Raw genomic sequence first — 72,089 nt, forward strand, 5'->3', positions numbered from 1 at the left:
GGGGACTCAGACTCTGGGCATAATATTTGGGGGCTCGTCCGGGATCCCTTTAACTGGGAAGAATAACACTATCACGGTAGAAGGGGTTTCCTCACTTGGAAGAAAGCTATCTGAACACCGGTGTTAAGTTTGGCTAGCCAGTGTAAGACCGAGGCCCAGCTAAGGCGCTGGAAGGCAGCTGGCTCTGGTGAGAAGAGAGCTCTTGTCAGGCTTAATCAGGGGCGAATTAGTCGTCTTAGCCGGCGTAAGGCCGAGGCCCTGCAACGTCCTGGGAAGGCGGCTGGCTCTGTGAACACCTTGTTGGTAAGATAACCTAGGGGGATAGGAGGGTTCAGGGGCCCAGGAAGACCTAGTACTGTGTTCTTGGCCGAGGTTTGTCTCCTCTGTTCGTCGCATCTTTGTGTGTGCCGGCATTGTCACTGCTTTCTGTGTGTTCGTCTTGTCTCCTGTGTTCTCTCCTGTAATCATGGGGCAAGAGACTTCCACTCCGTTGTCCCTTAGGACTGACCATTTTTCTGATTTTAAGTCTAGAGCACAGAATCTATCGGTGCTGGTGAAGAAGAACAAATTAATAACTTTTCGCAGCGCAGAATGGCCGACCTTCCATGTAGGCTGGCCCTCAGAAGGCACCTTTGACTTGGGACCTGTACACCAAGTCCGAGATATCATCTTCCGACTGCGGATCGGACACCCTGACTGAGCCCCGCCCCCCCTCCTTGGGTAAAACATTTTTTTGCCTCAACAGGGATTTTCTACCCCTCAGGTGTTGGCGACACATGTAAGAAAGAACCCAAAGAGTCTCAAGGAACCTGAACCAACGGCACCGCTATATGCCCCATCTTGCAGGGGGAATTGTTAGGGGAAGCACACTGATTGAAACCGCCCCACCCTGGCCAGACACCATAGTAACCATTTGCATGAGTTGTTTTATGACAGGAGATCCTGATAAAGAATATGGAACTAATAAACCTCCACCAACCGGAAGGGCCCTCAGTCTGAGCTGAGGATTGGAGACTGATCACCTCCTCTTGGCAGAAAACTCAAATTCTGGTTCTGATTTCTGGTAGGGCCGAGTTCCAGTCCTCCCTTCTCTGGAAGCCCAGGGAAAAGTCCCGTAAGGCCTGGGTATCTGTAGGTGGCAGGGGACGTCTGTAAGGCCACCCCTTTTGCCCCCTCTCCCGCCTCCTCCCCCTTCTTCTTTCAACCTGGCTTCCTTTCCTCCCTTAAAATCTTTGATGTTACGGAAAGGCTTGGTGGGCTACAGTCCACAGGTTGCAAACAGTCTGATACGACTGAGTGACTTCACCTTCACTTTGATGAGGACTGCCAGGTTTATATGTGTGTGTTTTAACTCTGTGATCTGTGTAGTGATTTTTGATGGCCATTTTGCTTTGTCTGGCCACCATGTAGTTTAGACCTGCCGCCATTTGTTAGAACTTGATTTTCTTTCCCTGTGCCTTGAGACCAGGGCTCTTAAGAACACTTATCTAGACTATCTCTAACTCCTGACACTGAGAAGGAAAAAAAAAAGACTTGAAGCTAGATCTCGCACTGTGTCTGTCTAAATATGTCTTGGTATGTCTGTCTCTGGGTAATATTTTTGAAGCTAATTTATATATTAGATCTATTTATTTGGCTTAAAAAAGATAAGCACTTACAAATCAAGTAATTCTAAATTAAACAATAAATTCCAGGTTTATGTGAACTGGGAAATATTCAGTGTTAAATACCTGATATTACAGTTCTGATGAGATGGATGAAACTGGAGCCGATTATACAGAGTGAAGTAAGCCAGAAAGAAAAACACCAATACAGCATACTAACACATATATATGGAATTTAGAAAGATGGCAATGACAACCCTGTATGCAAGACAGCAAAAAAGACACAGATGTGTATAACAGACTTTTGGACTCAGAGGGAGAGGGAGAGGGTGGGATGATTTGGGAGAATGACATTCATGTATACTATGATGTAAGAATCGAATCGCCAGTCTATGTCCGACGCAGGATACAGCATGCTTGGGGCTGGTGCATGGTGATGACCCAGAGAGATGTTATGGGGAGGGAGGTGGGAGGGGGGTTCATCTTTGGGGACGCATGTACACCCGTGGTGGATTCATGTCAATGTATGACAAAACCAATACAGTAATGTAAAGTAAAATAAAGTAAAAATAAATATTTAAAAAAAAACCTGATGTTAATGTTTGTTTGTTGACCTATTTAATATAGACATGTCTTAGAGTACTTAACATTAAAAAAATATTTTCATTGTACTTAGGTTTAATATGTTTAAATATTATATCTGTTACAAGTTTGTCAACAAAAAAATTACCTCAAGTAAAAATCTTCAAAGAAAAATGTAAATGAGATATGAGCTTTTAGATAGACTTTATTAAGAATAATTATACTTTAGGGATGTCTGTCTGAAATAGTCTGTCTAAATTGGGGTAACTTGAATTGGGATTGTGCTAAACTAAGTGATGGAAGTTCACTGACTAGCTAGCTCATTTCCAAATAGAGTAAAATTTTAAAACATTTATTACTGAACATAGTTTCCTCTTACAAAAAAGCTAAAGAAATTTGGGACTGTTAATGACTAAAAATAAGCTGGCTCAAAAACTTGAATTTGGCTTTTCTGTCTGTTAAAAAGACACACTTTCTTCAGATGTTGAACTGCATTTGACAATAGATTTAAGTTCATTTGCTTCTTAATTGGTCTGTTCTGTATTTGCCTCTGAAATCCCATATTGTTACTTTGGCTGAGTGAATAGCTATTGTTTCACAGTGACCTATAGTCCCATCTGACTGAGTGCTCAAAACCTTTCTGATATTTGTTGACAAAGCTTCCTAAATTATTCTATGAAGCACTTTTGGCTTCTAGCTAACTTTGGGGTGCTTCGGAGGGCCCCTGAAGCATCCCAAAGAGAGATATTAAACTGTGTTTATTTGGTTGGTTAAATTACATAAAAAAAGATTATCAAATGAGTAATACATCTGCTCATATTATAATGTAGGGTAAAATTACTAATACAGATATCCTAAAAATTATATGGAGTTTTTAACATTCTGCTATGTCCTGGTATTTTAATGAAAAACCTGATGACTTCACAAAAGTCAGCAAAAGGACTAAATAAACCAGAAATATGCTTATAACTTTTATGGTTTCTATCTAAAAAAATTATGGGGTTAAATCTTATGTTTTCAGGGAGTAGGGAAAATCTTCCTCTCAAACTAATTATGACAATACTTTGGTAAAATTAAACGTTTAAACAAAACAATTATATTTTCTATCTGACTCCTCCAAAAATTGGAAGTTCTTAGGTTTCCAGTAAGTCTATCAAATGAGTTAGGAAGGTTATCTCATGGATACAAAAATCTCAAGAAATTTTTAAAACCTTAAAAAGGGAAAAATTCACCTAGATTTGTTAGGCAAAATCTGTGATAAGCCTTTGGTGTGAGATTCCCAGCCCTGTTTTATTTTAAAAGTTCAGTCTGAGACTCTATAAATGTTTCAGCAAAATAAAAAAAGCCTATAATTAATTATGGTTATAAAAATCATTAGACCAAAATCAGTAAAAACAGACCTATTTTGCAAACAAACTAGCCTTAATTTGGTTATATTTAATAAAAATAAGGGTAACTTTAAAGAAAAAAAAGATATTTCGAAATGTTAAATACCAGTTTGTTAATGGAGGTCTGCATCTAGTAAGACTCATCTCTTAGATAGTTCTTTGCTGTTATGTAATGTTAATGTAAAATTTAATTAAATTCTTGAAGAACACCCTAAGTTTGTTTCTGAAGCTTATCTCAGTAATCTATCTTTGGATGAAGATCAGATGCCTCATGACCTACAACCAGGACTGAAAACAGACATAATTTAAGGGACTGTCTCCAACATGGATGGAAGGACTTTTTTATCAGGAGAAACTACACTACACCAGGATGAGAAGACGATGACATCAGAGGTAGACAGCCTCCCCGAGATGCTGGACCTGATTCGTATGATCATTTATGTTTTCTTGACTTCTTAGACCTTTGCATATAAGTCAAATGCTTTTCTATCATAGGCCTGATCCTATGCTAGTTTTAAAAATCAATTCAATTGTTGGGTTTGTGGCCAATAACCTGTGTCTAGTTCTGGGTCACCTTGGTTAATTTCTCTATTACCAGACTCTAACTGGTTGGCCCTGAGAAAATTTACTTAAAAAAAATAAATCATACTAAAGATAATCAGTCTAGTGACACTAAAAAAAACTGGGCTATGTTCCTTATAGATGGTGCCAATATATAATTTCCCTGGAAGATAAAGATTCTACAGGGCAGACTAAGTCATATAACCTGAAGATATACTGGGCTACATCTAATGGAAGTTCTTAACATAAGTCTTACTTGTGACTTTACTAATACTGCTGGCTATGTTATTTGTATTTCACCTGTTTTACAAAATTGCTGTTTCTTACACTGTATGTGTGTGAGGCCTCTAATACAATAATATATAGTCCCATATGAGATCGATGATGGTAACAGTGTAACTCTAGATATGGCAAAAAGCAACAAGAGGGAATATTTTCCTGGACCAAAAAGCTAGTAAGACAGGTGGTCCAGAGAATTTTAGATACTATTTCATGGCCTAGTCCAGTAACAGCACATTGAGTGGCCTGTTTACCTGAAAATGGACACTCTCAGCACCCTGGGATAAAATGGTCATGATGTGCCCCCCTCATAATCATGGTCAAGTTTATGAGCAAAAAGGGGCTCTGCCAACTGAAGACTGACACTCGCCATCTGCATCTACAAAGATTAAATCATGGCCGCTGCAACTGCTGACTTTCAACGCCCCTGAAAGGAGTTCAGGGTAAAAATCAGAAATGAGGCACTCTGTGCTCTGGGAAAAACTGGCAAAACAGGCCATCAGATAGTTAGATCTTTTCAGGAAAAGATTTTATGAGTCCCAATTCTTGCATCTTCTCATATCTAGAAAAACACTGTCATTAACAGTAAAATCTGCTTTGGCTATTAAAAAAAATTTACAATTAAAAGTCAAAATAGAGTAGCTATGGTTCAGATATCCTGGGAAATAACTAGGTGATGCTATGGGTGTACTTTCAGATTAGACCTTGTATTGCTAAACACTTGAGTTTTCTGAGTCGTGTCAGGCTTGGATGCCACCATTTTCAAAACAATGTCTGCTGGAAGCTACTAACCTTACTTTTTATAAAACTAGGCAACTGGCTACATGGCTACAAGCCTCCCTGAAGTGCCAGGTCCAGACTGGGTTTCAGACCTATTCTAAAAAGAAATGAGATTAGGATTTTAATCATACAAGACTCAGATCTAAAACTTGAAACTCAGAAATACTTCCGATTCAGTGTCTATACTCCAAGCTGGGGCAATCCTATGCCCCATTTTGACAGAAAGTTATCATAGTCATTGTTGCCTAGTTCCCTAAAATTAAAACTGAGCAGGACTCTGTGGGGCTCTGGAGTACAGATCTGCTCTGTGTTCTCCATTTCTTATCTGTAAGATAAAGACTTTGTTCAGCCTCCTTGGCCTGCCCTGAATTCCAAAGCATAGATTCAAACAATTGCTAATCAGGGAAGGGAGGGGATACAAAAACAGAAACTATCAAAGGTTGGTACAGCCTCCAGACAGAGTCCTGGTTCCTACTCAAAAAAATATGCATAACAATGTCTTTGAGCCCCCACTCAGGTAAAAGACTTCAGACTGAACACAAGATTCTTGGAGCACTGCTCTGTTGCCTCACCACCAACCAATCAGAAGGGGTCACAAACCCTGTAACCCTCACCCCAAATGTTGCCTTCTGTTTCCAGGGACCAGAGATGACCATCCTGTTAGGTCTCTTGTTTGGCCCTTGTCTATTTCATCTCTGAGAGAGACCAACTAAATTGCTGCAACTACAAGGGTAAAAGCTGGTTTCAGATGTGAAAAACCCCAACTTAGATCAGGTAGAGAGACTTCTGCTCTGCTAGGCAGGCCTACGCCCATGCACAGCAGGAAGAAATTACAAAAGAAAGAGACCTCCGCACCAATTCCCAAAAAAAAAAAAAGTCTCAAAATTAATTTGAGTCCTGGTTCCAACAGTCCCTGTGGTTAACAACGCTAATTTCTACCCTGGTGGGCCCTCTAATAGTGCTACTATTAATACTTACTTTTGGTCCATGCATAATAACTAAGCTTGTTGCCTTTGTAAAAGACCGTGTCAATACCATCCAACTGATGGTACTGAGGCAACAGTATCAGGCCCTGCCCCAAAATAAAGAGAAAGATTCCTCTATGTAGCTAAAGACAGGGGGGAATGTTAGAACCAAACTGAAGCCAGGGCAGGCTAGGCCTGAGGAAAGCTGAGGCTCTGGGAACTCCCGCAGGCAGTGTAGCTAGACCAATCAAAAAAATCCCCGTAGCCCCCCACCCGCGCCAGACCCGAGCCAATCCAGATAGGGATGCGAGGTTTAAAAGTCCCGTGCACGCGTACAGTTTAACCAATCAGCTATGCTGTTACAGAAACAAAGAAACGTCTGTATAAAAGTATATGTGATTCAAAACTTGGCCCTTGTCGGATTCCACTGTGCTGGATAAAACCTGGGCCCTGGCTCGAACTAGTAATAAACCCCTTTATGCTTTTGCATTGCTGTGGATGTCTTATTCTCTCAGTTTTGGGGACTCGGACTCTGGGCATAACACCTGCAAGTAAAAACACAGGGTTGGGACATCCCTGGGGTCCAGTGGTAAAGAAACCACCTTCCAATACAGGAGACTCAGGTTCAATCCCTGGTCAGGGAACTAAGATCCTATATGCAGTGGAGCAACTAAGTCTGCACACTCTGGAGCCCACACACAGTAACTGAGCCCACACAGCCGAATTTAAAGAACCAAAAAAATCCAACCAAAAACAACAACAAAATGCACAGCGTCAAAAGTCATAGAAAATTACAAGATTTCTGCTATATTTTGCCAAATTGCTTTCCAGAAAGACTGAAAGTTTTATAATCTCACAGCAGTATATGCATATGTGCATGCTCAGTCATGTCCGACTCTGCGACCCCGTGGACTGTAGTCTGCCAGGTTTCTCTGTCCATGGAATTCTCCAGGCAAGAAAACTGGGATGGGTTGCCAAACTCAGAGCCCAACTCACTATGATTATTCTGATAAGTGTTTTTATCACTCCCATGGTTGGACTTGCAGCTCTGTGATGATACATGAAGCTAACTTTTTCTTATACATTTATGGCTATTTGTGCCTTTTCCTTTATGAATTACGTATTCACATCCTTTTTTCCTTTTCCTTGGGCATGTTTCATTGCTTTCTTATTGGTTGTTGTTCAGTCACTAAGTCGTCTCCAACTCTTTATGACCGCATGGGCTGCAGACTGCTAGACTCCTCTGTCCATGGGGTTTTCCAGGCAAGAATACTGGAGTAGGTTGCCATTTCCTTCTCCAGGGCATCTTCCTGACCCAGGGATCAAGCCCGAGTCTCCTGCACTAGCAGGCGCGTTCTTTACCACTAAGCCACTAAGCTGGCAAAGGGAACTGGCACTAACAGAGGGAGGAATGGAGGTGATGAGGGACTCCTAGGCCACCCAGGTACTCTGGGCTCATCACCCCGACCCCAGACTTTAGGTCCCTTTCTACAGCACCACTCTGTCTTCTGCGCTAAAGCCATTGCAAATTAATGGACCTTTAAGAGGAAAATAACTTCCTTTTAGACTGAAAGCCTGGCTGAAGACCAATCATTTTTCATCTCTGATTAAAATGTCTGAAGAGGAAATTGGAAATAATTCAGCAAAAGGAAGCTCCCACTCTTGAAGCTGTAGAATGCAAAGGAAATTTCGAGGAGGTAGTGAAAAAGCAGCTCTCTGCCCTGCCTGTGTCTCAGAGCAACCAGGCTCTTTCTCATCCATATACATAGGGCTTGCTGGTAGGTAGACAGGGGTCACTGGGGTAACTGGAATAGCTTGGACAAGCAGAACACAAGCGCAATGTGCTTTGGACTCTTAGTCAGGGCTTCCCTGATGGCTCAAGAAGAATCTGCCTGCCAATGTGGGAGACACAGGAGGCATGAATTCAACCCCTGGGTGGGGAAGATCCCCTGGAGGAGGAAACTGCAATCCACTCCAGTATTCTTGCCTGGGAAATCCCATAGACAGAGGAGCCTGCTGGGCTACAGTCCATGGGGTCACAAAGAGTTGGACACGACTAAGCACACATGCACACACGCACTTGGACCCTAGTCACGCTCACTGTTTCCCTATCGTGCCTGTGTTAGACGTACTTGTTGGAACTACAAATCACCAGTCTTTTCCCCTGGAGCCTGTGATTCAGTATGCCTAAGGTAGGACCAGAAATAAGACTTTTAAACAAGGGCCTCAGGTGCTTCTTATGATCTGTCAAGGAGTTGGTTCTGTCCAGTGCTTCTCACACTAAAATCCTCAGAGAATATCTGACAAACAATATCAAGGAGCTCCATTTCTGTGGCAGACTAATGTATAGAGTCAGTCCTGAATATTAATTGGAAGGACTGATGTTGAAGCTGAAACTCCAATACTTTGGCCACCTGATGCGAAGAACTGACTTATTTGAAAAGATCCTGATGCTGGAAAAGATGGAAGGCGGGAGGAGAAGGGGACGACAGAGGATGAGATGGTTGGATGGCATTACTGACTCAGTGGATGTGAGTTTGAGTAAACTCTGGGAGTTGGTGATGAAACAGCAAGGCCTGGCATGCTGCAGTCCATGGGGTTGCAAAGAGTCGGACATGACTGAGCGACTGAACTGAACTGAACTGAATGTATACAGATCAACATTTTTACCACAAACAAATAAAAACTATGAACAAAACTACATTTTTTAAAAATTCTGTTTATAAACAATAGGTTCCGTGGTTATAATTCCATGCTCCCAATGCAGAAGGCACAGGTTCCATCCCTGAGCAGGGAAGATTCTTGCCACATGTCGTGGCCAAAAAATAAAACAAAACAGAGTCATCAAAGGTGGTAAGATCTTAAGGCACTCAGATCTCACAGAAGGAAATCACAAGAGGTGAACCTGATACTTGGCACAGCTTTTTGCCTTGAGGCATTTGCTGATTCTTAAGCAAAACCTAAAAGCAGAGAGTGCTTTGTTGAAACTGATCACTGAGAAAGCCAAGAGAAGGAGAAACAAAGTAGAAACCAGCAGCCAAGCAGATTGAAGCTAAGCAGGGTTTTTGTCATCTCAGCAAACTGGAGGAGCAAAGATGGGGGTTCAGGGCAAGAAGTGGAATCCTGGTGTGCACCCCAAGATTTCAGATGGGCTCTGAAGCCTAGGAATATGGACTAACCAGAAAGAGTCATTTCCGTTTTCACAAAGACTGAAGTTCAGTTCAGTCGCTCAGTCGTGTCCGACTCTGGGACCCCATGGACTGCGGCACTCCAGGATTCCCTGTCCAACACCAGCTCCTGGAGTTTACCCAAACTCATGCCATAGACTAAAGCCTAATTTCAACTCTGCTCAATCCTAGACTGGATCACAACGATCCGCCCCTCCTTTAACTCCCAAGAACAAGAGTAAATCCTCTCAGAGTCTCGGGTTATCTCGCGATTCTTCATAAACAATATCTGACACTTCATAAGCAAATTATAAACCAACCGGGGTGTGTGTGTGTTGCTTGGTCAGTCGTATCCAACTCTGCAACTCCATGGTCAGTAGCCTGCCAGGCTCCTCTGTCTACGGGATTCTCCAGGCAGGAATACTGGAGTGGGTAGCCATTCCACTCCCGGAGGGATATTCTCGACCCAGGGATCAAACCCAGGTCCCTCGCAGTGTGGGAGAATACTTTTACCATCTGAGCCACCAGAAAAGCTCACAAAGCGTCCTAGGAGATGTGAAAAGCCAAAGACCAAGAGAAAGAAGAGACACAAAAACAGATCCAGGGAGATGTAATAGTGGAATTATCAGATAAGCTTTCAAGATAACTGCGAGCAATATGCCCAAGAAAATGAAGGACAAGATGGAGAATATTACTACTAATGAAAGATGAAAATGTGTTTTTAAAAATCAAATAAAAATTCTAGAACTGAAAATATAATAACAAGAATTCCATCAGTTCAGTTCAGTTCAGTCGCTCAGTCATATCTGACTCTTTGTGACCCCATGAATCACAGTACGCCAGGCCTCCCTGTCCATCACCAACTCCTGGACGGAGTTCACTCAAACTCAGGTCCATCGAGTCGGTGATGCCATCCAACCATCTCATCCTCTGTCGTCCCCTTCTCCTCCTGCCCCCAATCCCTCCCAGCATCAGAGTCTTTTCCAATGAGCCAACTCTTCTCATGAGGTGGCCTAAGTACTGGAGTTTCAGCTTTAGCATCATTCCTTCCAAAGAAATCCCGGGGCTGATCTCCTTCAGAATGGACTGGTTGGATCTCCTTGCAGTCCAAGGGACTCTCAAGAGTCTTCTCCAACACCACAGTTCAAAAGCATCAATTCTTCAGCGCTCAGCTTCAACTCTCACATCCATACATGACCACTGGAAAAAACCATAGCCTTGACTAGCCGGACCTTTGTTGGCAAAGTAATGTCTCTGCTTTTGAATATGCTATCTAGGTTACTCATAACTTTCCTTCCAAGGAGTAAGTGTCTTTTAATTTCATGGCTGCAGTCACCATCTGCAGTGATTTTTGGAGACCCCCAAAGTGAAGTCTGTCACTGTTTCCACTGTTTCCCCATCTATTTCCCATGAAGTGATAGGACCAGATGCCATGATCATCGTTTTCTGAATGTTGAACTTTAAGCCAACTTTTTCACTCTCCTTTTTCACTTTCATCAGGAGGCTTTTTAGTTCCTCTTCACTTTCTGCCATAAGGGTAGTGTCATCTGCATATCTGAGGTTATTGATAGTTCTCCTGGCAATCTTGATTCCAGCTTGTGCTTCTTCCAGCCCAGCGTTTCTCATGATGTACTCTGCATAGAAGTTAAATAAGCAGGGTGACAATATACAGCCTTGACGTACTCCTTTTCCTATTTGGAACCAGTCTGTTGTTCCATGTCCAGTTCTAACTGTTGCTTCCTGACCTGCATATAGGTTTCTCAAGAGGCAGGTCAGGTGCTCTGGTATTCCCATCTCTTTCAGAATTTTCCACAGCTTCTTGTGATCCACACAGTCAAAGGCTTGATTTAATAGCAAATAAGGACATGCTGCATGTGGGATCTAGTTTCCTGACTGGGAATCGAGGACCTCCTTTGCACTGGGAGTGCAAAGTCTTAGCCACTGAACCACCAGCGAAGTTCCCCCTTATTTTTTTTAACCTTTACCACAAACCTACAAGGTAGATATTATTATCATTTCCCATTTTTACAAAGAGACACAGAGACGTTAAGTACCTTATACAAGGTCACACAGTTCCTAAGTGGGGAACCCAGGAATTGAACTCCCAGAGCTTGATTTTAGAATCTATGCTTGTAACCTCTACGTTCCACAGCCTCTACCTAACTCCCAGGCCCCTTTCATCTATCAATTCTTGCACATTTAACCCTGAGGCCAAAAGATGGCTCCCCTAACATCTCCTTCTAGAGTGCTTTTGGTGGTAAGGTAGCCTGATAGAGCAAAGGGCGCACGTGGGCTACTGCCCTAGCTCTGCCGCTCCATTCCGTGATTCTGTATTTATTTTCAATTAATTAATTAAAGTTTAAAAATTATTTATTTGTTTGTTTTTGGCTGCACTGGGTCTTCACTGCCGAGCAAGTTTGTCTTTAGTTGCAGTGAGCAGGGTCTCTCTAGCTGCGGCGCATGAACTTCTCACCGTGGTGGCTTCTCTAGCGGTGGCGCACAGGCTCTACGGCGCATGCGCCTCAGTGCTTGCAGCTCCCAGGCTCTAGATAGAGCACAGGCTCGGTAGTTGTAGTGCATGAGCTTGGTTGCCCCTCAGCACATGGGACCTGCCCGAATCAGGGATCGAACCTGTGTCCCCGGTACTAGCAGGCTGATTCTTAACCACTGGCCCACCAGTGAAGCCCTGTGGTCCCTCCCTCCTGTGCTCATCAATTTTCTTCACCTAGCAAACAGGGGTAATGATACGTATCTCAGGATTCTGATGGAGATTAAATGCCTCTAAAGACCTATCACTGCTCAAAAAGGGAGCTCCGGGGTGAGGCAAATCTGAACATCTCATTCTCTGAAATCTCCCTTCTGGTGCCAGATGTTGAGGGGATTTTTTTAAAACTTTATCTAAATTTTAATAATAATTTTTTTAAAAAAGGATTGATTTGACAGTAGAAATAAATCGCATTTACAGGCAAAAATAACACTGGCAGGACTAGTTCTGGGCTAAACTGTCAAGAGGATAAAATGAGGTGGGGGAACCCCTCCCCTCTCCTTCTGTCATGTTCTTGCTCACTCAGGGGGTGGGAGGGGCAGATACCCACCTTCATTCCCACAGCAGCTGCCCCAAACCCAGCACCTTCCAGAGAGTTTCCATCATATTCAGGACTCCTTCATGAACCCTCAGCCCCCAGCAGAACATTCCCAGGGTACTGCTTTCTATTAGATAAAGGGAGAAGGGGTCTCAAACTGACTTTTGGACACAGAGGGGGGAGGGGAGGGACAAATTGAGAGAGTAGCATTGACATATATACACTCTGTGCGTGTGTGTGTGTGTGTGTGTGTGTGTGTGTGTGTATGAGCTCAGTCATGCCCAACTCGTTGTGACCCCATGGACTGTAGCCTGCCAGGCTCCTCTATCTATGGGATTCTCCAAGCAAGAATACTGGAGCAGGTTGCCATTTCCTTCTCTAGGGATCTTCCCAACCCAGAGATTGAACCCGAGTCTCTGGCATCTCGTGCACTGGCAGGCAGGTTCCTTACCAGTAGCAGCACCTAGAAAGCCCCGCACCACCATGTGTGAAATAGACGGCTGGCAGGAAGCTGCTGGATAGCACAGGGAGCTCCGCTTGGTGCTCTGTGATGACTTACAGGGTGGGATGGGGGTGGGAGGGAGGCTCCAGAAGGAGGGAATATATGTGTACATATAGTTGATTCATGTTGCTGTACAGCAGAAATTAACACAGCAGTGTAAAGCAATGACACTCTGTTTAAAATTTTTTTAATTAAAAAAAAACATAGGGAGGTGCTTCATACTCATGTGACTGAGACCCCTCCTTTGCAAATAGCCCTGTCCCTGTAGGATTCAAAGTGAGCTGCTTGGGGATGAAGAGAGAGGAAGAGAGAGACAGAGATGGGAGACAGATTCGGAGGGAGACAAAGGAAGAAGGAGAGAAAGAACGAAAGAGAGGGGACAAAGAGATGCAGGAGTCAGGGGAAGAAGAAAGAAGGAAAAGAAAGAGAAGGGGAAGGGATGCAGATGTGTAATGGTTGGACCATATGTGGAAATTGAAAAGCAAAAAACATCATCACTCGGTGGTGACAGAAAGGCTGATAAGAAAATCAAGAGAAAACCCAGATTTGAGGAAAGTAGCCTGCGGAAGGGGCTTCCGTGGTGGCGCTAGTGGTAAAGAATCTGCCTGTCAATGCCCGAGACACATGTTTGATCCCTGATCTGGGAAGATCCCACATGCTGCAGAGCAACTAAGCCCTGGGAGCTGCAGCTACTGAGCCACGTGTCACAACTACTGAAGCCCGTGAGTCCTAGATCCTGTGCCCTGCAACAAGAGAAGCCACCACAATGAGAAGCCGGCACACTGCAACTGGAGTAGCCCCCACTGTCTGCAACTAGAGAAAGCCAGAGTGCAGAATCTCCAGAACAGCCAAAAAAAAATAAAAAGTTAATATAATTTTAAAAAAGGACCGGGCAAGGGGAGAAGTAGAACTGCAGTGCAGGCATGCACGGGCACACGGCCTCAGGCAGGCCCGTGGCGGCTGTCCTGGGATGGTCCCTCACCAGTGGCCTGCCCTGAAGCAAACGGGCCAGACCTTCCCACCTCTTCAGTGACCAGATGCTAGTGTGGGTTGTCACCAAGAAGGGGCTCTAACCTTGGGAGAGATGCCTTTGTTTTTTGTTGTTGTTCAGTCACTAAGTCGTGCCTGACTCTTTGCGACCCCATGGACGGCAGCACACCAGGCTTCCCTGTCCTTCACCATCCCCCGGAGTTTGCTCAAATTCACGTCCATTGAGTCAGTGATGCCATTCAACCATCTCATCCTCTGTTGCCCCGTTCTCCTTCTGCCCTCAGTCTTTCCCAGCATCAGGCTCTTTGCATCAGGTGGCCAAAGTACTGGAGCTGCAGCATCAGGAGCAATTGTTTAACCAGGAGCAATTCCAGGGGAGGGGCTCAGCTCTGGGCCACCAGCACCTGGAGGAAAGCATAGCTGAGACCTCAAAGAGGGGTCAGGCAGCTCGTCACAGCAGCCGCTGCTCCTTCCATCATCTTCTCAGACTTAAGTTCAGTCTCTGCTTGAAGTAAAGGATCACAGCTGATTTATTCAGACACAGAGATATCTCGGACAGTAGACTTAAATTTACTTCCTGCCTTTGGAGAGCTCTCTTCAACAACTAACTCCAGCTTTGTCTGTCCACTGTGCATGGCCCCAGTTAAAAATGAGCACAAGAACATGAACTTCTATCAGCAGGAAAACTCTGCAGACTGCTAACCATCGTAGAGTTTTGCCTTGGCATAAGTCCCTGCCTGTCAACCCTCCAGGTCCAATTACCCTGTGAAAAGGGTTGTTACATGGGGTTTTTCCTTCTGTGTGGAATTTCTGGAATCTCCAAGGCAGGGACAATGGGAGACAGGTATCTACATTTTGTTATTGTTGTTCTTACTGCACTGGGTCTTGTGTGTGTGTCTGACTCTCTGTGACCCCCACCCTGGGCTGTAGCCCTCCAGGCTCCTCTGCCATGGGGTGTCCCAGGCAAGAATACTGGAGTGGGATGCCATGTCCTTCTCCAAGGGATCTTCCTGACCCAGGGATCGAACCTGGGTCTCCTGCATTGCAGGCGGTCTCCTGCATTGCAGGCGGTCTCCTTACCGTCTGAGCCACCAGGGAAGTCCATATGCCGGGTCTTAGTTGCCACATATGGGTTCTAGTTTCCTGACCAGGAATCGAACCCAGACCCCCTGCATTGCAAGTGCAGAATGCACATGGGACCAAAAAACACAACTGGGATTGGCCGCACACCTGCAGAACACTACTGCCTTGAGGGGTTCACACCTCTTCCACCCTACACGACTTTGGTGTCAGAGGTTAGCCCCACCAGGTGAAACCTACTATACCTATAGACAACTGCATATACTATTCATGGCTGGCAAAAAGGGCATTCCAGTTTAAGCTGAGCTGCTCCATTACCTATCCCCACATTTGGAGAAGGAAATGGCATGGGATTTCTTGCCTGGGAAATGCCATGAACAGAGGACCCTGGTGGGCTACAATCCATGGGATTGAAAAAGAGCCAGACACGACTGAGCAAGTAAACATTACATTTATCTCTAAACATCAGACTCCAGTTCTCCATAAAAGCTTTCCCATGGCTTTAACATGCATAAGAACCCATAGGGGTGCTTCCTTACGATGCACATTTCTAGGCCGCTACCCCTAGAGATTCTGATTCAGTAGATGGCCTGTAGAAAACCATTGAAAAACAGCACTCTGGGAAACAGTGCTGTCTAATAGAACTTTCTGCAGTGATGGCCATGTTTTATCTCAACACTATTCAGTATAGTAGGCACCTAATAGGTGGCTAGTGTGATCAAGGGAGTGAATTTTAAGTTTTATTCAGTTCTGAAAAGTGAAAGTGTAATCTCTCAGTCGTGTTTGACTCTTCCCAATCCCATGGACACGAAGGAGCCCAGCAGGCTCCTCTGTCCATGAAATTCTCCAGGCAAGAATACTGGAGTGGGTAGCCATTCAGTTTTAATCTATTTCAATTTAAATAGCTACATGTGACAAGGGTCACCGTCTTGAACAGCACAGCTTAGGACCTTGATGCCCAGAGTGCCCAGTAAACCAATAGCAGCTCCTGGGGGTTTGTTAGAAATGCAGAATTTCAGGTCCCACTCTAGACCTACTGAATCAGGATCTGCAGTCTAACAAGATGCCCAGGCAGGAGCTCCCTGGAGATTCAGTGGCTAAGACTCCAAGCTTCCACTGCAGCAAGGAGTGGGTTTGATCCCTAGTCAGAGAACTATGATCTCACATGCCAAAAAATAATAATAATAAATAAAAATTTTAAAACGAACAAGATCCCCAGGCAAACCATAAGTCAATGAAGGTTGACACTCACTTTCAAGAACATTTTGGTGCCTGACTGAGATGCCCCATTTCTGAGCCACTTACCATCCGTTAACACCACTCTCTTGTTATAGACAAATTCTAATATCCAACTGTATTAACAGTCTAACCCAATTTTTACCCAGAATGCTGGATTCTGATGTAACTAGCATTATTGGTTTAGAAGAAATAAGAGGATGTGTGTGCGTGTTAATATAAAGAGGGAAAGAGAAAGATGAAGTGATGGTGTAGTCAAGTTAGAATGGGTCCTATATGCTAGCCAAGGGTTTCAGCAATAGAGAACCATCAAAGATGTTAAGCAGGCAGATAAAATAAGTAGGGTTGTTTTCTGACAATAAGGCTCCTAACTGTGGAGGATGGGGTAGAGGAGATGGCTGGTCACACAGGAATCTCCATTGTCCATTGGGTCTTATATGAAGTATAAGGGTCTTATATGAAGTATACAGGGAGAAGCATTTGCTATCTAATCTTATTGCTAGATTTGAGGAACGGCAAATATTTAGGACTTACAAAACCTATCTATCCTCCAGCATCCATGTCCACAAGTATCTCAACCCAGATCTTCAGAATAATGTAGTACTCTCTTTTCTTGAGAGAAAATAACAGACGATTTTTGTATTTTAATCCCTAAGAGATAATTTCTCAGCAATAAACCAGACGTCCACCATTTCTAGTAGTGAACTATTTGGGATCTGATTCACCCCTGCAACAACTGTTTGCTTCAAAAGTATACTTTTTTAAAATTTTATTTATTTTGAATTGAAGGATAATTGCTATACAATATTGGTTTCATTTCTGGCATACATCAACGTGAATTAGCCATAGGTATAAAGTACACTTTTTTACACTCCGTTGTACAGCAGAAACTAACACAACATTACAAACCAATTACACTCAAGCAAAAATAATGTAAATACACATTTAAAAAATAAAGTGTACTTTCTACACATTTTAAGGCTAAAATACAAGGAGGATATTCACGGAACACACATAATCAAAACAATGGACTTTCCTTTAGATATCTTTCCCATTAGTATTCATGTGGTCTGTTGCCACAAACATGAAAATGAAAAATAGCTGCAACTGGGGGTGGACTGAGGGCTGACATGCAAGGAAATGAAGGACTTAAAAAGTGTTCCTCATCTTTTATCTGGGCTCAGAAGTCCTTTGATGCACCCAAAGGGTGGAGATTGGTCAGCCAGGGTCTCTGAGAGGGAAAGAACCAAGAGATAGGAATCTGCTGTTTTCTAGGCAACAGGGTTCTTTAGGCCATGCTGTTTTTCAAAGAATAACATGGAGAAATGATTTCTCCCAGTACTCGAACACGATGGGCAAGAGAATAGCCCAGCAGAGCACTCAGAAGACATGTATTGACCCGATACATGTGGTCAATAAGAGGCAAGGAGAGGGACTTTCCTGTTAGTCCAGTGGTTAAGAATCCACCTGCTGTGGAAGGGGACACAGGTTCAATGCCTGGACTGGGAAGATCCTACGTGCTGTAGAGCAACTAAGCCCGTTCACCACAACTACTGAGCCTGTGCTCGAGAGCCCGTGCTCCAGAGCCTGTGCTCCACAAGAGAAGCCACTGCAATGAGAAGCCTGTGCACTGCAACTCGAGAGCAGCCCCCACTCGCTGCAACGAGAGAAAGCCTGCAAGCAGCAATGAAGACCCAGCACAGCCAAAAATAATAAATCAATAAAAAATTTTTTTAAAAGAGGCAAGGAGAGAAGAGGTGGATGAAGTCAGTGCCCCAAAGCTCAGGCAAGTCTGTTAGTGGAAGGACCAGTGAACTGAAACCTCTATCAACCCCACTAGGAGGACAAGTCCTTGGAGCAGTGGTCTCCAAACAAGGTGACACGTCCCAGGGAGTGGGCAAGGTGAACCACTGGGGCTTCAGAAGAAGAAATTAGAATCTCTATTTGTACCTAAACTTTTAAACTTCAAAAGACAATGAATTAAGTTTTGCTAAAACTTAAACCACAGATTGGCACCTGCCCTGAACTCCACTGGCACATCAGAGGGCCTCATGTCCAGTTAGGACGCAAGACAGAAAACAGTTGTTGGAAGTGTGAACAGAGGTGTTAGGTTCCTTTCAGCATATTGTGATGTACTGTGTTTTTTCAATATTCCCATACATGTGGATTTATGTATTATATTATGTAGTTTTTACTAAATCCATCCTCTTAAAATGGGTCTGTGTGTTTGTGTGCTCACTCAGTCATGTCGAACTCTGCGACCCCATGAACTGTATCTCACCAGGCCCCTCTATCCATGGGATTTTCCCAGGAAGAATACTGGAGTGGGCAGCCATTCCCGTCTCCAAGGGATCTTGACACTACAGTCATTGAAATAATACCACTTTCTGAACAAACTTATGGTTGCTGGGGGGACGGAATAGTTAGGTAGTTTGGGATGGACATGTCAGTTGAGTCCCTCCGTCGTATCCGACTCTTTGTGACCCTATGGACTGCAGCAAGCCAGGCCTCCCGATCCATCACCAATCCTGGAGCTTACTCAAACTAATGTCCATTGAGATGGTTATGCCATCCAACCATCTCATCCTCTGTCGTCCTCTTCTCCTCCTACCTTCAATCTTCCCCAGCATCAGGGTCTTTTCAAATGAGTCAGTTCTTCACATCAGGTGGCCAAAGTATTGCAGTTTCAGCTTCAGCATCAGTCCTTACAATGAATATTCAGGGTTGATTTCCTTTAGAATTGACTGGTTTGACCTCTTTGCAGTCCAAGGGACTTCAAGAGTCTTCAACATTGATGTTGGAGCTGATGTTCAAAAGCATCAATTCATCAGCACTCAGCTTTCTTTGTAGTCCAACTCTCACATCCATACATGACTACTGGAAAACTCATAGCTTTGACTAGATGGACCTTCTTGACAAAGCAATGTCGCTGTCTAGGTCGGTAATAACTTTTCTTCCAAGGAGCAAGCATCTTTTAATTTCATGGCTGCAATCACCATCTGCAGTGATTTTGGAGCCCCCCAAAATGAAGTCTGTCACTGTCTCCATTGTTTCCCCATCTATTTGCAATGAAGTGAATGGGACCGGATGCCATGATCTTAAGTTCTCTGAATGTTGAGTCTTAAGCCAACTTTTTCACTCTACATATAAGTTAAATAAGCAGGGTGACAATATACAGCCTTGATGTACTCTTTTCCTGATTTGGAACCAGTCTGATTTTTTATGTCCGGTTCTAATTGTTGCTTCTTGACCAGCATACAAGTTTCCCAGGAGGCAGGTCAGGTGGTCTGGTATTCCCAACTCTTTAGGAAATTTTCCACAGTTGGTTGTGATCCACACAGTCAAGGGCTTTGGCGTAGTCAATAAAGCAGAAATAGATGTTTTTCTGGAACTCTCTTGCTTTTTCTATGATCCAACGGATGTTGGCAATTTGATCTCTGGTTCCTCTGCCTTTTCTAAAACCAGCTTGAACATCAGGAAGTTCACGGCTCATGTACTGTTGAAGCCTGGCGTGGAGAATTTTGAGCATTACTTTGATAGCCTGTGAGATGAGTGCAATCGTGTGGTAGTTTGAGCATTCTTTGGCATTGCCTTTCTTTGGGATTGGAATGAAAACTGACCTTTTCCAGTCCTGTGGCCACTGCTGAGTTTTCCACATTTGCTGGCATATTGAGTGCAGCACTTTCACAGCATCGTCTTTCAGGATTTGAAATAGCTCAACTGGAATTCCATCACCTCCACTAGCCTTGTTCATAGTGATGCTTCCTAAGGCCCACTTCACTTCACATTCCAGGATGTCTGGCTCTAGGTGAGTGATCACATCGTCGTGATTATCTGGGTCATGAAGATATTTTTCGTACGGTTCTTCTGTGTATTCTTGCCACCTCTTCTTAATATCTTCTGCTTTTGTTAGGTCCCTACCATTTCTGTCCTTTATTGAGCCCATCTTTACATGAAATTTTCCCTTTGTATCTCTAATTTTCTTGAAGAGGTCTCTAGTCTTTCCCATTCTATTGTTTTCCTCTATTTCTTTGCATTGATCACTGAGGAAGGCTTTCTTATCTCTCCTTGCGTTTTTTTGGAACTCTGCATTCAAATGGGTATATCTTTCCTTTTCTCCTTTGCCTTTAGCTTCTCTTCTTTTCTCAGCTATTCTTTTTGCATTTCTTTTCCTTGGGTATGGTCTTGATCCCTGTCTCCTGTACAATGTCATGAACCTCTATCCATACTTCTTCAGGCTCTCTATCAGATCTAATCCCTTGAATGTATTTGTAGCTTCCACTGTATAATCATAAGGGATTTGATTTAAGTCATACCTCAATGGTCGAGTGGTCTTCCCTACTTCTTCAATTTAAGTCTGAATTTGGCAATAAGGAGTTCATGATCTGAGCCACAGTCAGCTCCTGGTCTTATTTTTGTTGACTGTATAGAGCTTCTCCATCTTTGGCTGCAAAGAATATAAGCAATCTGATTTCAGTATTGACCACCTGGTGATGTCCATGTGTAGAGTCTTCTCTTGTGTTGTTGGAAGAGAATGTTTGTTATGACCAGTGCATTCTCTTGGCAAAACTTTGTTAGCCTTTGCCCTGCTTCATTCTGTACTCCAAGGACAAATTTGTCTGTTACTCCAGGTATCTCTTGACTTCCTACTTTTGCATTCCAGGCCCCTATAATGAAAAGGACATCTTTTTTGGGTGTTAGTTCTAGGAGGTCTTGTAGGTCTTCATAGAACCATTCAACTTCAGCTTCTTCAGCATTACTGGTCGGGGCATAGTTTTGGATTACTGTGATATTGAATGGTTTGCTTGGAAATGAACAGAGATCATTCTGTCATTTTTTGAGTTTGCACCCAAGTACTGCATTTCAGACTCTTTTGTTAACTACGAGGGCTACTCCATTTCTTCTAAGGGATTCTTGCTCACAGTAGTAGATATAATGGTCATCTGAGTTAAATTCACCCATTCCAGTCCATTTTAGTTCACTGATTCCTAAAATGTTGATGTTCACACTTGCCATCTCCTGTTTGACCACTTCCAATTTACCTTGATTCATGGACCTAACATTCCAGGTTCCTATGCAATATTGTTCTTTACAGCATCAGACTTTACTTCTATCACCAGTCACATCCACAACTGGGTGTTTTTGCTTGGGCTCTGTGTCTTCATTCTTTCTGGAGTTATTTCTCCACTGTTCTCCAGTAGCATATTGGGCACCTATCAACCTGAGGAGTTCATCTTTCAGTGTCCTGTCTTTCTGCCTGTTCATACTGTTCATGGGGTTCTCAGGGCAAGAATACTGAAGTGGTTTGCCATTCCCTTCTCCAGTGGACCGCATTTTGTCAGAACTCTCCACTATGACCCATCTGTCTTGGGTGGCCCTACACGGCACGGCTCATGGTTTCATTGAATTAGACAAGGCTGTGGTCCATGTGATCAGTTTGATTAGTTTTCTGTGACTGTGGTTTTCATTCTGTCCAACCCTTTGATGGATAAGGATAAGAGGCAAATGGAAGTTTCCTGATGGGAGAGACTGACTGAGGGGGAAACTGGGTCTTTTTCTGATGGGCGGGGCCATGCTCAGTAAACTTTAATCCAATTTTCTATTGATGGGTGGGGCTGTGTTTCCTATTGTTTGACCTGAGGCCAAACTATGGTGGAGGTAATGAAGATAATGGCAACTTCCTTCAAAAGGTCCCATGCAGACACTGACACACTAAGTGCCCCCGACCCTGCACCAGTCCACGGCCGACCATGCCTCTGCCAGACTCCTGGTCACTCACAGACAAGTCTGGGTCAGTCTCTTGTGGGGTCACTGCTCCTTTCTCCTGGGTCCTGGTGCACACAAGGTTTTGTTTGTGCCCTCCAGGAGTCTGTTTCCCCTGTCCTGTGTAAGTTCTGGCAGCTCTATGGCAATGTACTATGATATGAGGAGAACAATGCCCAGGGCCACTTATGCAAGTGAAGGGACAGGGGAAGACTTCACAGAAGAGCAGGCAATGGAGCTAAGTCTTGAAGGATAAACAGGAGTCTCCCAGATGAACAAAAAAGGAAGAAGCACTGCAGCCAGAGAAAAAGCAGCCCAAGAGGCAGGAAGGGTGGAAGACACTGGTGGTGTTTGAGGAGCTGTGTGGTTGTCCACACAACTGGGATGGGGAAGAGTGCAGGGAGAGCTGAGCCTGGAAGGAGACGAGTAGGGGTACTTCATGGTCAGGTTCATGTCTGATAAGATCACCTTGACTGTGATCTGAGAAATAAAGTGAAAAGAAGTAGACTGACGGCAGAAGCCAAGGATGGGGCTCTTGCTCAGTTTAGCTTAGACACTCAGAGTCTGGACAAAAGGGACAATAGGATGAGGAGAGGAAGGAACAGGTTAAGAGAGACTTCCCAGGTAGCTCAGTGGTTAAGGAATCTGCCTGCAATCCAGGTGACACAGGAGACATGGGTTTGATCCTGAGTTAGGAAGATCCCCTGGAGAAAGGCATGGCAACCCACTCTAGTATTCTTGCCTGGAGAATCCCATAAACAGAGGAGCCTGGTGGGCTACAGTCCATAGTGTCTCAAAGAGATTGAAGAGACTGAGCTCGTATGCATGCTCAGAGGCAGAATCAATGGGACCTGGGGACAGGTACAGTGTGGGATGTGAGTGAAAGAGCAGCACCCTGGAAGCCTCCTGGGTCTCTGGCTATAACCAGACTTCCCCCATGAGACTCCTGTTCCCTGGCTGTGACGCCATCTACCAACCATCAGCTCAAATCTCATCTCCTGAGCAGACACTACCAATCAACAGAAATAATGTCTAGCTTGCAGGACACCAGATCTTTTTTTTTAAATCTACTTATTTAATTGGAGGCTAATTACTTTATAATATTGTGGTGGTTTCTGCCATACATTGACATGAATCACCCATGGGTGTACATATGTCCCCCATTCTGAATGCCCCTCCCGCCTCCCTCCCATCCCATCCCTCAGTGCTGTCCCAGTGCACCGACTTCAAGTGCCCTGTTTCATGCATCGAACTTGGACTGGTCGTCTATTTCACAGATTGTGATATACATGTGTCAATGCTGTTCTCTCAAATCATTCCACCTCACCTTCTCTCAGAGTCCAGAAGTCTGTTCTTTATATCTGTGTCTCTTTTGCGGTCTCACATATAGCGTCATCATTACTATCTTTCTAAATTCCATCTATATGCGTTAATATACTCTATTGGTGTTTTTCTTTCTGACTTACTTCTGTATAACAGGCTCTAGTTTCATCCATCTCATTAGAACTGATTCAAATGCGTCCTTTTAAGACACCAGATCTTAAATTCATCAGTGACTGACACCCGGAACAGCAGAGATGGGAACACATTAGCCAGATTTAAATATTTAAATCATAAATGGTTTTAGTCTGTTGTCCATCAAATGTTAGAAAGCGTCAGACATGATTTCCGGTTGAGTAAGTGAAGCCATGATAAAAGTGGAGAATATTCTTGGGGAACTTTGAATGCAAAGCAAACTCCAAATCATTTAGTAATTGCTGGGTCTCTGTGTGCCTGCCAGACTGACTCAGACCCCTGACAGGACCTCATGACAGTGTCCATTCCCCATAAGTTTCCTTTCCCCTCACACTCTGAGTTAGAGCACAGCGCCTCATGAATGTTCAACTTACACTTCAAAGCAGAACCAGGGATTCCCTAATGGCTCAAATGGTAAAAAAAATCTGCCTGCAACGTGAGAGACCTGGGTTCAATCCCTGGGTCTAGAGGAGGTAATGGCAATCCACCCCAGTATTCTTGCCTGGAGAATCCCATAGACAGGGGAGCCTGGCAGGCTATAGTCCATGGGGTCACCAAGAGTCAGGCTCGACTGAGCAACTAAACCACCACCACCACAAAGCAGAGAGACCAACCTGAGACATTAAGGCCAGAAAGTTAAATTTAAAATCACACGGTGGTAGTCTCCGTTTTAATCAATGTCCTATTACACACACGGCTATTGATTTTAAAAACTGGTTTCATGTTAGGTGTATCTTACATTGAAAACAATACAGCCCATATTCACATTAGTATGCAATTTCCACTAATTTCTGACAAAGAGAAAATACACGTATTCGACTTTTTTCTGGCACAAAACCTTGATTATTCAGCTGCAGTCGTCAGAGCCAAAGGTGCTCAGGAGTCTTCGTAAAGCACTTCGTCTACCCTCACATCGTTCTCATCCACCGGGACCTGGAGGCAGATCTGCTCTTTGAAAGCCAAGGCCAGGGTGTAGGGTTTCACGTCCTGGGACTGCAGACAGCGCTTCAGGTAGGTGTCATAGTAGCCCTTGCCCCGTCCCAAACGGTTGCTCTGTTTGTCGAACCCGAGACCTGGCACGAAGATGAGGTCAAGTCCCCCTGTGGAAAAGAGGAGCAAATTTATAAGGAAGGTTAATATGGACCGGGACTAGGGCCACACCAGGTACCCACTGACTGGAGAGGGGCCAGCTACTGTATTTGTGATTGATGAGGCCACAGGCAATATCCATGTCACCAAGAGCCTGGGCCAGGAGAGGGAGGCACAGTACGTGCTACTGGCCCAAGCCCTGGATCAGACCGCCAACTGACCCCTGGAGCCCCCATCAGAGTTCATTATCGAGATGCAAGACGTCAGTGACAACCCACCCACCTTTCTCCTCGGGCCCTACCATGGCACAATGTCCAATGTGGGCAAGAAAAAACCGATCACTTCCCGATTTGGTTTTTGTTTTGCAATGACACCCTTTTTTTTTTTTTTTGGAGCACAGCTGCTTTACAATGTTGTATTTCTGCTGTACAGCAAAGTAACATATGTCTGCTCCCACGTGGATCTGCCACCCTCAGCCGTCTAGGTCATCAGAGAGCACCGAGCTGAGCTCCCTGTGCTATGCAGCAGCTTCCCACTAGCTCTCTATTTTACACATGGTGGTGTGTATAACGATTGATAAATGATGTCTATTTTTCCTATGATTTTTAATGAAATACACGATCCCTGTAGAAAATCCGAAAAAACTAAAAAGACAAAGAAAGAAATAAAAATTACTCAGCAACTAGTAAGCCCATCATCCATCCTCTGGCAGTTCTTTCAAGTATGCATGCTAAGTTGCTTCAGTCGTGTCTGACTCTGCGACCTCACGGACTGTAGCCTGCCAGGCTCCTCTATCCATGGGATTCTCCAGGCAAGAATACTGGCGTGGGTTGCCATGCCCTTCTCCATTTTTCATGCACACATGTACAAAAATGCCAGATTCCCAGGCCCTATCCACACCTAGTTAAAGAGAATCTCAAGACTTCCCTGGTGATCCAGTGGCTGAGAGGCTGCTACCCCTATACAGGTGCCCTGGATTCTATCTCTGGTCAGGGAACTAGATCCTATGAACCACAATTAAGAGTTCACATGGCTCAACTAAAGATCCCACATGCCACAACTAAGACCTGGTACAGCCAAATAAATAAAATAAAAATAAATGTTAAAGAAGATAAACAGAATCTCCAGGGATAGGGCCTAAGTCCTTTTTCTCTTAATTTCTTTCTCTAAGCATACAGATGACCCTACACACACTCCTGCCAAGTTTGGGAGTCAGTGTCCCAGGGCGCTGACAACTGGCAGAGTTGGAGAGGGTCAGAGGGAAGTCAGGAAGGACAGAGCTCTTGTCAAAGTTGATTAGCAGCAGTAGGGTGAGCTGTTAGGAGGGCTAAGCTGACCGTTTTCATCTCCCCTCTTACAGAAGCGGGGAGGCCAAATTGTCCTGCTTTCCTGGATTCACATGAGTGCGACCTTTGACCTATTCAGGAACATTCCGAAGGTACCAGATGGGGTCCCATGGTTGGTCCTCTGGCTGGAACTCTCCCAGGGACACAAGGACCAGAACTGGCCACGGCCTTGTCAGCACAGGGCTCAGAGAGGAAGGCAGGGTCTTCAAAGTTACAAAAAGCTGCCCACAGTTGGAGGTTTTCAGAAGGCCACAAAGGTCGTGAGGAGCTCCGTAGACTCTGTGAGGTTCAGGGAGTGACCCTCCAGCCCCTGGCGGGGAGCTGGACACACCAGCACTGCTCGCAAGCAGCAGCACACACCCAACCCAATCATCTACCAGGTGGCCATCCTGTACTGAGCCTCAGCCTTCTGAGGGCTGTCCTGGGGGGGTCCAAGTGACCTCCAGCTTAGCAAGGACTGACCACGCATGCAGTGTTGCTGGCAAAGATGTACCAGCAAGGGCTGGGAGCCATGAATTCTTTGGAATGGGCTGTTCAGGGTAGAGGTGTTCAGACTGCCAGCCAGGCTGGGCCCCCACTATCAGCAGCTGTTCTGACTTCCTGCAGAACTGCAAGATGAACTCAGCTTCTCCTGGGCACCCAGCACACCTGTCAACCCCTGCCTGCAAAACCTGGCTGAGCACACCTCCAATGACAGGCATGACCTTCTTGGGGAAGGTCATCTGGAAGGTCACCTTCTTGATGACCTGCTCATCAACACCTGCTCATCTACTCTAATTCCAACTTGCTATAGGGCTCTGGCCACTGATCGTCACCTTCCCTCCCTGTCCCTGCTCTGCTCATCTCTCTCTCAGGAATCACAGTGACTTCTGGCTCAGACTCCGCCCCTTCCAAGTCTTCCTCCTGAGCTTAAAGTTCAGCTCTGTCATCACACCCAGAACATACCTGCACGCATCTTTTCCTCCGTTCCTTTGCGGACCCACATCACAGAACATAAGGAAAGAGTTTCCCATAGAAGGAAGTGGAAATAATGTCAGTAGCTGGCAAAAAGGACAGTAACGTGCAGACAGGACAGTATCGTCAGAGTCAGCAACAAGGGAATTGGCAGGCTAAGGTTAACTTTGGGAAATGGGGCAGACGCTGAGCTGTAGAATTCATCGACACCCCCTGCCCCCTGGCAAAAAAATAAAAGCCCAGGACCTAGGCCCTGAAAGAAAATGAGGAAAGAAGATTCTCTAAAGGCCTTGATTTATTCTTGAGACTGAAAGTACACACTAGGCACTGAGGATTCAGTTAACCTTCACAAAACATCCTTTTTACCTCTGGCCAAGGAGGCGGCAGTTGGGCCACAGACACCTCTTAGGATGCTCTGAATTCAGACTGTCCATCCTGGGTTTTGCAGGACAATATAATCAGCTTGGCCAGAGGACTCCCTTTAATACTAAAGAGAAAGCTGAAAACAGTAAGTGTGAGAGTCCGGCAGTTAAACGGAGCTTTCTAACACTCCTTTCAACATATCCTATGCATAACCTTCTCTCTCTTTCTCCTTGCTCTTCTTGCTAAGTTCAGTGTCCTGGCCACATCTCCCACAAAGTCCTCTGCAGGAACATGATAAACTTCTCCATGCCAGCTCTGCATACTGCCAGAAACCTCAGCTCAGCTTTTTGAAGATGGCATTTCTCCTGGAATTCCAACTGTCATCCCACCTCCAGGCCCTGCTGGTCCCAATCCATCCTTCACCATGACTCCCCATGCCCCAAAACTCTCTGTCAGTAACAATCTCCTAAAGGTAACATCCACATCCTTAACTGGGTGCACAGCCACGACACTCTCACCCCAATCACCTCACCCATAGCATCGCCCATTACACTTGGGCGATCCTAGATAAATGGATAGATTCCTTGTCCAACACACCTGCCCCACGATTTCCTGATTTTGCTCTTGGGATGCTCTTTTCCATGTCTGTAAATAATCTTTTTATTTTTTAACTTTTTGTTATGGGGTATTGTCAATTAACAATGTTGTGATAATTTCAGGTGAACAGAGAAGGGACTCAGCCATACATATACATGTATCCATTCTCCCCCAAACTCCCGTCCCATCCAGGCTGCCACATAACATTCAGCAGAGTTCCCTGTGCTGTACAGTAGATCCTTGTTGGTTATCCATTTTAAATATAGCAGGGTGCCTATGTCTAATCTTTTCATCATTTTGTCTAATCATAACAGTCCTCACGGACCTCAGTGAAATGTCCATCCATCCATCCCTGCCCACACAGTCTGGTGTGACCAGCTCGTATCCTACACTGCAAGGTGCCCGTGGTCCACTAAGTAGGTGGAATCCTTTCCCCTACCTCTGGGAACAGTTTTTGTGGTTCCCTGGAAAGACGCTGATCTCCGTTCTAATTACTATGAAGGGAAGAATGAGAGTGAAAGATAAAATAAGACATCCCTTGATCATATTTATCTAAGTTTCCTGACTATACTCAAGTAGCTACCTGTTCAGATCATCCTATGCAACATCTGACTCTTATCCAAAGTCCAGCTTCTAGAAGAGTAAAAGAAGCACAGAAGCTAACATTTGTGAAGTGTCTACAATGTGGCAGGCACCAATCTATACCCCAGGGACAGAAGGATGAATCACATAAGCTGATCAGTTCATCTACCTGGTGAGGCAGGAGGGCAAGTATTACTACCATCCCCTGAAGAAAGAAACATACACAGTACTCAGAGAGGTCTAACTGCTCCTTCAAGGCATTCAGCTCACAAGAAATGAAGCTGAGGGCTTGCAGTCCAGGTGGATTCCACAGCATACACTGCTCCTGCTGCTGAAAGGCACAGGTGACCTCAGTCTAACGGACAGAGGACAAGAGCAAGCACCTAAGAGGGGGGTGCAGGGTGCAAGATATGCTACTGTTGTTGTCTGGTCGCTCAGTCCCTCATGTTCAACTCTTTTGTGGCTCCATGGACGGTAGCCTGCCAGGCTCCTCTGTCCATGGGATTCTCCAGGCAAGAATACTGCAGTGGGTTGTCATTTCCTCCTCCAAAGGATATTCTTGACCAACCCAGGGATCCAATCCATGTCTCCTGTGGCTCCTGCATTGCAAGCAGATTCTTTACTGAGCCACCAGCGAAGCCCATCATGGATGGATATAATATCAAATATTATACTACGAACAAAGCTAGAAGGGATGATGGAATTCCAGTGGAGCTATTTTAAATCCTGAAAGATGACGCTGTGAAAGTGCTGCACTCAATATGCCAGCAAATTTGAAAAACTCAGCAGCAGCCACAGGACTGGAAAAGGTCAGTTTTCATTCCAGTCCCAAAGAAAGGCAATGCCAAAGAATGTTCAAACTACCGCACAATTGCACTCATCTCGCACGCTAGTAAAGTAATGCTCAAAATTCTCCAAGGAATTTGAACCGTGAACTTCCTGATGTTCAGGAATACATGAACCGTGAACTTCCTGATGTTCAGGAATACATGAACCGTGAAATTGCTGATGTTCAAGCTGGTTTTAGAAAAGGCAGAGGAACCAGAGATCAAATTGCCAACATCTGCTGGATCATGGAAAAAGCAAGAGAGTTCCAGAAAAACATCTATTTCTGCTTTATTGACTATGCCAAAGCCTTTGACTACATGGATCACAATAAACTGTGGAAAATTCTGAAAGAGATGGGCATACCAGACCACCTGATCTGCCTCTTGAGAAATCTGTATGTAGGTCAGGAAGCAACAGTTAGAACGGGACATGGAACAACAGACTGGTTCCAAATAGGAAAAGGAGTACGTCAAGGCTGTATATTGTCACCCTGCTTATTTAACTTATACGCAGAGTACATCATGAGAAATGCTGGACTGGAAGAAACACAAGCTGGAATCAAGATTGCTGGGAGAAATATCAGTAACCTCAGATATGCAGATGACATCACCCTTATGGCAGAAAGTGAAGAGGAACTAAGGAGCCTCTTGATGAAAGTAAAAGAGGAGAGTGAAAAAGTTGGCTTAAATGCAGCCATAAAATTAAAAGACGCTTACTCCTTGGAAGAAAAGTTATGATCAACCTAGATAGCATATTCAAAAGCAGAGACATTACTTTGCCGACTAGTCTAGTCAAGGCTATGGTTTCTCCAGTAGTCATGTATGGATGTGAGAATTGGACTGTGAAGAAGACTGAGCGCCGAAGAATTGATGGTTTTGAACTGTGGTGTTGGAGAAGACTCTTGAGAGTCCCTTGGACTGCAAGGAGATCCAACCAGTCAATTCTGAAGGAGATCAACCCTGGGATTTCTTTGGAAGGAATGATGCTAAAGCTGAAACTCCAGTACTTTGGCCACCTCATGCAAAGAGTTGACTCACTGGAAAAGACTCTGATGCTGGGAGGGATTGGGGGCAGGAGGAGAAGGGGACGACAGAGGGTGAGATGGCTGGATGGCATCACTGACTCGATGAACGGGAGTCTGAGTGAACTCCGGGAGTTGGTGATGGACAGGGAGGCCTGGCGTGCTGCGATTCATGGGGTCGCAAAGAGTCGGACACGACTGAGCGACTAACCTGAACTGAACTGAACTGAACATATGTATGACTGAATCACTTTGCTATACACCTAAAACTAACACAATACTGTAAATTAACCATATTTAAAATTTTTTAAAATAGGGTTGGGAAACTGAAAGAGATTTAGAGTGGCTGGAATTCAGATGATAAAGTAAGGGAGTAGAAAGATGTACAAAAGGAAAGAATAGCAAGGCTCAATCAGGAAGAGTCTTGGATTTTTTGCTTCATTTTTAATTTTTTGGTCACACCTTGCAGCATGTGGGACCTTAGTTCCCTCACCAGGGATCTAACCTGCACCCCTTACACTGGAAGGTGGCCTCTAAACCACTGGACCTTCAGGGAAGTCCAGGCAGAACCTTGTTAAGGAATGTTTACTTCAAAGTAAGGGCAGCAGAAAGTCAATGAAAGACTTTAAACTGGGGAGAGAAGAAGTTAACTTTGCATTTCAGAAATCATGTTGCAATGACTATATAAATAATATGACTGAGAGGGAGGACAGAATACAAGGCGTGGAGAGGAAGAAGAGTTGGGAGGCTATTATAATACCCCAGACAAGGGGGTATGGTGGCTTGGACTGCAGTGGGATAAGAGAGAAGTGGACAGATTGAATAAGTATTAATCCTCAGGGGTTTCCCTGGTGGCACAGTAGTAAAGAACCTATCTGCCAATGCAGGAGACCTGAGTTCAATCCCTGGATCAGGAAGATCCCCAGGAAAAGGAAATGGGAACCCACTCCAGTATTCTTGCCTGGGAAATCTCATGAACAGAGAAGAATGTTGGGCTGCAGTCCATGGGGTCACAAAGAGTTGGAGACAACTTAGTGACTGAACAACAAGAAAAATCACCAGGAGTTGGCAATGGGCCACACATGGAACATGCGAGAAAGAGAAAAGTCAAGGGTGATCTTGAGACTCCTGACACGGTCAAGTGGGTGCGTGATGGTACTAAACACTAAGAGAAACACAAGACAGGAGGCATGAGGGAGCACGATTCACTTCAGAACATGTTGTATGTGATATGACCCTGGGACGCCCAAGTAGCTGACAAGTCTGTGCTGGAGACACAAATGCTTATTGCATTAATCGTAATGTACTCATTACCAGACTTCCCTGGTGGCTCAGACGGTAAAACATCTGCCTACAATGTGGGAGACCTGGGTTCAATCCCTGGGTTGGGAAGATCTCCTGAAGAAGGAAATGGCAACCCACTCTAGTATTCTTGCCTGGAAAATCCCATGGACGGAGGAGCCTGCAGTCCATGGGGTCTCAAAGAGTCAGACACAACTGAGCGACTTCACTCACTCACTCATTACCAGACAGACTGCAACTGAAACCACGGAAAATGCAGGGTTTTTTTTTTTAATTTAGCTGCGCTGGGTCTTTGCTGCAGCACAAGGGTTCTTCCTACAACCGGAGGGTTTAGTTGCCCCAAGCCATGTGGGATCTGTTTCCCAACCAGTGATTGAACCCGCATCCCCTGCATTGGAAGGCGGGTTCTTAAACACTGGACCTCCAGGAAGTCCTGGGAAACACAGTATTATTTAGGAAAGATGTATTATCCAACCCAGAAGTTCAGGGCAAGAGTCTGTGGAAAGGAACAATACCTTCGTCCTGCTTAGTCACTCAGTCGTGTCTGACTCTTTGTGACCCCATGGACTGCAGTCCGCCAGGCTCCTCTGTCTATGGGATTCTCCAGGCAAGAAAGGTGGAGTAGGTTGCCATTTCTTTTCCCAGGGGATCTTCCCGACCCAGGGAGCGAATCTAGGTCTCCTTGCATTGTAGATGGATTCTTTGCCAACTGAGCTACCAGGGAAGCCCTGAACAATACCTTGATGCTTTCCTATTACAGTTGACATGTCACAGCTTACAGAGGGCATCTCACCGTAAGTCAGGTTAGGTGGGTGGCTTGGAACTTAAGTGAAATTCATCCCTGTAGAAAAAGTCACCCTCCCGACTCAACCACGACAAGCGGATCAGAGGTCTAACAAGCCTATGCAGCAGGACAGCATCCTAACATGGCAGTTCTAATACTGTAATGCTCACCTGTTGACAAGGCCTCCTCCAGAACCTCATCCTCACCGGGCTGCTGAATGTTCCAGGAAGTTCTGGGCAGTGAAGCGATTTCCTCTGGCGATGCTAACTTCACCATATCCATGTGACTGCTCTGCAGCTGGTACCGCGGGATAAAGCAGGTTTTGCCTTGTCGGAAAATGTCCTTGATGATCTCCTCTGTCTCAATTTCATCTGGCATGCTCAGAAAGATGGACACTCTTTTGGACTTTTGATATTCACTATGGGTAAACACCTAAGCGAGAAATGATACTTTTTAAAACAAGTGGCTCCGCTTAACAGTTTTAACACTTCCTCCCTTTTCTCTCAGCCTTCTCCAGACTTTTTAACCAAAAACAAACACACAAACAGTGGGGTGATACAATACGGCAAATAATATTGCATCCCGAAGCCTGACTTTTACTTCTGGACCCAATGCTTACTTCTCTGATCCCGTAACACCTCTCTGGCACATCTACTCTTTGTTGTTGTTGTTGTTTTTCAGTCTCTAAATCGTGTCTGACTCTTTGGGACCCCATGGACTGCTGCACGCCAGACTCCCCTGCCCTCCACTATCTCCCAGAGTTTGCTCAGATTCATGTCAGCTGAGTCGGTGATGCTATATGACCATCTCATTCTCTGCTGGTCCATTCTCCTTTTGCCTTCAATCTTCCCAGATCTTTTCCTACTCTAGCAGATGCAAAATTTCATTAAAAGGTCACGGTGGGACCCTGCTGTCTAAAAATATGGAAAATTCCAAACTTGACCCCCACCACTGGGAGGGAGGTGGGTAGTGCCAATGGGTAGAATGGGTAGTGCCCATTCTAGCAGACTTGTGTGTCTTTCCCTGAGAGTCTCTGCTTTAACTCTGAACCTTGGCTCTCACAAGCTTGTTTTCTTTTCCTCTGTGGCTGTTGTTGTCATTGTTTTAATATTTATTTATTTGACTGTACCAGATCTTAGTTGCAACATGTGCGATATTTAGTTGTAGCATGTGGGATCTATTTCCCTGACCAGGGATGGAACCCAGCCCCCTGCATTGGAAGCACATAGTCTTAGGCAATGGACCACCAGAGAAGCCACCCTCAAACCCCCAACCAGCACAAGTTTCTTTACTCCCTAGATTGTCAGGCTTCTCTCCTCTCAAATTCCACCACTTAAGCCCAATTCAAGTCCTAACTTTTCCTGACTTCTGCAGAACCCTTACTATGTGTAGTCACTATAGAACCTAACAGCTATGTGCTATCATAAGTCAATTATTCATTGTTTTCTGTGTCCTAAACATAGCATCCTAGCCAGTCTATAAAATCCCTGGGGCAGATGACATACCATACAATTCTGTTGGCACTACCTACCCCCCTCCCAATTGCTAAAGCTCTTCTATTCGAATGAATGTTAAAATGTTAACAAGACAAGGACTTCTATGATGGTCCAGTGGTTAAGACTTCCACCACAGGGGGCAAGGGTTGATCCCTGGTCAGGCAACTAAGATCCCACATGCCACAGTTGTTGCTGTTCAGTCGCTCAGTCGTGTCCAACTCTTTGCAACCCCATGGACTGCAGCATACAAGGCTTTCCCGTCCTTCATCATCTCCCAGAGTTTGCTCAAACTTAGGTCCATTGAGTCAGTGATGCCATCCAACCATCTCATCCTCTGCTGTCCCCCTTCTCCTCCTGTCCTCAATCTTTCCCAGCATCAGGGTCTTTTCCAGTGGGTCGGCTCTTCACATCAGGTGGCCAAAGTATTGGAGCATCAGCTTGGGCATTATTCCTTCCAATGAATATTTAGGGTTAGTAGGTGCACCAAAATTTTTTTTAATAATATAAAAAATAAAAGTGTTCACAAAAATGGAAGGTGGGGGTCCTGGAGAAGCAAAGGCCCTCTAAAATGAGTGCCATGTTGTGTTAATAAGAAGGAGGACCTGGGTGAAAGCATTCTTTTGTACTCAGTTTAACAAGAAGCAGAAGCAATGGGCGCTTTGCTCACTATAGAAATGTTAATAATCCCAGAACATCCCTAGTCTCTGAAGTTAGCCCTCAGCTCCCTTTTTCTTCCTTTTCTGTTCTTCCCTGTTCTCCAAGCTAAGAAGGAAAAGTGACTGCAAAGGTGGCTTATAAATATGAGTGCCAGAAAAACACAGGCACAGAATACCCAGTTATCCCTAATAAAAAGGGACACAGAGTTAAGTAGACAAAAGCACACCAACCCAGTGCCAAGGAAGGAAGCTAACTCCATCTTTCTGAGCAGTTACAAAGCTGTTATCAGGCCCGAAGTGGGCAAAGCAAGTGGAACTCTAAGACCTGGACACTGGGCAGACCTGAGGCTTTTGGCACCCAAGTACTTTCTGGGAAAGTTAAGTGTCTCTCTTGGGCTCTTTAAAGCAGAACATAGAAAATCAAAACCTGAACAAGCAGTAACAAACATCAGTTAAAATTCACTGTGAGACTGTTAGGGGAAGCACACTGATTGAAACCGTCCACCCTGGCCAGGCACCATAGTAACCATTTGCATGAGTTGTTTTATGACAGGAGATCCTGATATGGAATATGGAACTAATAAGCCACCACCAACCGGAAGAGTTTGGGAAAGGTCTAAAGGAGACACAGCTTATCTGTCCAATTCCCAGAATCCCTCTCGCTAGCATCCATCTTGGCTGAGAGACACGTGCGCCACCAGGAAAGACTCTGAATTAGAATGATTGGCCAAAGATCACCCAGAAACTAATCCCATCACCATAAAACCCAAGACTGCCATCACCATAAAACCCAAGACTGCGAGCCAAGTGGCAGAGCTGTTCTCCTGGGTTCCCTTACCCCCTGCTCTCCACCCAGGTGCCCTTTCCCAGTAAAATCTCTTGCTTTGTCAGCACGTGTCTCCTCGGACAATTCATTTCCGAGTGTTAGCCAAGAGCCCAGTTTTGGGCCCTGGTAGGGGTCCCCTTCGGAGAAGGCAATGGCACCCCACTCCAGTACTCTAGCTGGGAAAATCCCATGGATGGAGAAGCCTGGTGGGCTGCAGTCCATGGGGTCGCTAAGAGTTGGACACGACTAAGCGACTTCCCTTTCACTTTTCACTTTCATGCATTGGAGAAGGAAATGGCAACCCACTCCAGTGTTCTTGCCTGGAGAATCCCAGGGACGGGGAAGCCTGGTGGGCTGCCGTCTATGGGGTTGCACAGAGTCGGACACGACTGAAGCGACTTAGCAGCAGCAGCAGCAGCAGGGGTCCCCTTTGCTGCAACAAATGGCGACTCTGGCGGGGATTCTTCTTCATTGAGACTGACATCCTGACCACTCGGGGTACTCAGGGGCCAGCTTGCCTGCCCATGGACCAGACCCAGCGGCCATAACTGGGACCCTTTTGTCCCTGGTCTCTTCCTGACGTGGACAACTGGCCAGAGTGCCCCGACCGGTAAGGAACAAGAGACTTTATTGACCTCTCTCCCCTACCCTCTCTCTTTCCTCTCCTTAACCCTTCCTATCCTTCCCTGTTTTTCTAGTCCCCCGGTCCTGGACGCAGGAATCTGGTCGAAGGGCCTCAGCTTGAACTGAGGATTGGAGACTGATCACCTCCTCTTGGCAGAGAACTCGAATTCTGGTTCTGGTCTGGTCTGATTTCTGGTAGGGCCGAGTTCCCATCCTCCCTTCTCTGGAGGCCCAGGGTAAAGTCCCATAATGCCTGGGTATCTGCAGGTGTCAGGAGACGTCTGTAAGGCCACCTCTTTTGCCCCCCCCCCACCACTTCCTCCCCCTTCTTTCAACCTGGCTTCCTTTCCTCTCTTTGAAATCTTTGAAGACCCGAGATATTTTCCTTTACTCTGTTAGTACTTGGATCTGAAGTTGTGTCTCTATAGGAGGTTTTCTGAGAGACTGTATTCTTATATTTAAGGGAGTATCTGATGAGGACTGCCAGGTTTATATGTGTGTGTTTTAACTCTGTGTACTGTGTTGTGATTTTTGATGGCCATTTTGCTTTGTCTGGCCACCATTTGGTTTAGACCTGCCGCCATTTGTTAGAACTTGATTTTCTTCCCCTGTGCCTTGAGACCAGGGCTCTCAGGAACACTTATCTAGACCATCTCTAACCCCTGAGACTGAGGGAAAAGGGGGAAAAGACTTTACAATTTTTATTTATTTCAACTGTTTTTTTAATAAACTAGTAAATTTTATATTGTAATATCTAATTCATGACTAAACTAAGAAAATGAAGCTAGATCTTGTGTTGTGTCTGTCTAAATATGTCTTGGTATGTCTTTGTCTCTGGATAGTATTTTTGAGGTTAATTTGTAAATGAGCTCTATTTATTTGGCTTAAAGAAAAGTAAGTGCTTACAAATCAAATAATTCTAAATTAAACAATAAATTCCAGGTTCATGTGAACTGGGAAATATTCAGTATTAAACACCTGATATTAATGTTTGTTTGTTGACCTATCTAATATAAACATGTCTTAGAGTAATTAACATTAAGTAGAATATTTTCATTGTACCTGGGTTTAATATAAATTAATATTATCATATCTGTTACAAGTTTATCAACAAGGAAATTACCTCAAGTGAAGAAACTTCTAAAAAAATGTCAATGAGATATGAGCTTTTATATAAACTCTTAAGAATAATTATTCTTTAGAAATATCTGTCTAAAATAGTCTCTCCAGATTGGCGTAACTTAAATTTCTAAGGGTTGTGCCAAGTGTGCTAAGTGTTGGAAGTCTATTGAATAGTTAGGTCATTTCCAAATAAAATAAGGTTTTGAAACATTTACTACTAAACACTAATTTCCTTTAAAGACAACTAAAGAGATTTGGGACTATAAATGAATAATGTTTGTTGCCATCCTAAAATGTTCTAAGAAAGCAAGGGTTTTAGAAATTATCACTGGTATTTATGCTCACCAATCTATAAAATGCTAATATAAAAGTTAGTTCTTGTTTGCTAAAGGGAAGTAGGAAATATGTTTTCAGTAAAAAAAAAAAAAAGGTATAAAAAATACTAAAAAGTTATGCATGATCAGGATTTTCTAAAATTGGATTACAATTAGTTAGATAAATGGATTTTGTTAGAAATGACACAGCCATCAAAAAACTGGTTACAGTCAACTAGGTCCAAGATGGCGGAGCTGACTTTCACTAGACCTTGAGCCTTGCTATTTACTCCTATTTTGACATATCAACACGCTAAATGATATACCCACCAACACTGACTAAATCTGACCAAATGTTCTAAACCCTTTTAATTGATCTTTTTGATAAAACTTCCTAAATCGAATTCTTTTGAAGTTCTTTTGACCTCTAGCTAACTTTGGGGTGCTTCAGAGGGCCCCTGAAATATCCCAAGGAGAGATATTAAACTGTGTTTATTTGGTTGGTTAAATTACATGGAAAAGATTATCAAACGAGTAATAAATCCACTCATGTTATAATGTATGGTAAAATTACTAATACAGATATCCTAGAAATTATATGGAGTTCTTAACATTCTGATATATCCTGGTATTCTAATGGAAAACCTGATAACTACACAAAAGTTAGCAGAAGGTCTGAATGAACCAGCAAATATGCTTATAACTTTTATGGTCTCTATCTAAAAAATTACGGGTTTGAATCTTCTTATGTTTTCTGGGAATAGGGAAAACCTTTCTCTCAAACTAATTATGATAATACTTTGGTAAAATTATATGTTATAAAAAAAATTATATTTTCTCTCTATCTAACTCCTCCAGAAATTGGAAACTCTTAGGTTTCCAGTAAGTTTATCAAATGAGTTAGGAAGGTTATCTCACTAACAGGTACAAAAATCTCAAGGAATTTTTGAGACCTTAAAAGGGGAAAAATCCACCTAGATTTGTTAGGCAAAATCTGTGATAAGCCTTTGGTGTAAGTTTCCCAGCACTGTTTTATTTTAAAAATTCAATCTGAGACTCTATAAACGTTTCAGCAAAATAAAAAGTCTATGATCAATTATGGTTATATAAATCATCAGACCAAAATTAGTAAGAACAGACCTATTTTGCAAACAAACTAGCCTTAATTTGGTTATATTTGATAAAAAAATGAGGGTAATTTTAGGGGGGAAAAAAGGATGTTTCAATAAATGTTAAATCCCAGTTTGTTAATGGAGGTCTGCATCTACTAAGACTCATTTCTTGGATAGTTTTTTGCTGTTATGTGATATTAATGTAAAATTTAATTGAATTCTTAAAGGACACCCTAAGTTTGTTTCTGAAGCTTATCTCAGTAATCTCTCTTTGGATGAAGATCAGATGCCTCATGACCTACAACCAGTATTGGAAAAAGACATAATTTTAGGGCCTATCTCCAACCTGGATGGAAGGACTTTTTTTATCAGGTACTCTTAACTAGCTCATGCATGAAACTGAAGAGAAATTAACTTTTAGATTAATTCCCACTTCCAAAGGCCACTACACTGGATTGGTCTATAGAGAAGGCAGCTGACCTGATCTCTCCTTAAAATGATGCTCAAGCAGAGGAGAAACTACACTACACCAGGATGAGAAGATGACGACATCAGAGGTAGATAGCTTGTCCAAGATGCTGGACCTGATTTGTATGATCATTTATAATGTTTTCTTGACTTCTTAGACATTTGCATACAAATCAAATGCTTTTCTATCATAGACCTGATCCGATGCTAGTTTTAGAAATCAATCCAATTGTTGGGTTTGTGGCCAATTACCTGTGTCTAGTTCTGGGTTACCTTGTTAAATTTCTCTACTATAAGACTCTAACTGGTTGGCCCTGAGAAAATTTACTAAAATATATATATATATATAGTCATATCCAGATCACTGTGATATTACTAGATGGGATCCCCTCACCAGGCCAATTAATAATGCCTGCTCTGACTCTGGCCATAAATTTGAGCTTTCTTCTATTATTCAAGCTCAAACAGATCAACAAGCAAAGTTTCAGCAAAGGAGGAAAAAACATCTCCCACAATTATAGGATGGATTTATATAGATAACACCAGGCTATGGTAATTTAGGTTTAAAGGCTCCTCTATGTTGGAAACAATTAAATCATACTAAAGATGATCAGTCTAGTAACACCAGAAAACTGGGCTATGTGCCTTATAGACAGTGCCAATATATAATTTCCCTGGAAGATAAAGATTCGTACAGAGTAGGCTAAGTACAATGACCTGTGATATACTGAGCTACATCTAATGGAAGCTCTTAAGTCTTACTTGTGACTTTACTAATACTGCTGGCTATGTTATTTGTATTTCACCTGTTTTACAAAATTGCTGTTTCTTACACTGCCAAATGCGTGACTGAGGCCTGTGATAAAATAATATATAATTCCATATGAGATCAATGATGGTAACAGTGTAACTCTAGATATGGGAAGAAGCAACAAGAGGGAATGTTTTCCTGGACCAAGAGGCTAGTAAGACAGGTGGTCCAGAGAATTCTGGATACTGTTTTATGGCCTAGTCCAGTAACAGCACATTGAGTGGCCTGTCAACAAAATCTTTGCCAAACCTGAAAATGGACATTCTCAGCACCATGGGATAAAATAGTCATGAAATGCCTCCCTCAAAATCATGGTCAAGTTTATAACCAAAAAGGGGCTCTGCCAACTGAAAACTGGTACTTGCCATCTACATCTACAAAGAGTAAATCATGGCCACTGCAACTGCTGACTTTCAACTCCCCTGAAAGGAGTTCAGGGTGAAAATCAAGAATGAGGCACTCCGTGCTCTGGGAAAAACTGGCAAAACAGGCCTTCAGGTAGTTAGATCTTTTCCAGAAAAGATTTTACGAGTTCCAATTCTTGCATCTTCTCATACGTAGAAAAACACTGACGTCATTAACGGTGAAATCTGCTTTGGCTATTAAGAAAAAGTTTACAATTAAAAGTCAAAATAGAGTAGCTATGGCTCAAACATTCTGGGAAATAACTAGGTGATGCTATGGGTGTACTTTCAGATTAGACCTTGTATTGCTAAACACGAGTTTTTTGAGTCACGTCAGGCTTGGATGTCACCATTCTCAAAACAATGTCTGCTGGAGGCTAGTAACTTCTACCTCGCTGCTGCTGCTGCTAAGTCGCGTCAGTCGTGTCTGACTCTGTGCGACCCCGTCCCTGGTATTCTCCAGGCAAGAACATTGGAGTGGGTTGCCATTTCCTTTTCCATTGCATGAAAGTGAAAAGTGAAAGGGAAGTCGGTCAGTCATGTCTGACTCAGCGACCCCATGGACTGCAGCCTACCAGGCTCCTCCGTCCATGGGATTTTCCAGGCAAGAGTACTGGAGTAGGGTGCCATTGCCTTCTCTGAACTTCTACCTTACTTTTTATTTTTTTCTACCTTACTTTTTATAAAACTGGGCAACTGGCTACCTGGCTACAAGTCCCTCCGAAGTGCCAGGTCCAGACTGGGTTTCAGGCCTATTCTTCTAAAAAGAAGTGACATTTATTTTGTCTATTAAAATTCCAGTTATCCCTCCTCCAGCTACTTCTAATTGGGTCTGTTACAACAAAATGGCAGACCAAGAGTCAGATCTGGGACTGGGAACTCAGGAATACTTCCAATTCAGTGTCTATTCTCCAAGCTGGGGCAGTCCTATGCCCCATTTTGACAGGAAGTTATCACAGTCATAGTTGCCCAGTTCCCTAAATACAAACTGAGCAGGACTCTGTGGGGCTCTGGAGTACAGATCTGTTGTGTGTTCTCCATTTCTTATCTGTAAGATATAGGCTTCATTCAGCCTCCTTGACTTTCCCTGAGTTCCAAAGGGTGGATTCAAACAATTGCTAATCAGGGAGGGGAGGGGTTACAGAAACAGGAAAAACAATCAAATGGTGGTACAGTCTTGAGATAGGGTCCTGGTTCCTACTCAAAGAAATATGCATAACAATGTCTTTGAGTTCTACAGAACTGTAACCCGTGTGTGTGCGTGTGTATGTGCCCGTGTGTGCGTGTGTGTGCGCACGCGCGCGCACATAAGTGCTCGGTCCTGCCTGATTCTTTCACAACCCCATAGACTGTAACCCAGCAGGCTCCTCTGTTCATGGGATTTCCCAGGTAAGAATACTGGAGTGGGTTGCCATTTCCTTCACCAGGGGATGTTTCTGACCCAAGGATAGAACCTGCATCTTCTGCATTGTCAGGTGGGTTTACCACTGAGCCACCAGAAAAGCCCTGGATAGGACAATATTTACAGATAAGAGCAACAAATTACAACACTGGGAGAACAAGGATGTAGGTCAGACAAGAGTCCGTTCTTACCACAGAATTCCAAAGTGGCTACTAAAAGCAAAGGAAATCCCCACTTTAGTGATCACACCTTCATTCATAAATATGTACAGACAATAAAGGTTCATCAAACATTTTAGAAAGCCAAACACTAATTAGAAGGATTTTTTAAAAGGGGAGGTGAGGAGAGTGATCCAGCAGGAAACAGATAATTATAATTCAGAGAACATGGATTTTTTTTAAAAAATTCTAATTAGTCTTCTCAGACAAGTTCAAGAAGATAGATGCATCTATAGGGCAAAAAAAAGCTGCTTTGGAAAGAAAGCAGATAATTTTTTTTTAATACTTGGAAATTAAAATTAAGATTACCAAAATTAAAACAATTCAGAAGTGGGACTTCCATGCTGGTCCAGTGGCTAAGACTCTGTGTTCCCAATGTCCTGGGTTCCATCCCTGGTCAGGGAACTAGATCCCACCTGCTGTAACTAAGTCCCTCCTGTGTGCTTAGTCACTCACTTGTGTCTGACTCTTTGCGACCCCATGGATTGTAGCCTACCAGGCTCCTCTGTCCATGGGGATTCTCCAGTCAAGAATATTGGAAGTGGGAGGGGGGTTCAGGATGGGGAACATGTACACCCGTGGCGGATTCATGTTGATGTATGGCAAAACCAATATAATATTGTAAAGTAATTAGCCTCCAATTAAAATGAATAAATTTATATTAAAACAAACAAACAAACAAAAAAGAATATTGGAGTGAGTTGCCATGCCCTCCTCCAGGGGATCTTCCCAACCTAGGGATCCAACCCAGGGATCCAACCCAGGTCTCCCTCATTGCAGGCAGATTCTTTACCATCTGAGCCACCAGGGAAGCAGTCCCAGCACAGTTAAATAAATAAATACTTTTTAAAAAAGAAAGAAATTGGCACATAGGATATAAGACAAAATGAGTACTGGGCACTAATTTCCTCATCTTATTTGCTGAGGAGTCAAACTACAGCACAAAGTTTGATTTCTTTACTATATGTCATTTTCTGGTAAAATCCTAAATAATTTTTTTTAAGTTTCTCTGTCAACAAGAATATGCCTACTTTAAAATTACTGGAGAAAGACATCATTTAATACTTTTATTGTATTGTACACACATTATGGCAAATCACTGTTCTAGTCCGAGTACGTTGATATTTTGGGCCTTGATCCATGGTTGGTCATGAAACAACAGTGAGTTATAATCAGCAAATGAAACAGAAAATATTAGAGTTCATCATATACAGTAAGAGTTATGAAATCTTTGGTTATGAAACAGATGTCTTACATGAGTACATCTGGGTATATGTGCTCAAGTATATTTATTACTGAGAGCTGTGGGTCTCTCCTCAGATGCCAGTGCTCAGCTGTCCAGTGTATTGTCTCTGTATCTATATATATATACCGGTGGTCCTGTCTCTATATGGCTCCTATTCCCACCTGGAGTGTTTTGTTTCTAATGTACCATAAGACAAAGAAACCAAATTGAACTCATCTTTATTTTCCCCATGCCCCTCCAAAATCTACTCCAACACCTACATTCCTTGCACCTAGTAATGTTAAAAACCCTTTATCAGGACTTCCCTGGTGGTCCAGTATTTAAAAATCCACCTGGCAATCCAGGGAAAGCAGGTTCAATCCCTGGTTTGGGAGCTAAGATCCCACATGCTGGGGAGCAACTAAGCCCATGTACCTCAACTAAGACCCAACACAGCCAAATAAGTAAGTATTTAAAAATAAATAAACAAAGATTTACCTCCAGCTCTAAATTCTGAAATCATAAGTGACTCCTCTTTCCCAGTACTTTCTAATGTCATCCAATTAACTGCCCAATCCTGGTGGGTCTCACTGCATAGTCTCCCATTCACCTGCCTTTTTCCCCTCAGCTTCACCATCCACACCCTTGTTTATAGCTTTATTATCTCTCATCCAAACTATCACAACAGCCCCCTACTGCCCTCTATATATTTTTTCTTCATTCTTCCATCCCCAACCTATTTTCCAAAAGTGCTGCCAATATTCTCTTCCTTCAGGATTTATCAATACATCCCTTAGCCACTTCTTCAATCCTCACCATAGGTCTTGCAAGGATGGCATTATCCCTCTTACAGATAAGGAACCAGAGGCTCAGAATGATTAAGGGATTTGTCCAAGGCCCTAGGCAGCTGAAATGCAGTGTAGCCAGATTAAATCCAGATCTGCAGAGCTCCAAAATCCATGTTCAATTGTGCCTTTCCTTCTCTTGCCAAAATATTCCTGTACATGTTCACCCATCCCACGTTCCCTTCACCTGACAAAATTCATCTTGTACTACAAAAAACATCTCAAACATCTCCCTATAGAAGGAAAGCCTTCTGAGACCCCCTCCCCTAAGTTATATTTCTACAATTGATGTTTACCAGATTATCTGAAAGCACTGGACTTCTTTATTCACATGTCTGTTTCTTCTTCCACTCTGCTCCTTTAGAGCAACAATCCTATCTTTTTCATCCTATAACTAAGTATATGGCAAAGTATGGGCCACAGTAGGGTTCAATATGGGCTTCCCTGGTGGCTCAGAGGTAAAGCCTGATGGCTTCTTCAGTGCAGGAGACATGGGTTCTGTCCTTGGTCCAGGGAGATCCCTGGGAGAAGGAAACAGCAACCCACACCAGTATTCTTGCTGGAAAAATTCAATGGACAGAGGAGCCTGGCGTGCTACAGTCCATGGGGTCACGAGTCAGACATGCCTTAGCAACTAAACAACAACAAAGGGTTCTGCCAGAGCATGAGGAGTCCCGCCTGTGGCAAAGGTCATGAGGTTAAGGGGCCCGACAGGCAAAGGCGAGTCAGGCCTTAAGGGAGCCTCGCTGGATCTGCTCGTGCTTCTGCCCCAAACACCAGAGTTTGCCTGCCTTGCTGCATTATGCCTTTCACCTACACTTCTGACATTATGGGGGGCTATTCTCCACCACCTCTCTCTGAAAAGGAGTTAACTTAGGACTCCAGTTATTAAATCTCCTGGGTGTGACAAGGGTGTTTCAGTCCAAAAACCTCTCTGCTGGCAGGCTAGCTTGTGTGACAGGATTATCCACACTCTTGCTACTACATACATGATTGTTTACAACCTCTCAACCATAAACAGCACAGAGAGTTTGGAGTATTTTGAAAGTCTTAGTTAGCATAGCATTTTTCTAAAGATAAAAATCATGTTGGTGAAGGGTTTCATTGCTGAGTTAATGATTGCTGCCAGGCCTCCATATCCTTAGGCGCCTGGGAGTATGTTAATCGATATAACTGGAATGTAGAAAAAGAAATATAGTAGTTTTGATGTTAGCAATACTAGACTTTTGAGTTAATGAATTTTCTCTTTTGTTATAGATCACTGTACTCCTCTTTCTTTGTTATAAATCATTGTGTCCTTGCTATGTAAAAATGTAACTTTATCACTATCTTAAGACTAAACAGATCTTAAGGGGAAACAAGTTTTCTGATCGATTAACCTTTATTGATAGAAAGAAAGGTGGGGCCATAAAATGTTAATCGGTCTCCAGACCAGAAGATATTGTAAAACAAACGTAAGACCCTTGTAAGAACAAAGATATGCTGAGAACACATTTATCTCCATGTATAACTAAAAGTATAAAAGTGGGCCTGGAAAATAAAGAAACGGACCAGTTCCTGGAAAGACTGGTTTCCCCCATGTGGTCTTTTCTCATTCTCTTCTTTTCTGGCTGAATTCCGATCTGGAGCATGGAGGCTCGCCATGTCTACTTACTTGCCCTGGTTTCTAAGACCCACGCGAGAGGGAGCCCAAGGCGGGGCATCCTCCGCTATTCAAGCAGGAGCCGGTGGCCTACATAGGTGGTGCAAACTCCTTGTCTTGGAGTTTTATTGGTTTTCTGCATAAACCAAGTTATTCAGCCTCTTTTCTCCACTTATTTTCCTACTACACTATTTCTTTCTAATCTCCCTCCATATCTTTAATTAAGCAGTTAATTCCTCAGACGCGGACGCCATCCCCGCTTCAAATTCCCTGGATCCACCTGGGCTGGACCCCGACAGGGTTCAGTATATGTGAATTAATTAGCTAAATTTTAAGCACCTAGAGTAAGGATAAGATGATATGCGTCTCCACATTCACTAAAGCAACCAATGCCTTCCTCATAATCACTAAAAATACTGAGTTTGAATAAACCAACATCTGCATAGACATCATCTGCATAGACCCCCCCCACCTCATGCACACCTATATACACAAAGAGTGGAATGAAATGCTTGTATTTGCTTTACTGTTTTAACCCATAGGAAATTTGAGAAACTAATGGATGGTATATTAGTGAAGGGTAATTAAGAAATTCTTATGGCACATCTAATTTCAAGGCACATCAAGGAAAAGAAGTTAATTCCAAATATAACATTGGTATATAACATCCTGATAACATCCAAATATAACATCCAGATGTTGAGGAAGATGGATCACTAGTTTGACACAGAATCACTAATATTTAGTTATTCATAGGACACTCATTTTTCCCCTCTCTAGTGTCCAACAAAAACCAGTCTCACAGACACCTTTGGCACATGCCTCTGGGACAGGATCTATCGACTGTTTTACTGATAAGAAAAACTGGTATCATCACATGAACAAAGTATTAATACACAGCAAGTTAATCTGTGAAAGTAACAAACTGGAGGCATCATAACCAAGAGACAGGAAACCAGACTCAGTTCCCTCATCTCTCCTGCGTCCTATCTTCTTGAGCAGGCTGAGTATGAGAATCAGTTCTTTCTGTCATTAATTCAAAAATGTACTTAACGTTCACCTACTGCGTGACACAAGGATAGGGCCGAGGCCACAGAGACAGGGCCCAGCCCTCCACAGGTTCCGAAGGGCTTCCATCCTTGACCATCTCTGCACCCTATTTTGCAGGTGCTCCTCTGAAGTAATCGTATCTTTCTCTGGTCATTTTACTGCTACGGACTCTTTTTCATAACTTTTTTTTTTCCAGCCACATCACGAAGCATGAGGGATCTTAGTTCTCCAAGACCAGAGATCAAACCCATGGCCTGCTTTCGGAGGCCGCAGTCCGAACTATCTGAAGTCCCTGTAATTCTTTAACAGTGCATAAGCTGGAATCAAGATTGCTGGGAGAAATATCAGTAACCTCAGATATGCAGATGACACCACCCTTATGGCAGAAAGTGAAGAACTACAAAGCCTCTTGATGAAAGTGAAACAGGAGAGTGAAAAAGTTGGCTTATAGCTTAACATTCAGAAAACTAAGATCATGGCATCTGGTCCCATCACTTCATGGCAAATAGATGGGGAAACAGTGGAAATAGTGTCAGACTTATTTCGGGGGGCTCCAAAATCACTGCAGATGGTGGAATCAGCCATGAAATTAAAAGATGATTACTCCTTGGAAGGAAAGTTATGACCAACCTAAATAGCAAATTCAAAAGCAGAGACATTACCAACAAAGGTCCGTCTAGTCAAGGCCATGGTTTTTCCAGTGGTCATGGATGGATGTGAAAGTTGGACTGTGAAGAAAGCTGAGCGCTGAAGAATGGATGCTTTTGAACTGTGGTGTTAGAGAAGACTGTTGAGAGTCCCTTGGACTGCAAGGAGATCCAATCAGTCCATTCTAAAGGAGATCAGTCCTGGGTGTTCTTTGGAAGTGTCACATGAGTGTATGTGCCTCGATTCTTTGTCTCGTCACAACAAAGATTTGGAGTGATGGACATTAAAGCCCCCTCAGCGTGTCACAGCTCTCAGGTCTTGGATAGACCGTGTTATACCTCTCAGGTCTCAAATGGACCGTTATAGCTCTTAGAAAAATCAGTGTTACAGCTCAATGTTACAGCTCTATTTTATTTAGAAGATAGCAGGAAAATCCATCTTTCAGGCGTGAGGGCACGTGGATCTAAAGACACGAGGAGAAGAGCACCCTAGCCTGCGGGGGAGAGAGAGAGAGAGAGAGAGAAAGCTAGCTTTGGCTCCTCTATTTATATGTTTATCTCTCCCTGGGCCAGTCCTATGTAAACTGGGCCAGCCTGGAGTGTTGTTTTACCTGAGGTCCTCACTCTGGTCCTGGGACCTTCTTTTGTTTCATTTTCGCGGGCTCTTCCCTTCCTTATCTTGTAGCCACCGCCATTTTGGACTCCTTTTCCCTGTTCTACCTACCTATCAGAAGGACTGATGCTAAAGCTGAAACTCCAATACTTTGGCCACCTCATGCAAACATTTGACTCAATGGAAAAGACTCTGATGCTGGGAGGGATTGGGGGCAGGAGGAGAAGGGGACCACAGAGGATGAGATGGCTGGATGGCATCACCAACTCGATGGACATGAGTTTGAGTGAACTCCGGGAGTTGGTGATGGATGGGGAGGCCTGGCATGCTGCAATTCATGGGGTCGCAAAGAGTCGGACACGACTGAGCGACTGAACTGAACTGAACTGAAGGTACCTTGGACCCAGGTGGTCCCGCCCTCCAGATCTTTCTGTTCTCACGCTGCTCTTGCCTCAGCACCCTGTCACCCACCTCCACCGTCTCCCTCACAAGGCCCATAACACTCCATGTTGAGCTGATTCCCTCCACACTGTGCCCAACAATACCCCACAACCATCGTGGGACTTGCGCGCGCTCACGGGGACCAGGCATGAGCGCGCTCAGCGGACGTGCGCGCGGCGGGCGGACGTGCGCGCACCCAGAGGGCCGCGCCTGCGCAGATCCGCAGGTCTGGCGTGGCTTGGCTGCAGCCCCGGCGCTGCGATGGCTGTCGTCGCGGTCTCTCACCTTCTGGGCCAAGAGGTGGGACTGGCGCAGCCGCTCCTCAGCGCTCAGCGCCCTCAGACGCTGCTTCAGCTCGGCCCGCAGGCTCCGCTTGGCGCCGCTCACGGCCACCGCTGCCGCCATCTCCTGGTGCGACGCGGCCCCCGTCCGCACTCCGCGAGGTCCGCCGGCCCAAGGGAGGGTCCTGGCGCGCCCCCACCCCCTCCGCTTCCGGCCCCAGGCGCACCACGCCTCCCGCCCTTGCCACCCGGCATCTTGCAGCCTTCGCGATCGATGCGCGCCCCACCCCCAGCAGATGAAAGGCAAGGGCTTCCCTGCTGCTCGCTGGCTCTGCACCGGTGACAGGTCTACACGCCTGACCTCTCGGCCTGGGGTACTGCTGAAAGCACGAAAGGAGCACTGTAGGGCCCCCCTGTACACAGACACACACACACACACACACACACACACACACACACACACACACCCTCCCTCTCTCTCTCTCTCTCTCTCTCTCTTTCTCGATTCCCTGGGTGCCATGGCCCCTGCAAGTACTGGGGCCTGAAAAAGCAGAGGCAGGTAGAGTTGAGAAAGTCACATGACATGGCAGTCCTACTAGCTAAAGGGAAAATGACCATTTTTGTTTGTAATAACTCTGAAACTGTGTAACTCAGATCAGGACCAGAAACCGTGATCTGTTAACTGAGAGCTTAAACCTAGCCTCTGGTCTTAAAGAAGTTCAGGTTCTTGATGTCTCATTGTGGAAAGAATTAAGAGAGAGATGAAGTGAAAGGTAAGAAGTGGATTTATTTGAAGACAGTCCACAGAGTGTGAGCCCGCTTAGAAAGCGAGAGCAGCCTCAGGGTTCAGGGGTTACCAGGTTGTCACTTTTTATAAGGGTGGGAAAGACTAATGAGTAGGAGGCCTATTCCAGCTATTGTGGGAAAGGGGTGGGGATTTCCAGAAAGTGGGCTACTGCCCACTTTTTGACCTTTGTGGTCAGCCTTGGAACTGTCTTGATGTTGGTGGGTGTGTTATCTACTTTCTGATGTGTTGTAATGAGCCTATACTGAGGCTCAAGATCTCTTGAGATGGGCCATCTTGGATCTATTTGGTTCTAATCTAATCAGTTTATGTTTTGTCCTTGAGCTGTGTCATTCTGTTCAAGGTTATGCCCTGCTTCCTTTCCCTACTGTTTCAGTGCCTTCCTCTTTTTCTTTTCCAGAAGCTGGAAGGATGAGGTAGTTGGATGGCATCATTGACTCAACAGATTCTGTTGAGTGTGCTCAGTGGCTAAGTTGTATCCGATTCTGCGACCCAACGGATTGCAGCACACCAGGCTTCCCTGTCCTTCATTTTCTCCCAGACTTTGCTCAAACTCATGTCCGTTGAGTCAGAGATGCTCCTAACTGTCTCATCTTCTGCCTCCCCCTTGTCCTTTTGTCTTCAATCTTTCCCAACATCAGGGTTTTTTCCAGTGAGCCAGCTCTTTGCATCAGGTGGTCAAAGTTTTGGAGCTTTAGTTTCAGCATCAGTCCTTCCAATGAATATTCAGTATTGATTTCTTCTACGATTGACTGGTTTGATCTTGCTGTCCAAGAGACTCTGAAGATTCTTCTCCAGCACTACAATTCAAAAGCATCAGTTCTTTGGTGCTCAGCCTTCCTTATGGTCAAACTCTCACATCCGTGACTACTGAAAAAACCATAGTGTATATATTTATTTATATATATACACACATATCAAAAGATAATAGATACATTATTAAGTATATATAATAAAATATAAGGCCTGGCATTGCAAAGAGTCGGACACGACTGAGCAACTGAACTGAACTGAACTGAAAGCATATGTGTTTATATTCTATAGGATCAGCTTCTCTGAAGAAAGCTGATTAATATAGATTTCTATATGCTAGCAATGAGCAATCTGACATTTAAAAAACAATTTCATTTACTATAGCATCAAAAGGGGTTTCCATCGTAGCTCAGTTGGTAAAGAATCTGCCTGCAATGCAGGAGACTTATGTTTGATTCCTGGGTTGGGAAGATCCCCTGGAGAAGGAAATGGCAACCCACTCCAGTATTCTTGCCTGGAGAATCCCAGGGATAAAAGAGCCTGGCAGGCTACAGTCCATGGGGTCACAATAGTTGGACACGACTTAGCAACTAAACCACTACCACTACAACATTAAAAAAACAAGATACTTAGTAATAAATTTAACAAAGTGTTAAACTTCTGAAAGCCAAATGCATTGTTGAAAGAAAGACCTGTATAAGCAAAAGGACAGCCCATGTTTGTAGATTGGAAGACTTAGTATTTTTAAAATAGTAATACTCCACAAATTATAGAATTGATACAATACCTATCAAACTTGGCCTTTTTGCAGAAACCAATAAGCCAGTCCTAAAATTCATATGTAAATGCAGGGAACCCAGAATAACCAAAGCAATCTTGAAGAACAAAGTTGAAAAACTCACTCTTTCCAACTTTAAAAGTTATTTCAAGGCTGCAATCATCAAGACACTACAGTGTTTGATTAAAGGGAGATAGGAAAATGTCACAGAATTGAGAATCCAGAAATAAGCCTTTACATTTATAGTCAATTTTTTTTTTTTAACAAGAGTACCAAGATAATTCTTTAGGGAAAGTATAGTCTTTTCTAACAAATGATACTGGGACAACTGAATGTCTACGTACAAAAGTTAATTCAAAATATATTTTAAAAAGCCTAAATTTAAGAGCTCAAATAAAAGTCTTAGAAGAAAACATAGGCACAAGTTTTCATCACCTTGGATTAGGCAATGGTTTCTTAGTTATAACACCAAAACCACAAGCAAGAAAAGTACATTGGACTTCATCAAAATTTAAAACATTTGTGCATCAAAGGACACCATCAATAAAATGAAAAAACAACCTTCAGAATGGGAGAGACTATTCACAAGTCATATATCTAAAAGGGACCTGTATCTAAAATATACAAAAACTCATAAAACTCAGCAATTTAAGAAAAAAAGATAATCCTATTTAAAAATGAGAAAAGGACTTGAATAGACATTTCTCCACATCAAATATCCAAATGACCAATAAACACTTAAAAAGATCATAATTAGTCATTAGAGAAATTCAAATCAAAACCACAGAGAAATACCACTTCTCACTAGAGTGTCGACAGTCAAAAAAACAGGAGACAAATGTTGACAAGAGTTTGGAGAAATTGAAACTATTATAATGTTCTACATATATATACATGCAAGCCAAGTGTGGAGAGGTGTCAAAATATTAGAATACATGCAGGGACAAACAAACTGAATTGTAATGTAAATGATTAACATAACCACAATGAAGTGGGTAGAGAAGAAAAGAACTAAGTTAAGTAACTTTGGAAAAGAGTATTTTGACTGTATACCATAAGGCCGAAGACAAAAAATAACTAAAAATATTGCACTCTAGTTAGTACATTTGTTCTTCACAGGGGTATTAACAGTTGTGAAATGACTTTATTCTAGAATTGAACAATAATGAAAGATATTCTGGATAATGAGAGCCAGGTTTCTTCCTGTTGGAAAAACAAGTCACAAATAGAGAATTGGGGAATGAACCCTCTAGTGCTGGGTTGTAATTGTTGTTGCTGTTGTTCAGTCACTCAGTCGTGTTCGACTCTTTGTGACCTCATGGACTGCGGTATGCCAGGCTTCCCTGTCCTTCACCATCTCCAAGAGCTTGCTCAAATTCATGTCCATTGAGTTGGTGATGCCATCCAACCATCTCGTCCTCTATTATCCCCTTCTCCACCTGCCTTCAATCTTTCCCAGCATCAGGGTCTTTTCTAATGAGTCAGCTCTTCGCATCAGGTGGACGAAGTATTGGAACTTCAGTATCATTCCTTCCAATTAATATTCAGGATTGATTTCCTTTAGGATTGACTGGTTTGATCTCCTTGCTGTCCGAGGGACTCTCAAGAGTCTTCTCCAATACCACAATTCAAAAGCATCCATTCTTCGGTGCTCAGCCTTCTTTATGGTCCAACTCTCATATCCATATGTGACTACTGGAAAAACCATAGCTTTGACTATATGGACCTTTGTCAGCAAAGTGATGTCTGCTTTTTAATACACTGTCTAGGTTTGTCATAGCTTTTCTTCCAAGAAGCAAGAGTCGTTTAATTTCATGGCTTCAGTCACCATCTGCAGTGATTTTGGAGTCCAAGAAAATAAAGGGTTGTAATTAGAAGTCTCAGTACCAGGACTTCCCTGGCAGTCTAGTGGTTAAGGCTCTGCGCTTCCACTGCAGGGAGCACAGGTTCAATACCTGGTGGGGGTATTAAGAGCCACATGCTGGGTGATATGGCCAAAAGAAAAAGAAGTGTCAGTATTTAACACACAAAAATAGAAGTGTCAGTATGAACCCATGGTTTTAAATATAGTGGGAGCGGGCGGTTATTTGGCTGCATCGTCACACGGGCTCATTGATCTTTGTTGAGACATGCAGGATCTTTAGTTGTGGCATTCAGGATCTAGTTCCCCAACCAGGAATCTAACCCAGGCCCCCTGCACTGGGACCTCGGAGTCTTATCCCTGGACCACCAGGGAAATCCCAATTTACAAAAAAAATTTGAGAAATAAACTAGTGAAAGCATGGAATGGGAAAGCTCCTACTGTGAAATTTTAGTTGACCAAGGTGTAGATCAACAAGTATTCACTAACCATCCATTCCAGCAGGCTCCTCACACATCTCCCAGCCAGTAAGCTCTCCTGCAGTCAGGGCACACCTCCACCACCAAACCCAGCTTCCTTACAAAGAAAACATTCTGTCCGTATCACTGTCTCTTTCAAAAATTACTTTCAAAACCAGCCTCACATCATGGGACACAAGGCTCCTCTCAGCCTGGACCCAGGTGAACTGAACAGCTCCATAACTCGCCACTTGGCCCACAGCGTGCAGTGCTCCTATAGACCTCTGGGCGTGGCTGATGTCACAGCTGTCACAATGTGCTGATATAGAGAAAGCTTCATTCACTTGGGTTAGAGGGTGAAAACCAGAGTACTGAAAAGATGGTCCCTAAACTGCTGTGCATAAGATGACTTTATATTGCTCCACAAAGGAAGAGAAGGAGGGTAGTGACTCAAATTGAAAAAAAAAAAAGAAGAAGAAGAAGGGGAGAGATTGTGGAGCTCATGAAGCTAGTTTCCACTGCATTTGAGGGAAGAGAAGTGTGGAGTCCTGCCCCAAGGCCACAGACGGGAGGCCTTGCGCCAAGGCCACAGATGGGGAGCCCAGAACCAAGGTCACCTCTACAACTGATGGAGCCCCTTTGTAACCATTGCCAAAAGCCTCCTGATCATCACCAACAGGCTTCCTGGCCCCAAATTAAGCAAAAATGCCCACCTCATAGCACCCTAACAAATCACCTAACACCAACATTCCAGCAGAAATTTTCTTTGACTTGAGGCTATAAGAATTGGCTACTCATTAAAAAAGAATGAAATGATGCGATTTGCAGCAACATGAACGGACCTAGAGAGTGTCATACTGAGTGAAGTGAGTCAGAGAAGGAGAAATATTGTGTCACATCCCTTATGTATGGAATCTAAAAATAAATGATACAAATGGAGTTACTTACAAAACAGAAAGATTCTCCCCGACTTAGAGAATGGACTTTTGGTTGCTGAGGGTGAGGGAAGGATGGGGGAAAGGATAGTTTGGAAGTTTGGAATGGACATGTCTACACTGCTATATTTAAAATGGATAACTAACAAGGTCCTACTGTATATAGCACATGGAACTCTGCTCAGTGTTATGTGGCAGCCTGGATGGGAGGGGAATTTGGAGGAGAATGGATGCATGTATATGTATGGATGAGTCCCTTCGCTCTTCACCTGAAACTATCACGACATTGTTAATCAGCTATATGCCAATACAAAAGAAAATTTTTTTAAAAAACTTGGATATTAACCCATACTGAGTTAACTAGATATGGGTGGGGGAGAGGGGGAAGAATTGTGGAAATTCTCAGTGAAATAAAAAGCTGAGTCAACAGGAATCAAATTGTGTCAAAATAATCATGTTGCAAGTGTTTCTAAAAAATGCTTCTCGTATAGATGTCCTCATGTCACAATCATCAACCTTTAACATGAACGTAGTTTCAGAGAATGTTGGTAATGGGTTTGACTCTCATGTGAGTTGGTTGCATTTATGCTGTTCAGGCAATAAATCGTAGCCGTAGGTTCATTAAGCTGTCTTAAAGTCCCACCTTTGGTCATCAGGCAGATGAATCGGAGAAACCCGCCAGCACTGTGGGGAAATGATTTAACCCCAATGCCCAATCCCTAACTGCATCTTCCAGCAGAAATGGCCGAACAGAGCAACGATTATAAGGAAACAATCTGTTTTATCTTTATGTTCTGTGAAATTATATTAATACAAAGCAACATTTCCCTGTCAGCAGCTCTGCAGCCTCTGAAAACAGTTTCAAGATGTAGGACTTTCCTGGAGACTCAGTGGTAAAGAATTGGCCTGCCAGTGCAGGAGACACAGGTTCCAGCCCTGGCCTAGGAAGATCCCACACGTGGGGGAACAACCAAGCCCGTGCACCACAACTACTGAAGCCCTCTCTCCTGGAATGTATGCTCTGCAACAAGAGAAACCAGCGAGATGAGAAGCCCAAGCACCCCAACAGAAAGGAGCTCCAGCTCACCACAACTAGAGAAAGCACACACAACAATAAAGACCCAGTGCAGCCATTAATTAATTAATTTTTTTTTTTTTAAGTTTCCAGATCCAGAATCATAATGGCCAACTTGAATTGGGCTGATGCTCCAAGGAGGACGTGCATAGTGGAGTGAAGATGATGAGGGGAGAGGCCAAGGACACCCACGGGGTTGCTAAAGACGTGCAGTCAGCTGGGAGCCAGCTGGCCTTCACACACAACTCCAGCTTGTGAAAGGGCTAGAGAAGGAAGTGGAGGGTCTGGGTGGCACCAGGAGATGAGGAGGAAGTGCAGCAGAGAGAGGAAGCCCAGGGCAGTGAGCCCCAGTCTGGGGCACAGGGGCCAGTGTGACACACCCATGCAACTCCAGGACCTGGGGCGAGTTTCTCACTGCCTTTATGCCTGTTTCTCCAGTTAGTAAAATGGGAGTAGGCTGTTCTGGTGGCTCAGGTGGTAAAGAATCTGCCTTCAATGCAGGAGATCCCAGTTTGATCCTTGGGTTGGGAAGATCCCCCAGAGAAGGAAATGGCTCACCATTCCAGTATTCTTGCCTGGAAAATTCCATGGACAAAGGAGTCTGGCAGGCTACAGTCCATGGGATCACAAAGAGTCGGACATGACTGAGTGACTAACACACACACATACAAAATGGAGGTAATACCTTGTTCTTGGTATTGTTGTTGAGTCTCTGGTCCTGTCTGACTCTTTGCGATCCCATGGACTGCAGCATTCCAGGCTTCCCCTGTCCTTCACCATCTCCTGGAGTTTGTTCAAATTCAGGTCCTTTGAATCAGTGATGCCATCCACCAAATCATCTCTTTCTCTTTCATCCCTTTCTCCTCCTGCCCTTCAATCTTTCCCAACATCAGGGTCTTTTCCAATGAGTTAGGTCTTTGCATCATGTGGCCAAAGTATTGGAGCTTCAGCTTGAGCATCTGTCCTGCCAACGAATATTCAGGATTGATTTCTTTTAGGATTGACTTGTTTGAGCTACTTCAGGGAACTGCCATGAAAATAGAAAGAGATTGAATTCTGAAACTCCTAGCATGTGGAAGACAACCAATAAACAGCCATCACTCCCTTCCACGCACAACACTCAGCCCCACCGCAGCCTCGTCTGTGACCCGTCCCCAAACCAGTTGACGTCCATTCATTTTTTTTTAAGATTTTTTTTTAAATGTAGACCATTTTAAAAGTCTTTATTGAGCTTGTTACAATATTGCTTCTGTTTTACTTTTTTTTTTCTTTTGGCCTCAGGGCATGTAGGATCTTAGCTTCCTGACCAGGGATGAGACTTGTACCCCCTGCATTGGAAGGCAGAGTCTTAACCACTGGACTGCCGGGGAAGTCCTCATTCATTTATTTTTGAAATACATGTTTATTGAATTTTCATTTGGCTCTGAACAGGACTCTGAGAGAATGGTGAGTACAGAGAGCCATGGATCCTGCCCTCCTGTTGAGGAAAGAGGTCTATAGATTCCAAACTCACACAAATATGAAACTGTAATTGAGATTGTGGTGTTTCCAGAGACTATAATAGGAGAGTTTAACCTAGTCAGGGGAGGCATCCCTAAGTAAATGACCTTTAAACTGAAATCCAAAGGGCAAGTAAACATGACCAGGTGCAGGGGGCAAAGATGTGTCCTGAGCAGAGGGAATAACAGATGAAAAGACCGTGGTCTCAAGGGTTATGAAAACAGACCAGCGAAGCTGCAGAAAAGACAAGCCACTGGGAGGAAGCATTGGAAACAAGAGGGATGAATGAAGGGAGGGCCAGACACACACAGTGTCTAGTAGGGCATCAGCAAGTCTTTAATATCTGGCCAAGTCCTTTTGCATGACTAGGAGGTGAAAATCAAGTGCTACAGGATTTTATCTGAGTGTGAATAGCATTTCACTTCAAATTAGCATTGAGAGTGGTATTTATTTCTCTCCTTGTGTATTTTTCCTTACTGTTCACATCATTTGTAATGAGTGTTTATCATTTTTTCCCTCACACAAGAACTTTTTTCCTAAGTCAACTTCATTGAGATATTATTTACCTACAATAAAAGGCACCTATTTTTAAGTGTGAACCTCTCTGAATTTTGGCAAATTTCTACCAGCTCAAGCAAGACATAGAATGTTTTCTTCACTCCTTTCACCCACACACCAGTCCCAGGCCACCAGTCAGCTGCTCTCTGTCACTATGTATTAGATTTGTCTTTTCTAGAATTTCACTTAGATGATATAGTATGACATATACTGCTTTTGTGACCAGCTGCTCTGCTCAACATGCTTTTGACGTTTATCCGTTCCATTGTGTGTATCAGTTCTTCATTCATTTTTTTCCTGTGTAATATTCCATGATGTGGATATGCTACAATTTGCTGAACCACTCACCTGTCAAATAAACATTTGGGTTGTTTCCAGGCTTTTGGTTTTTTTTTTTTTTCCTTTTGGCCATTGTGAATAGAATTGTGATGAATAGTACAGACATATATTTCTATTTCTTTTGAGTAAATACCCAGGAGTAGAAAGTCTGGGTCTTACAGTAAGTATACTTTTACTTTATGAGAAATTGCCAAGCTGTTTTCCAAAACAATTGTGGTTTTCCATTACCACCAGAAGTGGACAAGACTTCCAGTTATTCCATATCTTCCCCAAGGATGGTATTATCAATCTTCTTCATTTTAGCCATCCTTGAGGGTGTGCAGTGGTCTCGTTGTGGGTTTTTATTTTTGTTTTGAGATGTTTTATACTTTGGCTGCACTGGGTCTTAGTTGCAGCATGCAGGGGCTTCTCTTGAGTTGCAGCATGTGGACTTCTGATTGCAGTGCATGGGCTCCTGTTGGTTGTGTCACACAGGCTTAGCTGCTCCACAGCACGTGGAATCTTCCCAGACCAGGGATCGAACCCATGTCTCCTGCATTGGCAGGCAGATTCTTAACCACTGGACCTTCAAGGAAGTCCTCTCATTGTGGTTTTAATTTGCATTTCCCTCATGATTAATGGTGTCCAGAATCTTTTTCATGTCTGTTGCCCATCTACATTTGCAAAGTGTGTGGTCAAATTTTTTCCAATTTTTAAATTAGGTCAGTGGCCATGTTTTCATCAAATTGTAAGAGTATTATATTTATTCTGGATACAAGTCCTTTGTCAGGTAGTTATGTGACATATATTATCTCCCATTCTGTGACTTGCTTTGAGTTATTTTTTAAACAGCTTTATTGAGATATAATTCACATACCCTCTCTGACTGCTCAACTGTGTCTTTTAAAAATAATTTTTAAAAGTTTGGTGATTTCTAAATTACCAGTCTTTTCTTTTTTCAGTTCAGGTTTTTCGTGTTGTCACTAAGAAATCTACCTGTTCCAAGCCTGTGAAGGTTTTCTCCTGTGTGTTCCTCCAGAAGCTTTATAGTTTCAACTTAACATATATGTTTGTGATCTGTTTCACTTTCATTTTTGTTTATGGCATCAGTTAGAAGTTGAGGTTCCTCAAAGCTTTTTTCTTTTAAGTAAGGTGCTAAACAAAGCACGTAGCAAGCTGTAGTTTGAAAGACCAGGTCACCAGCCAAGCCAGAAACGGTCAGTGATATCTCACCGTCACTTTGTTAAATAGATTATCGCAGAATATAAAAGCCAGGGTTTGTGGTTTCCTGTGCAAACCTATTCCAGGTAGCACTGCTCTGACACACGTTTCCTGTTGACACCCATTCATGACTATTCATTCCCACCATTAGTGCTGATTAATCCAAAAAGTGATTAATACTGAACACAGTTTGGTAGGGGGAGGGGAGGTGAAGGAGGAAAAGGAAAATGCTCTTCACCTGCTGCAGACACTGCCCAGGTGACCTAGGATTTGTTCAGTAGCCAGAGCTACTTTCATCAGAAATATTTCCCTGCTAACTCACCCCAGTGTCCTAATCCCCACTGTTAAGAATCACCTGTGGTCCAGTGCTTAAGACTCCAAGTTTCCAATGCAGTTTTTGCTATTAAGTCGCTAAATTGTATCCAACTCTTCTTCAGGGGGCACAGATTGGACCCCTGGTCAGAGAGCTAGAAAGTGAAGGACAGGGAAGCCTGGCATGCTTCAGTCCATGGGATTGCAAAGAGACAGACTCTACAGCAACTGAACAACAACAGGGAGCTAGGATCCCACATGCTGTGTGGCACAACCAAAAAAAAGAAAAAGAATCACCATGAGAGGTAAAACATTTAACTGAAATCCCCTGTGAACATGCCCATAGCCTGAAGGGCAATGGGGAAAGGAGGCTCTGGTTTCTTTACTGGATCCATCAACAACTTCAGGGGAAGGGTAAAACAGCCCCAGGGTGAGTAGAGATTGTGTTGTGGGAGGAGAGGAAGAAGGAGAAAGTCTAGAACAAGGTACAGTGCTCCCATATTGTAATCAGATGCGCTGACGTAAAAATCAGAACACAGGGGCTATTAAATGACATCATTTTCCACTTTGTGAAAATGTTTTTGTATTTGTTTTTGGCTGCATCCGATCTTAGGGTTAGGTTGTAGCGGCACACAGGCTCAATAGCTGTAGATCACAGGCTTAGTTGCCCTGTGGCATGTGGGATCTTAGTTCACCAACCAAAGATTGAACCCATGTCCCCCGTATTGGAAGGCAGACCTTCCAATGGACCTTCCACTGGACCGCAAGGGAGTCCCTACTTTGTGAAATTTCTTAAATGGAGAGTTTAACAGTGGCTCAACGTTGAGTCATTTACCTGACTATCCTCGTTCAGATTCTCCCAAGGTATCCTCCATATCTCGCTGCCATATTCATAAACTTTAAAGGACACCTCTGACGTGAGCTGAGAGGGCATCAGTGGAAAACCACACATAACCATTCAGGGGCCCTGGGGTCTTCAGAAAACTTGGATCCCAGAGGCATGTGGGCAGCAGACCTCACCCACTACCAGTCTAGACTGGTGTAGTGGTTTAGTCGGTAAGTTGTGTCTGACTCTTTGCGACCCCAAGGACTATAGCCTGCCAGGTTCCTTGGCCCATGGAATTTTCCAGGCAAGAATACTGGAGTGGGTTGCCATTTCCTCCTCCAGGGGATCTCCCTGACCCAGGGGTCGAACCCAGGTTTGCTGCATCTCCTTCTTGGCAGTGGATTCTTTACCAACTGAGCCGCCTGGGAAGGGGCTTCCCTGCTGGCTCAGACAGTAAAGAATCTAGTTGTAATTCAACCCCCGGGTCAGGAAGATCCCCTGGAGGAAGGCATGGCAACCCACTCCAGTATTTTTGCCTGGAGAATTCCCATGGACAGAGGAGTCTGGCGGGCTACAATCCATGGTGTTGCAAAGAATCGGGACACAACTGAGTGACTGAGCACAGCACCTGGGAAGCCCATCAATCTAGACTACTGACACTGGAAATGATTTGGGGGTAGTGGACACACCCTTAAGAAAATCTGCCAAAGACGTCACCTTCTGGGTCATCCTTCTCTTAGTTCAGCCCCTATTCCCTTTATTGAGCTTTATCATTTTGTTGCTAGACTCCCAGACAGTACACATCACATATAGCTGCAAGTAATATATAAAATTTATTCACTAAAACAGGGACAAAATTCCCATAACTCCAGAATGTCAAGTTACATCATCAAAGTTCTCTGTTTAGAAGTAGAAGTAAGTGTTGACAGTACTTCTTGTATGAGTTTAAAAAATTAGACAGATTTCACAATGTGGAGTGTCCTTTTCAGTCAATAGTATTGCTTCAGACGACATAATGTTTCACAGATCTTTCCTGTAACTTCCAGAAAAGTCAGCCAGCCAGATTTGGTTTCAAACTTCTTTACAAACCCATTTTCCTACAAGAGAACAAAGTTAACATTTTAAAAATCAGTGGAGACTAAATTTGTTGGAATGAAAAGCAAATAAACTTTCATTTAATTAATATAGGTAGTCGTCTCTATATTTTCACTGGTTTCATTCTTTTCAGCCCCATTACCATTCTCTGTCTTCAATTCCAGACCACCCTAGAGCAGTGCTGTCCAACAGAAATATAGTGCAAGCTACATATGTAATCTTTTTGGCCACAGGTTTTTTTTTTTTTGCTGGATCTTTCTTATATCCTCAAGCAGGGATTGAATCTTCTCCTTTGGCATTGAAACCATGGAGTCCTAACAACTGGACTGCCAGGGAATTCCCAGTAGCCACATATTTAAAAGTAAAAAGAGGCAAAATTAATTTTTAAAATATAATAAATTTTTCTAAAAATATTATGATTTTGGGAATTCCTTGGTGGTTCAGTGATTAAGACTTTGTGCTTCCAATGTGGGGGGCATGGGTTTGATGGCTGGTGGAAAACTAGGATCCCACATGCCTTGCTGCGCATGGCCAAAAATAAATAAATAGATAGGTAAGCAAACAAATAAATTATGATTTCAATATGTAAGCACGATGGAAATAAGATATTTTCTTTATTGGTACCATATCTTTACAATCCAATGTGTGTTTGAACTTACAGCATATCTCAATTCAGACCAGCCACATTGAAACTGTTCAACAGTCACTGGTGACAAGTGGCTACTGTATTGGATGGCATAGCGCTAGAGGGTAGAGAGTCTATCTTTTCCCCCCTGACCCCCACCCCTCTTTTTCTTCTGAATGTTTGGGACTAAAAATGCATTTATTAAATAATCTTATTTATTGATTTGCTTTTGGCTGTGCTGTGTCTTTGTTGCTGCATGTGGGCTTTCTCTAGTTGTGGCAAATGAGGGGTAACTCTCTAGTTTCAGTGCTCAGGCTTCTCATTGCAGTGGCTTCTCTCGCTGCAGAGCAAGAGCTGTAGGTGCTTAGGCTTCATAGTTGTAATATGTGGGCTCAGTAGTAGTGGCTCTCCGGCTCTAGAGCACAGGCTCAATAGTTGTGGCACATGGGCTTAGTTGCTCCAAGGCATGTGGGATCTTCATGGATAAGGACCCATGTCTCCTGCATTGGCAGGCGGATTCCTTACCATTAAGCCACTAGGGAAACCCCTGAAATAAGCCTTTATTTGTAAACTCCTTTGTGCTGAGAGTCATGAGGATGCAACAATAAAGCCAGATTACATTCATTCCTTTTTTAATCAGACTTTTTTTTTTTTTAAGAAGCATATAAACTGAACCCCCTGGAGTAGGAAATGGCAACCCAATCTGGTATTCTTGCCCAGAAAATTCCATGAACAGAGAAGCCTGGCAGGCTATAGTCCATGGGGTTGCAAAGAGCTGGACACAACTGAGCAACTGAGAATGCATGTACACATAAACTGGACACTGTATTTAATCAACTTTTGATATTTTATTATAGAGCACCCTCACTGAAAAGCACCTCTGAGCTTTTCCAGCCTATTGTCCTCTCTTATTTTGACTAATGAGGAAATGGAGATCCAGAAAAAAATGTTATGTAAGTAAGGTTACCTGATTTCTTAGTACCTGGACCTGTACTGAAATGCAAGCACTGCTCTTTTCAATCCATAAATTTTCAAACCACTCCCAAGAAGATTAGAAAATTGTTTTAAAAATTTGTTTTAGATGTTCACCTAGTAAAGTTCCATTTCTGGGGTTACAAACGTCTTCAAGTAGTTCGAAGTTCACAGTCTAGTGTGACTAACACAAAAGTGTAAACCAAACATATTTCTTTGACTGAGAACTCTGTAATGTTGTGGAACTGTCTTTTGGAGCATCACCGGCAGTGAAGACTAACACCATTCAGAGGAATTTTCCATTGAAAAGATTGCATAAGAAAGCCAACTGCCGCCTCTGTGTGAAGTGTGGTGTCATGCCTGGAGACGCTTGCTGTCACACGCTCACAGAGGGGACAGGCTGCTCCTGCTTTTCTTCCTCTTTCTCCCGCCTTTACACACTCAGGCATTTCCCACCTGTCCCAGGTGTGGGATCCACTTCAGTGTTCCTCTTCCTAGAATTTCTATAAACCCTGTACTGTGGGGGCAACTCTACAATGATTTTTATTATTATCACAATGATCACCATTATTATCAGGCAGTTAATGGGTTAATATGTCACCCTCATATTTATTAAAGTTCTAAAGCAAGAACAAAGGAAGAAAACTGACAATTCAGCTATATGAAGAGTCATTTTTTTTAAGCTATAAGAAACTAAAATAAGAACAACAGACCAGGGTACTATTTATTACACATTTGCCATCAAAGAGTTCATTCCAACATAAGAGAAAATCATCAAGCCCTCAATAATTTAAAAGGCAAAGGCTATTGAGAAGATAAATATCAATCATGAGCAAGTACATGGGAAAAAAACTCCACATTACCAGCTGTTAAATTCACATTTTAATGGAATCTTACTGTTTTTTAGACTTATTAACTTGGCCTTATTAATAGAAGTCTATTAAACCCTCAAGATTATGTTTATTGGTTCCACCTAATGCTGATCAAGTTGTGAGCTTGTCCCATTGGTAGCAAAACTTTTGAAGGCAATGTGTATTCCAAAATGTATGAGTAGTATGATTATAGATGAACTAATCATTCTATTATAGATGAACCAATCATTGTATTGTGAGAAGGTGATCATGAGGCCGCCTTCTTTTTTTTTTTTTTGAGGCAAGGAATAAGACTTTATTTGGAAATCCAGCTGACTAAGAAGATGGCAGACTTTAGTCTCAAAGTAACCATCCGTTGGGCCCTGGATACCAAGTTCTTTTCTAGTGTCAGAGAGAGAAGCAGTGAGGACCTAAAGTCAAAAGGCAGAATGGAGAGGGAGGGGCAGTGAAAGGCAGTCTTCTTTTATGGGGAGGGGGAGCGGTTGGAAAACCATCTCCATGTTTAGTATTGAAGCATTATCTCTAAGGAAAAAACAGAAAACAATCCAAATGTCTAGCTGTTGGAAACTGCTTAAGTAAATTATGATGCATAAAAATGATAGGATAGTCTATAAACATTGGAAGTGTTAACATGGAATATGTAAGGTGAGTTATTTTAAAAATTCCTCTGATGGCTCTGATCACTCTGCTATGTGGGGAACAGAGCATCGCAGGGCAAACTTGGAAGCAGAGAAGCTGGGAGGAGCCTACTGACACAGTTAAGTGAGAGAAGACAGTTGCTCCAATGTGCTGGGTGTGCAGAATCAGAATTTGCTGATGCATCAAATGCAGGGTATGCACAGAGGAGTCACAGAGGACTCCCAAGGGGAGAGAGCTGAGCTGGTCAAGTGGAAAGGATACTCCAACAGATACTCCCTGAAGGAGCCCTCAGGGAGACCTGAACCACGTCTAACCTTATTCTTCATTAAATGATTTTTAAATCTCAAGTTAAAATTCAAAAAGATATACAAGAAGAATCTGGCCCTCAAATCTATTTTATATATCAAAGGATATATAAAAAATTTTGAGCTTGTATTACATCATTTTGGAAATGCCTTTGCCAGGCTGAACACTTGGTTAATCCTCTACATGCCTGTGTAGGTCCTTTGATTTGCCCTCAAATTCACCAGACCATTATTGAGAGCAAGATGATCATAACAAAATAAAACCTACTTTGCATAACACTTATGACTCAGACTTCAACATGCTGGTTACATGGAAAGCACCAGTTCTGATTGTACATTCCTATTTTCAAAAGGGGCTTTCTTTTGGTATTAGAGTAGTTTTAAGAAATTGCATATTTAAACTTTTTGGAATTTCCCATGTAACCTTCACAGTTGTATTGTATCTGACAGTTTACTCTTACAGAAAGTTTCTTACACTCTTACAGAAAAGTTCTTTCAGAATAAGTACCAAGAACTATTTACACAAACAATTTCTGAAAGGCTACCCATTCCAGTATTTTGGCCTGGAGAATTCCATGGACTGTATAGTTGATGGGGTCACAAAGAGTTGGACACAACTGAGCAACTTTCACTTCAAATATTAGTATTAGTATTGTTAAATATTATTTAACAACTTATAATTTTTTTTTACAAAGAAGTGCTATGTATATTTTCTATGGATATATCCAACAAGCATTTTTTTTATTAACAGGGATGCTTTGCATGTAAAATAACTGATAACAGTGGACAGCTTTGAGAAGAGGGGAGGCCGGGGATTGTGGGTTGAAGAGGGGATCTATAGGAAATTAGTGCTGTAAGAAAAGTGAGCATTAAGTTTATTGGAATATCAAGAAAAGTATGTACATTCAGCTGGGACAGGCCCCTTATCAATGAGTTGTGTGGGGTTTCCCTGGTGGCTCAGACAGTAAAGAATCTGCTTGCAATGTAAGACACCCGGGTTCGATCCCTGGGTCAGGAAGAGCCCCCTGGAGGAGAGCATGGCAACCTATTCTGGTATTCTTGCCTGGAGAATCCCATGGACAGGGGAGCCTGGCAAGCTATAGTCCACGGGGCTGCAAAGAATCAGACACGACTAAGCATGCTACAATTTGAGTTGTAATCTAGGACCCCTGCATGGTCTCAGTTTTTGAGGCATTGATAATAAAGTGAATTTTTATTTGGAAAATCTTGAATAGATTCTAGCTGGTGATATAGTACATTAATTTTTTTTTAATCGCCAAGCTTTACTGGCCAGAATTTGGTATATTAGAAAACTGGGCGGGGCAGGGAGAGGGGGCAGGAAGCAACAAACTCACAAAAATTTACACCTGTCTTTTGCAACATAATAAATACCTAAATATAACAGATTTTAATACAACTCATTCTGTACTAATTCTGCATTGTCATGAGAACCCTGGCAAGAGCTCAGTCCTGTGGACTAGACTCTGAAGAAGCATTAGGGAGGCGCTTTATTAATCCCCCAAACTCACTTCTCCAATCTACACTGTAGGAATAAAAACTGAAACCTCAAGTGTTTCCCAGCTATAAAGTTTTAAGATTCACTGGAAATCAGCTGGAAATGTTTTTTTTATTATTTTAATTTATTTGACCGTGCTGGGTCTTAGTTGCACCATGTGGGATCTAGGTCCCTGACCAGGGATTCAAATCCGGCCCCCTGACTTAGAAGAGCAGAGTGTTAGCCACTAGACAACCAGGAAAATTCCCCTTTAAAATTTTTAAAAAAATTTTAAAACAAACTACTCAAAGAAAATATAATCCTTTAGGTAGATTTCTTTTTTAAATTAGCAAAGAAACTTGTTATTTCAATTCCTATTTTAAAGTAAAGAACAAAGAAGAATACTTCCATCACACATACCCAGCCTCCATTTTGCCTTATCCACTCTCCTGTGTTTTCGGTGATGAACTCCGCCACGAAATAAGAAATGTCCTTGCACATGTCCGTGTCTGAGGCAATACACTTGCTCAGAAGTTTCTTGGTAAGAATACCTTCAAAGGCGAATATGGTTACAATCCTGCCCCAGTTAACAATGCCATCTTCAAATTCCTTTTCCATCACTTGCTTGAATATTGTTCTGGCAGTGTCTACAGACACCACATCAAACTTATCCAAGCACTGCTTCAAAGTCCTTTCCACTTCGTCCTGGACAGAGGAAGCCACGTCTTGTAACACCCTGGATGTTTTGCTTGGCTTGGATCCAGGTTGCTGTATCTGCAACACATATTTCAGATAGTCCTCAGCCAGCTTGTGAACGTAGTCAAACTCAGTGTCAGTCATCTTCTCCTTGCTGGGGAGTAGCGTCTTGAGCCTGCTCACCTGCAAGTGACCAAGACAGTCTGAAGCACAAGCTTGTGGAGCCTGGCGAAACATGACACATGATAGTATCTGGAGGCCGGTGGAATTTCTGTTTGCATCATCTAAAGCTACCCTTCCTCCTGGTCGCTTTCAGGCGTGGGCTGCATGTGAAAGAGAAAGTATAAGATGTCAAAGAGGAAAATGTCTCTAAGGCAGGCCACTTCCTCATCCTGTAAGTGATTAATGTAGTTTTTGAAGCCTTAAATTCAAGGAAGTGGAGGAATCAGAACCCTCCTGCATTGCTGGTAGGATTGTAAAACAGTTTTCACGAACTTTTACCGTGAAAAGTTTGGCAGTTCCTCAAAAACTTAAATATAAAGACTTTCCTGGGGGCCAGTGTTTAATTTCCACTTCCAACGCAGGGGGCGCAGGTTTTATCCCTGGTGGAGGAACTAAGATTCTACATGCTGAGTAGTGTGACCAAAAACAAATTTTAAAAAAGTTAAATATAAAACTTCCATATGACCCAGCAATTCCAGTTATAAGTATATGCCCAAAAGAAATGAAAATAGGGACTCACCCAACTCCTGACACATGAATGTTCACAGCACCATCACTTACAATAGCCAAAAGGTGGAGACAAACCAAATGTTCATCCACAGACAAACGGATAAATGAACTGTTGAACGTTCTTAAGCCACAGAAAGAAATGAAGTGCCCATACACTTTACAACATGGACAAATCTCAAAAACAGGGCGCCCAATGGTAGAAGCCAAATGTAAGAGCTCTCCTACTGTATGATCCTATTATGTGAAATAGCCAGAATAAGTAAATCCACAGAGACAGAAAGCAAATTGATGATTGCTGGGGGCTGAGGGGAGAAGGGAGTAACTGCTGAGTAGGTACAGGTTTCTATCTTGTGATGAAAATAGTTTGGAACTACATCGAGGTGGTGGCTGGCTGTGAAACATTGAGAAGATGCTAAACGTCACTAAATTGTACACTTTAAAATGGGTCATGTGGGGACTTCTCTGGTGGTCCAGTGGGTAAGACTCCGAGCTCCCAATGCAGGGGGCCCAGGTTCGATCCCTGGTTAGGGAACTAGATCTCACATGCCACAGTGAAGATCCTGCATGCCACAACTAAAACCCAGCACAGTGAAATAAATATATTAAATATAAAAAATAAAGGGAATAAAATAAGATGGATCATTTTTACATTATGTGAATTTAACCTCCAAAAGAAAAAAAGTTCAATATAGCCCAGTGGCTACGCTGAATTAATGAAAATTTGGAATACAGATTAGCAAACAGCCAGTAAACAGGGCCTCTCAAGCACCATTGAGGCAACAGGGCACTTGACACTTTGGTGCTCAGATAGGATGACATGGGAGGGAAGAAAAATGTATCTGCTTTGCTCCTCACATCCCATTTACCCTAGAACTTTGGTTTTTTTTAGGCAAATATCTGTTGCATAACTACCAGATGAACACAAATTTTTTAAAAGTACAATCAAGAATGAAAAATATGTTTCCCAAGAGCATTAAGCAACGGGTTAGGTGTTAAACACATACAAATCTAAAGACTGCAACACGAGATACTTCTAGACAAAACTAAAGGGGTTTGGGACTTCCCTGGTGGTCCAGTAGCTAAGACTCTGGGCTCCCAATGTAGGGGGCCTGGGTTGATGCCTCAGTGGGTAAGGAGTGCACCTGCCAGTGCAGGGGCACAGGAGATGTGGGTTCAACCCCTGGGTTGGGAAGATGCCCTGGAGAAGGGAATGGCTACTCACTCCAGTATTCTTGCCTGGAAAATGCCATGAACAGAGGAGCCTGGTGGACTACAGTCCATGGGGTCGCAAAGAGTCAGACACAGCTGAGCGACAGAGCACACACACAGGGAACTAGATCCCACATGCCCCAACTAAGACCCAGCACAGCGAAATAAACAAATAATTAAAAAAAAAAGAAAGACAAAATCCTGCTATAAGCCAATACCACTATTTCCTCTTATTTAAGTCAGCCAAATTGTCCAACGTGAGGATAGAATTTAGGGGCCAGAAGGAACACTAAACCTGGAGTCAGAGGACTCAAGCCTCATTCCCACCCAAATCTCTGTTCCCTTGCTCAGTATGTGCCCAGGGTTTGTAAAATGCAGCCATACACAATGAACTCCCAGGGGTGAGGTATGCAACTGATGACCCGTGTAGCACCTGTGACCACAGCTGGCACAATGTGGGGCCTTCATCAGCCCTAATTCTCCATCAGTCTTTTACAGACTAATGAGAAATTCAGCTTCCCAATAAGGACATAGCCTCCTAAACGCTTAGGTTCAAATGAATTGCAAACCTGTCATTCATTTAGCTTTGGCACCAGTTCTGGGAAGCAGTTGGTGGAAATGGTGAAAGTGTTGGCTAAGAAGAGCCCTGGGGAACAGAGTAAGTGGCAATGAAGGCAGTCAGGACACTGTATCCCCGTTTGCTGGCAGCATCTTTCTGTCGGCCGAGGAGCCAGGGTTGCTACTAGGCAGGAGTAGAGGATGGGAGAAAGAGCAAACAGTGCAGAGTCCCTTGAGAGACGGGATTCACTATTTTTGTTGTTGTTGTTGTTCTATCCACATATGGAGTAACTTTAATTCTTCGCCTTCGTGTCTCTGAAGAGTGGCAAACAGGAAAAAAAAAAAAAAATCCCACGTACCTTGTATTTCTGAATTATCTCCAAAGGGTTAAGGAGGACGGGAGAGCTGCTGCTTAGTGTGCTGGCTGAGAGGGACTTGTGGTGGCCGTGAAAATGCACCCCTGGGACTTCCTTGGTGGTCCAGTGGTTTTAAGGCTCAGCCTCCCAATGCAGAGGATTCAGGTCAGATCCCTGGTCAGGGAACTAAGACCCTAGGTGCCACAGGGTGTGGCCAAAAGTTTTAAAATGAATTAATTAATTACTTAAATTAAAAAATAAAAAGAAGAAAGAAAACAACAATGCACTGTGAACCTCGTGCCATGGTGGCATAATTGGTGTAACTGACCAAGGGCCCCACAGCTGGGCCCTTAATCTATCGCCCCCATGACTTGGCACGGAGGTTGTGCTGCCTGCAGGCTGTCCCTGTCAATGACTGGTCAAGGCAGGAGTAGGAAGAGCCATCCCTGTAGGTCAGCCTCCTTTGAAAGGTGGCTTGACGACTCCTTATCAGCTTTGTGAAGAATGGCTGAGACTTTGCTCCAACTGAGACTCTTCCTCCTGGGTCCTCCTTCCTCCTGGTTCTTCTTCAGCCAGGCCGGCCCACACTGTGGTCTGATAGCTCCCTCCCCATTCTCCCTCACAGGCATTACCCCCACTAAATCTCTGACACATCTAATCCTCTCTGGGCATTTTCCGCCTAGAGTTACAGAACAAAGGAGCGCACAGACCTGTGGTCAAGTCACTTCTCTGGGATTTCCCCTGGGGAGGTTCCTCCTCCCCTCCTCCCACCACCCAGGACAATGCCTTTTGGCCCACAGGAGCAGGAAGCCAAGTACAGCCAGCTTTTTCTCCTCAAATCATCCTCAAGCACCAAAAGAATCATGGCAATGATGGGAAAATTTATTATATCCTGCCAACCCCCACCCCGGCCCAATTACACTCCCGTGGTGATGAGCATTTCTGGAAAAATGGTATGAGCAGGTGGTTTAGGAGTTATTGTACAGGGGACTTCCTTGGTGGTCCACTGGTTAAGATTTTGCCTTTCAATGCAGGGAGTGCAGGTTCGAACCCTGGTCTGGGAGTTAAGATTCCACAAGCCTATGGGCCAAAAAACCAAGACATAAAATAGAAGCAGTGTTATAACAAATTCAATAAAGACTTAAAAAAAAAAAGTCTGACTTTAAAGAGTTGCAATTCAGTCTCCTAAGGTCAGGGTCTACCTTTTCCCCCTTCTCTTGCCAGTGTTCAAGCCTGGACCTAGGGAAGCCAGGGACAGATCTCTGTTGAATAAATAAAACATGACCAGTGTCACACCTGGAGCCAACTACATTTAGGGCTCTGGGTTCCTTATCTAGAACTGAAAAGAAATTGTTGTAAAAAGTCTTAAATATTGTAGTCTGCTTTAGTTTATTTTGCAGCATTTCCAAATAATCACTTTTCCAGGGTAGGTGGAGGAAAGACAAAGTCTTTTCCAGAAATAATTATTTGTATATAAAGTATGAAAAGACTGGAATGGGATGTGTAGGCTTAAGAAACAATCACAACCTAAAAGTTGAGTTGTTTTATTCAGTGGGAATTTTCAGGACTTCAGGCTAGGAAGTAGCATCTTAAGTAACCCTGAGAGAACTGCTCCAAGGAGGTGAGGTGGGAGCCAGTTTATAGACGTTTTGCAACAAAGGGAAGGTCAAAATGTTGTTGTTTGTTAAAGGAAAACCAGACATCTGAAGATAGTGCTTTTCTTTGTATAGGAAGACAGCAAGAGTCTGGGCTCACTGAAATCATTCCTTTGATGTGCATCCCAGGTATCTGGGACCCATGTCCTGTGTTCTCTCATCCTGAGTTTCCTCAGGGCTTACCGTAGGGCATGGCTGCTAGATAGCAGGTGTTCTTTCCTTCTTAAGCTCCTTCAGGCTCCCTGACTCTGGAAGGTGGCACCTGCTCATGACTGTGAAATTCTTATTTACTGATAGGGCAGGAAATGTTCCATTTCTCAGGTGTGTTGGGAGGGAGGGCCATGTGGACAGAGACAAGTAGCTGATCATGAAGCAGGTATAGAGACAGAAGGATGTATCCTTTGTTAATGCCACTGTGACCTGGCTTTGCATTCACCAGGCTCCAGGGCTTCCCTGGTAGCCCAGACAGTAAAGTGTCTGCCTGCAGTGCTGGATCCCTGGGTCGGGAAGATCCCCTGGAGAAGGGAATGGCAACCACACCAGTATTCTTACCTGGAAAATCCCATGCACAGAGGAGCCTGGTGGGCTACAGTCCATGGGGTCACAAAGAGTCAGACACGACTGAGCAACTAAACACACACACACACACACACACACACGCATGGACTACACCTTCATGTCTATATGTGCTGTTTATGTAAATTGCCACATCTGTACACATATGTGATCTATTGCTTTCTAACTGCTTCCTCACAAAGGAGTTCTCCAAATTCAGTGGCTTCAAACGCTAATCACGCATTTTGCTCGTGAAATGAACCTTGGGCAGGGCTCAGATGGATGACTGGTCTCTCCTCCATGGTGTCTGGGGTTTAGCTGGAGTGTTTCAGATAGTGGCAGCTGGAACAGCTGGGGTTGGCTGGGC

General features: G+C 43.5%; 2 protein-coding genes across 2 annotated transcripts; both read right to left on the bottom strand.

Moving 5' to 3' along the window:
* Positions 1-24,187: 24,187 nt before the first annotated feature.
* MTHFS (methenyltetrahydrofolate synthetase) lies at positions 24,188-48,719 on the bottom strand. The gene is made up of 3 exons (XM_052659956.1): positions 48,563-48,719; positions 32,532-32,793; positions 24,188-24,595 (listed from the first exon to the last, which is right to left on the bottom strand). Exons 1-3 carry the CDS (start codon positions 48,680-48,682, stop codon positions 24,372-24,374), a joined length of 606 nt encoding a protein of 201 aa, XP_052515916.1. The 5' UTR covers positions 48,683-48,719; the 3' UTR covers positions 24,188-24,371.
* A 12,215-nt stretch (positions 48,720-60,934) lies between these two features.
* Positions 60,935-66,956, bottom strand: BCL2A1 (BCL2 related protein A1). The gene is made up of 2 exons (XM_052660092.1): positions 66,382-66,956; positions 60,935-61,055 (listed from the first exon to the last, which is right to left on the bottom strand). The coding sequence occupies exons 1-2, from the start codon at positions 66,892-66,894 to the stop codon at positions 60,948-60,950; spliced, it is 621 nt and encodes a 206-aa protein (XP_052516052.1). The 5' UTR covers positions 66,895-66,956; the 3' UTR covers positions 60,935-60,947.
* Positions 66,957-72,089: the final 5,133 nt, after the last annotated feature.

Source organism: Budorcas taxicolor, chromosome 21 (assembly GCF_023091745.1).
Source record: "Budorcas taxicolor isolate Tak-1 chromosome 21, Takin1.1, whole genome shotgun sequence".
Taxonomy (NCBI): Eukaryota; Metazoa; Chordata; class Mammalia; order Artiodactyla; family Bovidae; genus Budorcas; species Budorcas taxicolor.

What these genes read in the sequence shown, in the direction of transcription:
- MTHFS (XM_052659956.1), bottom strand. Translation starts at nt 48,682, where the DNA reads ATGGCGGCAGCGGTGGCCGTGAGCGGCGCCAAGCGGAGCCTGCGGGCC. An exon ending in CCCACCTCTTGGCCCAGAAG is followed by an intron (nt 32,794 to 48,562) that starts GTGAGAGACCGC and finishes TTTCTCGCTTAG; the next exon opens with GTGTTTACCCATAGTGAATA. An exon ending in GGAGGAGGCCTTGTCAACAG is followed by an intron (nt 24,596 to 32,531) that starts GTGAGCATTACA and finishes TCTTTTCCACAG; the next exon opens with GGGGACTTGACCTCATCTTC.
- BCL2A1 (XM_052660092.1), bottom strand. Translation starts at nt 66,894, where the DNA reads ATGTTTCGCCAGGCTCCACAAGCTTGTGCTTCAGACTGTCTTGGTCAC. An exon ending in TAAGGCAAAATGGAGGCTGG is followed by an intron (nt 61,056 to 66,381) that starts GTATGTGTGATG and finishes GTTCTCTTGTAG; the next exon opens with GAAAATGGGTTTGTAAAGAA.